The sequence below is a fragment of the Salvia hispanica genome, chromosome 4, assembly GCF_029641045.1.
Source record: "Salvia hispanica isolate PSC_SH4W2 chromosome 4, Shi_PSC_v1, whole genome shotgun sequence".
Classification (NCBI taxonomy): domain Eukaryota; kingdom Viridiplantae; phylum Streptophyta; class Magnoliopsida; order Lamiales; family Lamiaceae; genus Salvia; species Salvia hispanica.
Window position 1 is genome coordinate 47,436,717 of NC_142695.1, and position 60,948 is coordinate 47,497,664.

The 60,948-nt window shown below is 37.4% G+C and overlaps 4 protein-coding genes and 2 pseudogenes across 4 annotated transcripts; 1 reads left to right on the forward strand and 5 right to left on the reverse strand.

Moving 5' to 3' along the window:
* Nucleotides 1-23,079: 23,079 nt before the first annotated feature.
* On the reverse strand, nucleotides 23,080-24,459 carry LOC125197142 (vascular-related unknown protein 1-like). Its single transcript, XM_048095852.2, has 3 exons — nucleotides 24,124-24,459; nucleotides 23,614-23,676; nucleotides 23,080-23,487 (listed from the first exon to the last, which is right to left on the reverse strand). Exons 1-3 carry the CDS (start codon nucleotides 24,379-24,381, stop codon nucleotides 23,326-23,328), a joined length of 483 nt encoding a protein of 160 aa, XP_047951809.1. The 5' UTR covers nucleotides 24,382-24,459; the 3' UTR covers nucleotides 23,080-23,325.
* Nucleotides 24,460-26,314: 1,855 nt separating this feature from the next.
* Nucleotides 26,315-29,368, reverse strand: LOC125191953 (septum-promoting GTP-binding protein 1-like). Its single transcript, XM_048089392.2, has 6 exons — nucleotides 28,886-29,368; nucleotides 27,593-27,713; nucleotides 27,266-27,362; nucleotides 27,080-27,119; nucleotides 26,843-26,926; nucleotides 26,315-26,769 (listed from the first exon to the last, which is right to left on the reverse strand). The coding sequence occupies exons 1-6, from the start codon at nucleotides 29,216-29,218 to the stop codon at nucleotides 26,605-26,607; spliced, it is 840 nt and encodes a 279-aa protein (XP_047945349.1). The 5' UTR covers nucleotides 29,219-29,368; the 3' UTR covers nucleotides 26,315-26,604.
* An 8,897-nt stretch (nucleotides 29,369-38,265) lies between these two features.
* LOC125195260 (dirigent protein 1-like) lies at nucleotides 38,266-38,913 on the reverse strand (annotated as a pseudogene).
* A 2,483-nt stretch (nucleotides 38,914-41,396) lies between these two features.
* Nucleotides 41,397-42,115, reverse strand: LOC125196977 (dirigent protein 23-like). The gene has a single exon (XM_048095656.2). The coding sequence runs from the start codon at nucleotides 42,087-42,089 to the stop codon at nucleotides 41,553-41,555; it is 537 nt and encodes a 178-aa protein (XP_047951613.1). The 5' UTR covers nucleotides 42,090-42,115; the 3' UTR covers nucleotides 41,397-41,552.
* A 936-nt stretch (nucleotides 42,116-43,051) lies between these two features.
* On the reverse strand, nucleotides 43,052-46,445 carry LOC125195262 (WRKY transcription factor 6-like). Its single transcript, XM_048093437.2, has 5 exons — nucleotides 46,224-46,445; nucleotides 45,080-45,166; nucleotides 44,182-44,574; nucleotides 43,986-44,099; nucleotides 43,052-43,904 (listed from the first exon to the last, which is right to left on the reverse strand). The coding sequence occupies exons 1-5, from the start codon at nucleotides 46,443-46,445 to the stop codon at nucleotides 43,275-43,277; spliced, it is 1,446 nt and encodes a 481-aa protein (XP_047949394.1). The 3' UTR covers nucleotides 43,052-43,274.
* Nucleotides 46,446-47,110: 665 nt separating this feature from the next.
* Nucleotides 47,111-48,300, forward strand: LOC148929317 (uncharacterized; annotated as a pseudogene).
* The last annotated feature ends 12,648 nt before the right edge of the window (nucleotides 48,301-60,948 follow it).

Below are 60,948 nucleotides of genomic sequence, written 5' to 3' on the forward strand. Positions count from 1 at the left end.
GGCTAGGACGCATTTCAGCACGAGTCCGTTTCTCTCTAACTTCAGCCAGTGGAATCTCAGAGATCGAAACAGGGTTCGGATGCTGTTGTCAGTGAATTTAATGTTAGTTGCAATTACAAATCATGTCAACTATATTACACTAACTGTTTCAATAACTAATATGATTACGTCAACTACACTACATATCGTGTCAGCTGCACTACATATCGTGTCAATAACCGTGTCAATTACATTTTAACAACTATTACAAGCAATGTAAACAATAATTCATTCATTTTTTTACCTTGTAAACAATCATTCTTCTTTCCGTGTTTTCAGGAGTTTTTTCTTTTTCCTCATGCATCTTCTCTTTCCTTTTATGTTCTTGTATTTTGAAGCTTCTAAGGATGTGACAGTACAAGTGTAGTGTGTGTGCAGTGTTGCGATATTCAAATAAGGCAGGTTCCCCAGATCCAGCAAGTCCACTAGATCACTTGGTCTAGGAACTCGTAGGTTGTGCGGAATCCCGGTCGTCGGACACACAAGTACTTCCCCGCTTCAAAAACCCTCAACCACTTTACTAAACCTAGTATAGGGAAGTAGGGATCGATCCCACAGAGAAGGATGCGTAAGACTCGTAATCAAGGATTTGGGAGTATTTTTGGTGTTGGCTGCTGCCACGCATTTTCTTGGGTTGAGGAAAATTAAAATTAACTTGACTTGGGAATATTAGAAAGAAACTTAACCTAACAGCTAGACCTAGGAGATAATTCTACGGTGGGACCACATCTAAGAAAAAGCAGAGTACGACTGGAAAGTGGCAGAATAACTAACTCTCGTACTAACTGACAGTGACATCGTCTTCTACAACCAAATTCGCATAAAACTTCTTGAGAAAACACATAAGCAAATCAAAAACCAAGGCTACTAACTTGAAATCAAATCTATGCATAAATAACGAAGAACTTAACAGATCTGCATACCTAGACGAAGTGAAATAGAAAACAAAGGAAATAAAAGAAGTCTATCAACTACTGTTTCTTTCACACGCCAAAACCAACTTCAGACGCTAAATCCACTCCGGATCCAAGCGTCCGACACGGACTCCAAACAGAAGAAATTCTCCATCTCGTCAGATTTACAAATTTAAGCTCCGAACACTCAATCAACCACAGATCTGTCACCAAATTCCACATCAAACACCTCAATAACGAAATAAGCAGAGATCGACATAGTAATTTAAGAATTACGCTAACAGCAGAGAGATCTAAGAAAAATAACTTGAAATTAAACAGCTAAACTCAAATCCATGAGCGGTAAGCAGTTAAACATCATCAACATCAAAGTCGACTTCCAAAAGTGAAGTTCGACGGTGGAAACTAGCAAAAAAACAGCTGAAATTAAAACAATTGTATCTTCGCCCTCACTAGGACGGTGTTACCAAACTCGAGATCTTTAGAAAGTACCCCCCCTATCACGATTATCCCCAGAATTTTTCCCAAGTGTGTGTGTAAATGTATGAGCTAAGAAGAGTAAAAACTATCTCCATTGCGCTGCATGCTCCTCTCTATTTATAGGCGTTTTAGTGGGTCCAACGAGGTATTGATAATGACTTTGTTGCCCTCAGCTGTAGATTCCCTTTATCACGCCAATTTCCTCGTAATTCCTGCTCATTTTGTTCCATTCTCCTGCTAGACCATCTCCTCCATAACTTCCTCGATCTAGCCATTTTCTTCACACACCTGGCTTAGGAAACGTGTTAGACCCAACAAATTATAACATTACTTTGCACATACCGATGCATGAAATTAGCCTTATCAAACTGCTCACACTTAAACCATACTTGTCCTCAAGTATAAAGACAAGAAAAGAAATAGAATAAGGCAAATTTCAAGCGAGGTTATCTCTTGACCGACTCCTAGACCTAGACTCAAGAAAAACTAAGAAATATAAGAAAATCACACAAACACGCAAAACACATATATACATGAGCTAGTTTCTATTTTAGGCGTCTGTCCCCACAAGATTAAGGTCATTCCAATAGTTTGCACTCCTCCAAATAGGCCCTTTCCCTTCCTTTACCTAGCCAATCTGTCAGCTTGTCAAGCCAGCTCTCTACTTACCCAATTGTTAGGTTCACTCGATCACTCATTCCTCACCAGGGATGTTAGGATCGATTCTCTCTTAAGTTAATGCTACACCACTGAAGCGTTGGGTTATGAGAGTTTTCTCCTTCCTGGGTCAGGCTATCATTATTCCTGTTTTAGACCATTCCTCCCTCTGGACTTCGTCCAGCTTATTCCTCCTCTTTTTTTCTTTTCTTCTCTCTTTTTTTTTTTTTTTTTTTTATCTGGACTTTGTCCAGCTTGTTCCTCCATTTTTTTCTCCTGGACTTCGTCCAGCTTATACCGCCTTACCCTGGACTTCGTCCAGCTTATGCCTTCATAACCCAATTTCCCCTTTTTTTCTTTCTCCTTCATAGCTCTTCTTCCCTAAGCATTCAGTGGTGGCCCTTAAACATTTGTTAGCTCAAAGTTATCTGAGGTTTATAACTCACTATATAGTAGGGCTTCACAACTAAGTAAGTAGAGGCATTCTCCGTCAAATTAACTAGGCTCATTTAAGGAAAAAGCTTCTAAGTTGAAATGCCTCCTATCTTCAATTACTTTCACTAAGGGAATCATGCCGTATTAAATCCACTGGCTCATGTGACAATACTTAAAACTAACAGACTCTTAACATGTAATACGGGTAATGCATTGACTCCTCTCCCCCTCCCACTTCACTCAAGCTTGTCCCTAAGCCATCGTCGTGAAGGGGGGAACAGAGAGATCAATGCAAAAGTAAAATCATAAAACTTCTCACACTTAGACCAAGAAATGGGCTAAGTGGGAGAAAGACACAGAAAAACATAGAAAAACAAATAAAACAACAGAAAACACGAACTTCTCACACTTAGACCACGCAGTGGGCTAAGTGGGAGAAGATATAACAAGTGATAAACACATATATAACAGGTAGACAATAAAAAAAAGAAAAGAACGAAAAATAAAAGTTACTTGGTCAAGAGATGTTTGATCATTTCTGGGGCTGGCTCCCTCGGGAGCCAGACTAGGGTGGGACTCCGGGGCGGGTCACTTTCACCTTCTTCCTAGCTAGCTGCTCCAGCTCTTCTTCCTTCTGCTCTGGGATTTCCGGTACTGACTTTCTCACGATCAATTTTGATTTTGGTGGGGCTGGAACTTGCACGGGAATGGTCGGGGAGATCATCTGAAGCGACTGCTGTGGTCGCTTGACGGAGGGACAGCTATGGGTGGGCTGCCTGACTTCACTGCTGGACCCAGGAGTTGTCCTCAACTGGGTCAACTGGAGCGTCTGCTGCATCCACTTCAACATTTTCATTGAAAGCTCCACCGCTTCCGTCATCCTATCATTCTGTTTGGCACATTTTACTGCCAAATCAGCAATATTTCCCCTCAGGGTCTGCACTGCCTCCCGATTTCCCATCAATTCGTTCCTTATCCCACCGAGTTCCTTCATCATATCCTTGCGCATTATCTGCATCTCCTTTTTCATGTCCTGGACTTCCTTCCGCAGCTCCTCGATCTCTTCACTTGGCATGGCCTCTTCTGCTTCCTCCGGCTCCGCCTTCACCTTGTCTCCTAAAGAATAGAAGAGAGTTTTGGTGCCTTGAGTCTGCAGCAACCCCTTGTTGAAGAAATAATCAACACTGAACACCTCTGGGGGGTCGCACATGACTACAAGTGGAGCAGCCTTGGCAATTCTCATTTCTATATTCCTCTGGAGGTAAGCGCCGATGAGGTGGCAGGTGTACATATGACGTCCTGGGTTGCTCGTCATCTGGTGGCACGCCTGCGCCATCCAATATCCGAGGTGCACCTTAACACCCTCTGCCATGCACCAAGTGAAGTAGAGATCGGTAGTAGTGAGGGCTGAATTCGCACTGCCCATCAAATTGTAACTGATAAATGTTTGAGCAAAACGGAGGATCCGATCTTCGATGTGGGAGGCTTTGGAGTAGCTGGATTTAAACGCCCCAGATTTAGAGTGCGTGACCAGTTCCCATGCTGTCTGGACTTTGAACCCAGGTGTGTTCTTTGGCATCCCCACCATCCTGTCGTTCCAAGCTCCCTCTTCATCTTCTTCCTTAGTGAACAACCCCATCCGTAGGGACCACTCCCTAATGCTCAACTCGTGCTCCTGATTGAAGAGTTTGAATGTGATAGAATCCGCATCCAGGTCTGAGGTATTCTTTAAACGAAAAGTGGAGAAAAACTCCCTTGCCAGATCCACTGGTACCCTCTCTTGGTTGTGCTGCAACAGCCACTCAAACCCTATTGCCTGGATATAGGCGCGGAATTCTTTGTCACATGCAATCATCTTGAGCTCGCTCTTGCTATACTGCTTTCCCGACATGGCCATCTTTCCTACGCTGCATCGTTCCTTGTACACCGCGATTCTTTTCTGGTCGTCAAACTGTCTCATCTCCTCCAGCAAGCTCTTAGTCAGCCAAATCACGGGGCGTCCGGGAATTGGCTCTTCCTCAACCTCCTCAGAGTTATAGCTTGGCTCAGGGATGGGCTCCTCGTGCTCGTCGACAAGGGTTTCCTCGGTCTCAGGGGAAAGGGTCTCCTCGACCTCCTGGACGGAGGGAGCTTTCCTTGACCGGGTAGATGCAGTCGCCGGCGCCTTTCCTTTTCTTGCTTTCTCCTTGGCCAAGCGTGCCTCTGTCTCTGTCGCTTCAGGTATGAAGTCATCAACTTCGTCAAGGAGGCTTCTCCTGGTGCGCCTCCTTTCGGCCCTTTCATCAATCTTGGGCTCACTTGTTTCCTGGTCATCAACCAGGTCCACGATCAATTTTAGCCCTTCCTCGGGCTCCGGCTCCGCCGTCGAATGTAGATCTGACTCTACCAACAGCTTTTCTGGGGTTTCCCCCTCTTCAACCACCATCGGGATTGCCCCCTCGATATAGATGGGGTTCTCCCCCCTGACATCTCCTGGAATAGGGGTTTCCCCCTCAGTAGTTGTTTCAAACATAGGGGTTTCCCCCTCAACAGCCTTCTCAAACACAGGGGTCTCCCCCTCAACAATTTCAACAGAAACTGGGGTTTCCCCCTCACGAACTTCAAACACAACAGGGGTTTCCCCCTCACATATCTCAACAGCAATAGGGGTTTCCCCCTCAAGAATTTCATCAGCAGTAGGGGTTTCCCCCTCATACATTTCCCTACCCTCAAGATTAGGGTTCTCCGGTACATTACCTTCTGTCTCCTTCAAGGTCTCGTCACGCGTCTGTTCACCGTCCTCAGATTGCCTGTGTAAAGCCTCCTCTGTCTCCGCTACTTGCGAAACGCCCCTTGCATGAGGTAGTTCCGCGACTTGCGATCTTGTTTCAGAGAGATTTTCCGGTGTTGCGGCCGAATCCGCCGGAATTGGCAGTGATGGTACTGTCGGCGCAGACGGCATCAGACTGGCGGTGAATAGGGCGTACACCTCCTTCGCTTTCTCTATGCTTCCCACCTTCTGTGTTAATTCGGCCAACAAAGTGGGGTCATGCTCAGTTCCCTTGGTCGAATCCATCGGTATAGATCTGAAAGAAAACGAAAAGAACTGGGCGATTTTGTTGTTAGGGTTTCGTCTGTCTTTTAGAGAGAGAGTGAATGAAGAGAGAAGGAAGAGCAAACACAATTTTTTTGTCTAATGAGGAATGATGGAGAGAGAAGGACGACGGTTGCCTTTTCTGGTGAAAAGATGGTCCGGTTGCAGGCGTGATGTAAGCAACCGCACGTCTCCCATAATTATCGGCCAGAATTTGAAATTCAAAATATCCTTTCCCTCCTTGACTCCTTCCTTCAAGCTTTCTCCTGGCGAATCCCCTCGACCATGCCCTACAAAATAAAAATTGAAGATTCCAGACCCCTGGGTCGAGGTTAGGGCATAAAATACGGGTTCCCCTAGGAGTATGGTGCTTCGAAATTATATATACATAAGTACATTTTTTTTTATCATCGTTTTCCTTTTTTTATTTTTTTAGATAAAAATTAAACTATTTACATGTTGTATTTCCGAGATTCCCTGGTTTAGTTGTGAATTTTCAAAATTATCAGCTTACCCCTTGACCAAGGAATTCATCGGATATTACCCTCGTCCTTTTAGGCAATAATAGGGAGTGTGTGTAGTGGAATCTCGTCCACAACACACAACTCAGAATTATCCCTATAGACTTTCACTCTATGACCGTTTACAAGGAAAGGAACAGAGTTTGGAGCACTTCCCTGGATCTCTACTGCTCTATTTGCTCGGATGCCAACGATGATGTATGGGCCAATCCATTTAGACTTCAGTTTCCCTGGCATGAGCTTAAGCCGAGACTGAAAAAGGAGCACTTTCTGTCCCACATGAAGTTCCTTGACCCGGAGGTTTTTATCGTGCCATAACTTCGTTCTTTCTTTGTACCACATGGCAGATTCAAACGACTCTAGCCGAAGTTCCTCCAACTCTTGCAATTGCAACTTCCTCTCTTCTTCGCATGCTATCGGCTTCATGTTCATTTCCTTCACTGCCCAGTATGCCTTGTGTTCAATTCCTACAGGCAAGTGACACATCTTACCAAACACAAGTCTGTAGGGTGACATTCCAATAGGTGTTTTAAAAGCAGTTCTGTAGGCCCACAATGCGTCCCCGAGTCTTTTGCTCCAGTCTTTCCTTGACGGATTAACTGTTTTCTCCAATATCGCCTTGATCTCGCGATTAGAAATCTCTGCCTGGCCATTAGACTGAGGATGGTAAGGAGTTAACACTCGATGGTGTACATCATATTTCTTCATCAAAGCCTCGATGGTGCGATTACAGAAATGTGTTCCTTGGTCTGAGATGATGGCTCTAGGAACTCCGTATCTGTTGAAAATGTTATCCTTGAGAAATTTCGCCACCTCCTTTGATTCGCAAGTTGTGGTGGCCTTAGCTTCTATCCACTTAGATACATAATCCACTGCAACCAATATGTAGGTATTCCCACAGGATGACGGAAACGGTCCCATAAAGTCCATTCCCCACACATCAAAAATTTCGCACACGATCACTGGGATCAGAGGCATCTCATCTCTCCTTGAAATTCCCCCTGTCTGTTGGCATCTCTCACAGCATTGGCAGAATTCGAAAGCATCCTTATTCAATGTTGGCCAATAAAATCCGCTATCTAGAACCTTCCTCGCTGTTTTCCTTGGCCCAAAGTGGCCTCCACATGCTAACGCGTGGCAATGATTTAACACATCTCTTTGTTCCCATTCGGGAATGCAGCGCCTAATCACTTGATCTGAGCACACTTTCCACAGGTAAGGATCATCCCAAAAATAAAATTTGGATTCGCTTCTAATCTTCATCCTCTGGGCCCGGGAAACTTCTTCTAAAACCGGCATCTCTCCTGTGACCAAGTAGTTGGATAGATCAGCAAACCATGGTTCTGCATTCAGCGTGCGCTTCCCTTTATCTGATTCTCCTAGACCGGTCAGAGCCAAAACTGCTTCCCAGTCAGGTGGTCTAGGAAATCTCTCCAAAAGGTACAAATGTTCCTCGGGAAAGGCATCGAGTATAGCCTCTTCTGTTTCTCCTTGGAAGATTCTGCTCAAATGATCTGCTACCCTATTCTCCGTTCCTCTTTTATCTCGTACTTCCCAATCAAATTCTTGTAAAAGTAACACCCAACGGATTAACCTTGGCTTCGACTCCTTCTTAGCCAGTAAGTACTTTATTGCTGCATGATCCGTGAAGACTATAACCCTTGATCCAAGAAGGTAGGGTCGGAATTTTTCAAAGGCTTACACGATGGCTAACATTTCCTTCTCCGTGGTGTCATAATTCTTCTGAGCTTGATTTAGTGTTTTGGAAGCATAGAAGATCACATAGCTTTTTCCATCAATTTTTTGTCCTAAGACAGCTCCCACAGCGAAATCGCTCGCATCACACATTATCTCGAAAGGATGGTTCCAGTCTGGTGCCCTGATTATTGGTGCTGATACTAACCTGTCCTTAAGCAGCTGAAACGCCCTCTCACATCCTTCGTCAAAGACGAATTAAACATCATTTTGTAACAACCGAGTGAGTGGTTGAACGATTTTTGCAAAATCCTTTCTGAACCTCCTATAGAACCCTGCATGGCCTAGGAAACCTCTCACCTCTTTTTGATTCGTAGGGTATGGTAATTTTGATATCACATCCACCTTTGCCTTGTCTACCTGGATACCCCTCTCAGAAACCACGTGACCTAGGACAATGCCTTCAGTCACCATGAAGTGGCACTTCTCGAAGTTCAACACTAAATGCTTCTCCTGACATCTCTGCAACACTAGATCCAGGCTGGCTAAACAAGCATCAAATGAGTTCCCATAGACGGTGAAATCGTCCATGAATATCTCAATGCATACTTCCAACAGATCCGAAAAAATGCTCATCATACATCGTTGAAAAGTCCCCGGTGCATTACACAATCCAAACGGCATTCTTCGGTATGCATATGTACTAAAAGGGCACGTGAAAGTGGTCTTCTCTTGATCCTCCGGATTAACGTAGATTTGGAAATATCCGCTGTATCCGTCAAGGAAACAAAAATACTGTTTGCCTGCCAATCTTTCCTGCATCTGATCAATGAAAGGCAAAGGAAAATGATCCTTCTTTGTGGCTTCATTCAACTTCCTGTAGTCGATGCACATCCTCCACCCTGTCACTAATATGGTGGGTATCAATTCATTCTTCTCATTTTTGATGACTTGTATCCCAGACTTCTTTGGCACCATATGGACAGGACTGACCCACTCACTGTCAGGAATGGAGTAAATGATTCCTAGAGCAAGCAACTTCAATACCTCCTTCAAGACTTCCTCTCGCATGTTTGGGTTTAGCTTCCGTTGTGCATCTCGATGAGCCTTTGCACTTTCTTCCAGACGGATGTGGTGCATGCAAAGATCTGGACTTATTCCCACCAAATCTGAGAGAGTCCATCCTATTGCCTTCTTGTTCCTTTTGATGACCTCTAACAACTCCTTCTCCTGTTCCTTGGTCAAGTTGCTGTTGACTATTACTGGAAATGTCTCGTCCTTCTCCAAGTAAGCGTACTTAAGGCCTGGTGGGAGTGTTTTCAGCTCTTTTTTCGTTCCATTCGTCTCCTGGGGCAAGGGATTTTTTTCAGAATTTTCTGGTGAAGTCTCTTTCCCTAACCCAGGAGACCTTTCCAAACTGGCCACATAAGCCGATCCCTTGGACCTAGCTGATTCCGGGTTCCTGCAGAATTCCATAATGGCCTCCATGAGCTCTTCATCTGTCAATTCCTCTGTGTTCACTGCTGCACACCATCCCACAACTTCTTTGTCAATCGAATGGCTCAACTCCGAGTTATCAATCTGTTCCTGTATCAATTCTGTCTCAAGATATTCTTGGACTAAAGGGTTAATAACATCAATAGCATAGAGATTCTCAACATCTAAAGGTCTTTTCATCCCCTCATCTATGCTAAAGGTATATTTTTCCCCATTATAGTCCAAGCAAATTATTCCATCAAACACATCGATAATGGTCTTAGCCGTACGCAAAAATGGCCTCCCCAAAAGTACCCCACTAGACTCAGCAGACTCATTATCATTCATCTTGATCACGTAAAAATCAGCAGGATATAGAAACTCATGCACCTTGACTATAATATTTTCCAACACTCCTTCAGGGCAAATGCAAGTTCTATCTGCTAGCTGGATTACTACTTTGGTATCAACCATTCTTACCCCAATTAACCTTTTATAGATTGAAAGTGGCAAAACATTTATTGACGCCCCTAGATCACACATGGCATGCTCAACCTTGATATCCCCTAAAGAAATGGGTAATGTAAACATACCTAGGTCCGTGCATTTTGAGGGCATCCTTCTTTTTTGTATCACAGCAGACACAGTTTCTCCAATCACAATCTTCCCATCTAGTTTGGTTTTCCCTGCAATAAACTCCTTGATGAACTTACTGAAGGTGGGCATTTTCAAGGCTTGCAAGAATGGCAAGTTGATTTCCAACTTGCTGAAAATCTCATGACCATGAGATCCTCTGTGTCATCCTTTTTCTTCTTCGCCTCCCCTCAATATGGAAATGGTTTTGCTCGCTTTACTGCATTTGTGGAAGTACTAGCCTGGGTTTCATCAACTGCTTTGTTTTCTTCCCTGCTTACTTCCTCAGGTTCGGGGTCTAGGAAGAACGGGTCCCTTGGTCGAGGTAGAGATCCCCCTAAATCTTCCTTCTGGAGGTCTCTCTGAACAATGATCTCCCTTGGTTCAGCGCCTCCTTCTTGCTGTTTCTGACTCTGTTTCCCTTCTTTGGCTTGCATAGGCGCTTCCTCATCAGCTTCCAACGTTGGCCCTTCGTAACCCCGCCCATATCTCAAAGTGATTTGACTAATATTTGCCCGGTCTGGCGGTTTGACGGTAGCAGGAAGTTTACCTTCATTCCCTCGCATCTCGTTCAAAGATACTGCGATCTGGGAAAGTTGTTTTGCCATCATGTCCATGGCGGCTTTTTGCTCTGACTGAGCATCTTGTAACTTGTGCACCATGTCATTGTTGGAATGTAGGTTACCTTGCATGAACTGCTGTGAATTTACCAAATCATGGACCATGTCATCCAAACTCCGTTGTGGTCTGAAGTTGAATTGACCAAAATTTTGTCCTTGACCTTGGTTCTGTCGAAAATTTCCTTGATGATTGTTGTACTGGCCACCAGACCCTTGATTCCCTTGATGGTTCTGTTGGGAATTCTGAAAATTGCCTTGGTTATTCCTTTGGTGAGGTGGCACATAGGAGTTTCCTGGGTTGTTTTGATTTTTGTATCCCCAATTAGCTTGATCCTGATTCCTGTATCCCAGCTGCAATTGTCCTTCTTGTCCCTTCCCTGGCCAATTGGACTGCCTCTCCGGAGGGTGTGCAAAATTCGTGAGCTGCAAGGGAGGTGGTTGGCTTTGATCATGGTCAGTCCATCTGAAGTTTGGGTGAGTCCTCCATGGAGCGTCCCTCTGTCTCCCTTGATTCCAACTTCCATCGGGATTCCAACTTCCCATCGAACTTGCTTGAGCGTGGCACTCTCCTTCGTAGGGTTGACTATAGTATGGTTGCAGTTGCTTTTCCTCTTGACCAAGGGATTTCTCATTTTCCACTGGAGCATGCGGATTGCATTTCTCGATCGCACTTAGCAAGGCCTTTTCTAGTTTATCGATCCTATCTTCCACCTTCTTGTCTTCTTGATCCATCACTGCATTAGCTGATCCTCTCCTCAATATGCTTCGCGGGTTATCATAGGCCTTCTTTGCCTCAATCAATCTCCCCAGCGTTTCCCTGGCTTCACTTGCTTTGTTCTTAGTAAAATTTCACCCGCTCGAGTAGTTCATCAAGTCCTTTGATTCAGGGTTTGCACCTTCATAAAACAAATAGTAAGTCTCCGCTTCTATCATCATGTGGTTTAGACAAGCATCCAGCAGCCCCTTGAAGCGGGACCAATAAGAACTTAGGGACTCATCGTATTCTTGTTTGCACTCCTGAATCTCCTTCTTCAAGGCATTCGTCTTATTAGATGGAAAAAAGTAATCCAAAAATTCCAATTTAAAATCCTTCCACGTGTTGATCGAGTCCGGTGGAAGCCTCAACAGCCAAGTGTTCGCCTCCCCTTTGAGAGCAAACGGAATTGCTCGAAGACGGTAGTCCTCTTCTGTTGCCTCGTTGGGTCGCTTCTGAATGCTGCATAGTTTACTGAACTCGTTCAGAAATTCATAAGGGCATTCATTCCTACGCCCAGAGAAAGTAGGTAGAACTCCAAGTACATTTGTCTTAATGTCGATCGACCTCCGTCGTGGATTCGAGACTATAGCATGAGCGGATTCACCGTCAAGATGTGCGGTGAGCGACCCTATTTCCGGATTGGGGTCTAGTAGATGAGCCATATCTGGGTCCTTCTCCTCCTCGGTCTCAGAATGCTCTGGTTCGGTTGATGTCCCTGGATTCTCCTCTGTCGATGAATTCCACTCCTTTTCACTTTCTGACTCGAACGGGAATGGATCTTCCGTTCTCAATCCTAATCTAGTAGTGATGGTAGATGTAGATTCCTTGATTCGCCACTCGTACTGGCCACTCCCTGATCCAGATGAACTTGCCCAACTTCCAGATTGGAAGCCCGCTTTCATAAACTGTCAGGGAGAAAGAAAATAACAAAAATTAAAATATTTACACCAAATCCTTAATAACAGCAAACGCCATCCATCCCCGACAACGGCGCCACTTGAAGCTTCTAAGGATGTGACAGTACAAGTGTAGTGTGTGTGCAGTGTTGCGATATTCAAATAAGGCAGGTTCCCCAGATCCAGCAAGTCCACTAGATCACTTGGTCTAGGAACTCGTAGGTTGTGCGGAATCCCGGTCGTCGGACACACAAGTACTTCCCCGCTTCAAAAACCCTCAACCACTTTACTAAACCTAGTATAGGGAAGTAGGGATCGATCCCACAGAGAAGGATGCGTAAGACTCGTAATCAAGGATTTGGGAGTATTTTTGGTGTTGGCTGCTGCCACGCATTTTCTTGGTTTGAGGAAAATTAAAATTAACTTGACTTGGGAATATTAGAAAGAAACTTAACCTAACAGCTAGACCTAGGATATAATTCTACGGTGGGACCACATCTAAGAAAAAGCAGAGTACGACTGGAAAGTGGCAGAATAACTAACTCTCGTACTAACTGACAGTGACATCGTCTTCTACAACCAAATTCGCATAAAACTTCTTGAGAAAACACATAAGCAAATCAAAAACCAAGGCTACTAACTTGAAATCAAATCTATGCATAAATAACGAAGAACTTAACAGATCTGCATACCTAGACGAAGTGAAATAGAAAACAAAGGAAATAAAACAAGTCTATCAACTACTGTTTCTTTCACACGCCAAAACCAACTTCAGACGCTAAATCCACTCCGAATCCAAGCGTCCGACACGGACTCCAAACAGAAGAAATTCTCCATCACGTCAGATTTATAAATTTAAGCTCCGAACACTCAATCAACCACAGATCTGTCACCAAATTCCACATCAAACACCTCAATAACGAAATAAGCAGAGATCGACATAGTGATTTAAGAATTACGCTAACAGCAGAGAGATCTAAGCAAAATAACTTGAAATTAAACAGCTAAACTCAAATCCATGAGCGATAAGCAGTTAAACATCATCAACATCAAAGTCGACTCCCAAAAGTGAAGTTCGACGGTGGAAACTAGCAAAAAAAACAGCTGAAATTAAAACAATTGTATCTTCGCCCTCACTAGGACGGTGTTACCAAACTCGAGATCTTTAGAAAGTACCCCCCCTATCACGATTATCCCCAGAATTTTTCCCAAGTGTGTGTGTAAATGTATGAGCTAAGAAGAGTAAAAACTATCTCCATTGCGCTGCATGCTCCTCTCTATTTATAGGCGTTTTAGTGGGTCCAGCGAGGTATTGATAATGACTTTGTTGCCCTCAGCTGTAGATTCCCTTTATCACGCCAATTTCCTCGTAATTCCTGCTCATTTCGTTCCATTCTCCTGCTAGACCATCTCCTCCATAACTTCCTCGATCTAGCCATTTTCTTCACACACCTGGCTTAGGAAACGTGTTAGACCCAGCAAATTATAACATTACTTTGCACATACCGATGCATGAAATTAGCCTTATCATATTTGTATGTTCGATTCAGGAGGAGTGTCATCCAGTGTTTCAATACCCTCTCTCATCATATACTCAACAATTGAGCATGCAGCTGCATCCTCCCTGTCTTCCTGAAACTCCATGCTAAACCATGTCAATTATATTTTTATCTATGTCAACTATGATATCCACAATGTCAATAACTAATATAAAATTATATACAAAGATTCAAGAGTTTAATATAATCATTATAAACTGTACCTGTTCATTTATGATATCAACAATAGCATTTGTTGCCTTGATTGCTTCTTCATTGTTGCTGATTTCAAAGTCAGTACATGCTTTTGATAATATATGCAAGGCATTTTGTGTTCTTAAGTCTATATCAGCTTCATCTTCTGCTTGAATTTCAAACTCACTTCTCCTGTTCTCAAATCCTATAGTTGATGCTTGAATATTGACATGTGCAGAAGATTGATTTGTTGGTGATGTCCTATCAGCTTCATCTTCTGCTTGAATTTCCAACTCACTACTCCTGTTTTCAAATTCTATAAGTGATGATTGATTATTGACTTGTCCAGGAGATTCAGTTGTTGGTGATGCTCTATCAGCTTCAACTTCTTCTTGCATTTCCAACTCAGTTCCACTGTTCTCAGATTCCATAATTGATTCTTGAGTATTGACATGTCCAGGATATTCAGTAGTTGGTGATGCCCTATCAGCTTGAACTTCTGCTTGAATTTCCATCTCACTTCCTCTGTTCTCAGATCCTAAAACTGATGCTTGAGTGCTGACATGCTCTGAAGCATTGGCTTCTTGTTGTTGGAGAGATGGGGATGCTGTCTGTGGAGATCCTAGTACGGTTGTCAAGATAGGAGAGCTTGATTCATTATCACCATCACACATCATGTTCTCCTTGCTTTGTTCATCTTCTTCAACAGTCTGTCTGACCTCTTCAGGATTATCAACTGGTGATGTAGGTAAATTTTCTCTATTTCTTTCTTCTACAGCCTGTTCAAAAATTAGTTCAACAATGTTACTTTCTAAACTGTAGGAGTAATCCAGTGTCAACTAAGAGAAACATATATCAACAAAATGATGTATTAATCCAAATATAGGTTGATTATGTGCTTACTTTATCGAAGAAATCTCCCAATCTGAAAGTTGGAAATTCATTCAAATCTTCAAGTGTTTCGTTTTCTTTTTCAGCATTCCGTATTGAGTCAAACACCGCTTTCCAGTTATCAACAACAACATTGTCGTCTATATGAAATGACTGGGACAAATGCAGGAAAGTGTCACTCACAGATACAACCGCGCTTCTAGCAATGTCACAAACAAATCCGAATAAATCATTATTCTTGATCTGTGAAGAAGCTTATTTGAGGACTCTAACAAGATTGGTCCTGCCATCATTTATCTGATTGATGTATTTTAAAACATTTTTCACCATATCTGATGGGAGTATGTTCTGAGAAGAAGACCCCACTCCACTGTCATCTACATCAACACTTTGTTCTTCATTCTCTTGCTGCTGCCCTTCATTTCGAATGTATCTCTTCTTTACATTTCCTAAACCAAAAACTCCTGCACTGATCTCTCTATCTTCTCTAGCCTGAAGATGCTCACTTTTCCATCCTTTCATTAATAGAAATGTCCGAGGAACAGGACGCTTGTCTTGTATAACTCTGTCTAAGTAGCAGAGCTGCATATGTTAAAAAATGCATGTCAATTACTATTGTGTCGTGTCAACTCAATACACAAGCCACTTAAAATAACTAATACAGCTTATGTCAACTATAGTACGAGCTATATCAACTACACACACAACCTAATGTAATAATGTTAATAATCAACAATGCAAAATGTAAAACATACCATAAGGAAGGGAAGTGGTCCAGCAAATGCATTCTTCTCTGTGATTGACCAATTTTGTTTTGCAAATTTGAAAACAGATATTACATACGAACACCAATTTACATTTCTCACGTTATCAAGATCATCAATTATCTCTCCAATCTTATTCAACATAACCTTTAAAACATCGTTATGGTTCACACTTTCTTTTTTCGTACCACATTTCTTTGCTATCTTCCTCATGAAAGCTGCATTAGTTTTACACTTATCTCTAGAATAAGTAATGTCACCTCTTGGGAATCCATATACAAGCTCCACATCCTCTTCAGTGATATGAATTTTTTTACCATTGTTAAGCTTTATCTTGCACTTATTCTCTTCAAAAATTTTTAATAATACTAATGCTAATCTGCTAGGAATGTAATCAATCTTGAAATGTAGGACACTCTCGAAACCCAACTCCTTCACAGAATTAATCTGTTCCTCATTCAGTCTGCTTACAGCATCAACAAAATACATCGGCTTCCTTTTCACTAGAAGCCTTTGAGATAGATTTTCAGCAATAACAATCTGTTTTCCATCCTCTACACTTTTCTTTTGCTTTTTGTTAACAATAATTAACTCTTTCTGAGATATTGAGGTACTCCTTTTTCGCTTGGATGTTCTTCTGTTTTCTGGTTTAAAATCAAACATAATAAATCTATATCAATTATACAAAGTATCATGACAATAACAAGTGTACTCTGTTGACATCAAGTGTGTGTATATTACTAAAATTATTTCATTAGATATACCAATCACAATTAACAGAATTTCAGGCATTAAGTATGCTCTGTCATTAAAAGGTATTTTCCATATATAGTTAGAACAATTATATTATTACTATTATGTCGACAGTTAAAGTTGACATAACCTGTTGATTATCTTATAAAGTTTATGGCAAGTATACTCTGTTTATATAAATATGACTATGTCAACTATTATTTAAACAAGCTTAGAATATGTCAATAGCTATTGACATACTACTACAACCATACATATGTTTTCTACAGCCATCCTAACAGCCATTGAAACAAGCATACCCTATGTCTATAGTTGTTGACATACTACCACAACCATACATTTGTATGTTTTCTACGGTCACTCTAACAAGCATACAATATGTCAATATTATTATGTCAATACCTATTCAAACAAGCATACACTACTGTCATTACTGTCAACAGTATATTATTATAGTTATGTGAATAGCTAGTATATAGAATGTCAATAATCTTAAAAATTTAAACAAATCCTTAACTGGAAGGTGAAGCTTCTTCTCTTCCTTTTTTTACAGCAGCATTTTCCGTTGCCATCTTTTCCGATTCTACAATCGCATATCAACAAAAAAATTCAGCAAGTATCGAATTCATAAAAAACGAAATCGAGATGTTTATTAAAACACCAAAATCAAAGCAATATACTTAAAATTTGAATCAATTTCTTAACCTGAAGAAGTGGCTTCATGCATCGCCGATTTTGACTCTCGTTCCTCAGCTTCAATTGATTTTTCAACCGATTCTTTCCGATTTTCCTCTTCATTCGTCATTTAGAGCAGCGAGATTTTGAATATCAGCGAGATTTTGCAGATTTTGAAGGGATTCGAATTGTATGAATATCAGCGAGATTTGAGATTTTTGAAGAGAGATTTTAGAGAAACTTTTAGAAACTGATTTGAAATCAGTTGTGTGTTTTACGATTTTTCTTATTAATGAAATTACGATTTTACCCCCTTTTGACATAATGTTGTATTTGTTGACATTTTTTTTAGTTTGTGGATTAGTGGCCCATATTGCATCTCATTTTTTAATTTAGCTAAATAATCTCAACCTAACAAGATCCCTATTATACATATATTCTTTAATAGTATTAGTTTCCTCTTTTGGCTAATTGAGACAAAATGTACTTCTTCGGTCTCAGCCTAAGTGAGACATTTCCTCTAACTCTTTTGGCTATAATTAAATCACTTATCTCTCATATTTTATCTTCTTATCTCTTTCACGTTATCATCTCTCGTACTTTATTCTTTATTTTTATTTCTTAATTAATTTTCACTCTTATGTTGTTTCCTATTTCTTTTCTTACTTATTATGATCACTTACTTTAATATTAATAATTTTTATTAACTAAACATCACTAGATTCACTACCTAAATTCCTGCCAAAATAGAAACGGTTCAATTAGACCGAGACGGAGTGAGTAATTCACTTTCAACACATATGTATTTTATTTTCATCGCCGGCTGCCGAATAATCAAATAATTAGCCTATCTCTTAATTCTTCAATCTCTCTTTAAAATATGCATAAATCAGAGATACGAGACAAGGTCCAAAGATTTTATTCTCTTTGATATTAATTATTTTTTCTGAAAATCTAGTTTGATTGAGGGTTAGAATATGGAATATAATTTATAACTATCTTTGTGATTTTAATAGTACTTGTACTTTATTTGGGGACGAATAGGGATTGGTTTGTGATATTTCAACACAAGAATCAAGATTGTGAATATTCACTAATTAATTTCCGTGACATATATTCCTTTGCAATTTGTCACGGGCATTGATAATGGAAATTGGAAAGTATATGCTGCATATATATGTAATAAGTCTAAAACATTTGAAAGAATATTTCTATATTTAATCAGACATACATGGAACAAACAATTAATTTACAGTAACTATAAAGTGAGTTAGTTTACCATAAACATCTAACTTACACCTGTTCATATTATTCATAATTAAGATTTAATTGTTTGCATTTAACCTCAAAATGGATCATCTAGTACAACATCATTATGTAACGTTTCTGCCCGTGATCATGGACGATTCAGAATAATATAATTAAAACTCTATCATATTTTGCTTATGAAAATTCTTATAATTATTTTCCGATTACGATCACATATAAAGAGTAAAGACATACCATTTTCACCAAATTCATGGGGTGATGATTACAATTCTAAATCAAAGATTAATTTTCTTAATCATATATTCTTTTATTAGACTATTTATTCATAACCCATAAAATAATACGCGTGAAAGTAAATAGAAATGATATGGCCCTTATTGAGTCAAAATGGACATAGGAAAAGGTTCCACGTGAACGTAGGATAAAGAGGAAAGTCACACCAATTGTCTTTTGTATGAATTTATTTAGTGCTCTTTCAATATATATTTACTATTAAGCTTTAATTAGTGGATGGTGGGTAGCTAATGCCTAATAGCTAATTAATTAAGCAAACCACGTTCTATGTTAAATCATTGAAACGTGTCCAATAATATTCCGACTCATCATCTTAATTGCGGTCTTAATCAGGATTAAGCTGTCGGTTAAAGGAGTCGACATGTTTTGCTCAAGTGATTAATTTTGTCGGCTTACCTTTGTTACTATGGTTTTATTTGAAGAAGAAAACCTTGTCACAAAATTGTTTTTAGGAGGTACAGGTACATACTCATGCACCCATATAAGTAATTCGGACTCTCGAATTAAGAGTTGCAAGTTGATTTATTGTCTAGTAGTGAGTTACATTCATTTTGAGAGGATTGGTCATATATACTCCAGCACTCCACTATCTTTATTAGTGATGTATGGTAACTCTAACCCAAATCTATGAAATTGATGTGGAGCTTTTTACTAACTATGCCAAAGTTTTGATATTGATAAAAAATTAGAATTCATCCCTCCATTCATCCAAATTAAAAATATAGTGACATCTATAAGTAATTATTCAAAAATAAGAATTGTTTTTAGCTTTAAACTATGAGATCTATGGTGAAATCATCACTTTGATGAATGAATTGGTGATTTAGTGTTCTAATTTCATTCATAGTGAAAGTTATAAGCATATTTTTCTGAATTCCTCTTTTTTCATAACGAATTCATAATATTATTTTAAAGGGATATTGGCCTCTAATGCTATAGAACTTTCAAAATATTGGAATTTTCCCACAAACTTTCAACTTGACAAATAATATTACAAATTTTACTCTAGTTTGTTGTTTTCCATCGGCAAAATTCAACTGTATTGATGGATTGAAGAACAATTTTGGAGGGTGTGCTTCAAGAAAAACTAGCTTCAAATATTAAAGAATTTGAAGCTCTCGAAGTTGTTGTCGAGAAATTATGAAAACAATTATTTCATAAAAATTTCACCCTTCGTAAGATTTGAAGGTGATGCGTTAATTAATTGTGGACATTTTAAAATAAATAAATAAAAACTAATACTAATAGTTGCCATGCTATCAATTTCAATAAGGATTATTTATATACTAGTACATATTATAAATTTATTTGAGATTAATGAAGACGACACAATAGTTTTGTAATTAGTAAGAGGATGATCTGTAGGTAATTAAGCAAACAATGCATGTTCCACTAAAATCATGAAACTAGTCAGTAATCTGATCATAGTCGCCGTCAAAATCAACTTATTGATCAAGTTCGAAGGCGTGCATTTCATCAAAATAAACCCATCAATTAATTTCATCTTTTATTGGAATTTTATGTCGACATAATCCTATTCCTGTCACAACCCCCAACCCCAAATTATACAAAGAGAAAAAAAGAATTAGTTAGGCAAAGCTGACTTTTGTGTTTTAAGCTTAATTAATAGTATCATCAAAACATTGGCCCCTATAGTAATATGCTTTTTATTTATATAGAGTGAACTGGACCAATAGTTACTGATGTTGTTAAAAAATGCACCAATGGTCTCTACAAAAATTTTACTATATCATTTTTGGTACTTTAAGACTAAAATAACCCTAGGCACCACTAGTGTAAATATTTATAGTTTGGGGCATTTTGGATCTTTCTATTCTCCCCTTAATTTTTTTAATTATTTCTTCCATCACCATTTTCTTTTAAAAACTCAATTATACTTTTATTTAAATAATATTTAACTCTTTATAATTTCAAATTTTTAAATAAGAAAACAAAATATTTTAATTATGCTTTATTTATTTTTAAAAATAAATATTATTTATTATACATCTCAAAACTAAATATAATAGTAATATTTTTTAATAAAATATTAAAGTGAACTATAGAAAGTTCTTTGTGGGATTTATTTTTACTTAAAAATTTTACTTAAATTTATTAAATTTGAGAAGAAAAAATATTATAGTGAACTATAATAAATTTTTATATAAATAATGTTACTTATATTTAAATGTTACTATACTTAAGAGAAAATAAATATTTTAATTACATTAATTAAAACATAATATAGTGAAAAATAATTTTAAGTATAGTAACTAAAATTTATGTGAATTATATCTAACGTAAATTAAAGCGAACTATTGCAAGTAACATTTTTTTACTAAAAATATTAAAGTAAACTATAGTAATTTTTTCATTATAAAGCTTAATCTATACGTTATACAAGTAATTATTTAAAAAAAATAAGTGAATTATTTCAAAAGAAAATGTTTTTTCTTGTAAAAATATAAAATGGACTAGTATTAGAAATGTAAATATTTAGTATCCGAAAATGTATTTTTATGTATGTCAAAAAGAATTGCATGATTGAAGAGGTACTAAAATTGTAATTTCCAAATACCAAAAATGTCCTCCATGACATTTAGGAGATTTTTCAAATGTAGAGGGATATAAAAGACCGACAAGTACTAAAAATGTAATTTCTAAGGACCAAAAAGGATATAAAATTTTTTCATGGACCATTAATGCATTTTTCGACAAGATCAGAGACTATTAGTGCAGTTCACTGTTTTATATATATAAATTAAATTGTAGTAATGAATAAATATTTTTTGAAAAAATGATTACCTTTTTTAATGCACCATATGCAATGCATTCCGGATGCATTATTTTTCTTTTTTTTTTTTTCTTTTCTTTTCAGCAAGTGGTAAATTAAAATGTCATATTGAGAGATAATATTGTACTCATATGCTAAATTAGAGGTATCTGAATCAGGATATCTAACAAGCAAGGATAATGATGTGATATTAAAATTACATATCGCATCACACTACATAGTTCTCATCTATCAAGGTGACAATTAATCACAAGTCGAACCCAAAAATAATTAATTGGTTCATGCACTAGAACAGATAAACAAATAAATAAAACACCTGAACATTATTTTGAAATTAATTACTAATATGACTGCCGATAGTCATCGTTGTACGTCATCTCGTTAGTTACAACTGTTAATTTGTTACAATTATTATTTGTAATTAAATCTATTATATATGAGGGGGGGAAGAGAAAATTAATGAGTCAAAAGAAGAATCTAAGAAATGCTAAATCCAACGAATGTTCTTAATCCTAAATAATTACAAATTCATCTCCCTTGATCAAGTGTGCACATGCTAATAGCCGTCTGAAATTATATTTTAATTACTTTCCTGTTTTGTATTAGTTTATCCAAATAGTGGTTAACCAGTTAGTAATAGGGATTTAATTAATTTGTAGAGTGGAATTACTAATATTTTTATGAATGATAACATACTAAATAAGTCTGTGATTAATTTTTTCGAACCTGATATGCATGAAATAAAATTTTCTAATGGAGTACTATATTTTTGGGTTGATTTTTCAGTTTCTACAGTGAAAATTATTTTATGAGCAGGCGTGTATCAGGTTACAAAGCGTGCCAGCTTACGCTAATTTATTTTTGAAATCTTCTTTGATTTCTATCTTACATAGTGTAAACGCTAAAATAGGTAATTATGTGTTTATGTTTACCCCCGAATTAAAACTAGGTCTTTTAATAGTTTTATGAAGGAAAAGTGAGGAAAACAGTGGTGGGAACAAGCAGTTAAAAATTCTTCATGATATATATTGGCCTAAACAAGCTATGATTAATTGAGTTCGGAAATGAAGAACTTTTTACATTAGTAAAGCATAAAGTTACTTGTTTGTTGCGTAGTGAGGCACTTGTAAATAACACTGATAAACACCTACCTATTAATCCTAGTGACAAAGATAACTTATATACATTTTTAGAAAAAAGAAAGAAATATTCTTGTTAGTTTTGGTTTATCGTGACTTTTCTTGATAGCTCATTTCTTGTTAAGACGTCACATTATCATCAAATCAGATCGAAAATCCTCCACCACATATGATTATGCAATTTAATTAAGTTAACGCAAACGATAATATTCGGACATCAAGCAATTAAACAGCATTAATTAAGTTTACTCGAACTTTTTCATCACATACTAGTTATTACTAGAAAAATTGGCTGAAAAAATGCAAATTTTGTAATGGCAAAAGCTAAAAGACCGTATGAAAATTTCGAATAAATTTTACTATGTTATTTCAAGCAAAAAAGTTCCATAATTAGACACAAGTCTATCCTTTTACTCAAGAAGACTATAGTCTGTTTATGAATTCTAAGTCGAATATCAAACAATTGTGATTAAAAAATTGTTTAGCAAAATTGCAGCCACTTTTGTCAATTTCAATACTAAATCTGAACTAAAACAACTAATCACACTCCTAAAACTCAACTATATATAGATGACAATAACATACTCCAATTAACATTTACCCACCAATTAAGAAAAATATACTTTATACAAAACCCTATTTAAAATCTTGCCACATATATAACCCATGTGGAAGAAAGGGAATGGCAACGAAAATTATATACAATACTCAATCTACCAACTTTCTTTTATTATTATTACACACTATAATCTTTCTATTTTTCACAATTAAGTGTGTGAAAAGATGGAGATAATCTATACTTTTTTCTCATATTTAATTAACCAATATAGTTAATCAAAGCTGACATTGGCACCAAACATAACCCTCTCTTCCTCAGCTCCATATATTGATCACTGGTTTTGTTGTCGATAACACTATTATTTGTATTTCTCTCTTCTCTATCGTGCTTCAAGAAATTCTTCGAACTCGACTGTTGGCCCTAAAAGTGTCAAATTAAATAAAAATTAGTTAAGAAGGCACGATCAAATGGAATAATTGCAATCAATTAGTAATAGCTATATTGAAAAATAAGTGATTAATTAAATAAATAATTACGACTTGTTACCACATAATCGCAAGTAGCATCCATCTTTCTCTGGTTGACCTCCGCCTGCTTCATCCTGCTTACCTATTCAACAAAATATTGAAATTACTATTATTTTCTCTTTCTTCAAAAGAAAGAGCAACTATTCTGCAATTAGCACTAAAGTTTATAAACAAACCATAAATATTCTGTTTCTTCTCCATTTTTCATTTGAAAACAAAAACTGACAATTTTCTAAAATCAACAAACAAATTATTCATGAAAATAAAAATATAGCTATCTCGTTATTCAGCCAACAAACAACCTCTATTCCACTCACAATTCACAAAATGGGCTATACAATACATGTCTCAATTTCCTTTCCCTTTATTCTTGAAAAGGAAACTCTACCAATTTTCTAAAATCAATATATTAGTATTAATTATTTATATGTAAAAAAAAATCCATTCGAAATTCAGACAAAAATTCTCCCAAGACGACAAATTAAACATAAAAATAGAAAAAAAGGAAAGGAAAGATGATAAAAAAAACCTTAGGGCTATGAACAGGAGAGCTAGCCGTATCTTCCAAATCGTCATCGTATTCATACGTATATTTCCTTCGAGTCGTGCTTCGATTCAGCTTCTTCAAATTCAACCTTTTAATGGTGTCTGAGCCATTCCACGCTGCATCGGAGACCATAGAAGAGCTGCTTATGAAGCTGGCGTTGTTGCAAGAGAAGTCCTCCAAATACTTGGTCCACCCGCTCTCCTCGATGTTTTTGTCGTCGATCGACGAGTTCATCGACATGGCTGAAGATGAGAACTTGTGTTTTTGGGAAGAAATTTCAGGTGTTTAGAAAGAGAGAGAGGCGAGGATGATTGTTGAAGAAGGATTTTGATTTATATAGTAAAGGAAAGGAAAGGGGTGTGAATGTAATGGTGCCCACAAAGTGGAATCCTGGTGTGGGACCCTTTGGAGTTGAGGTAGTTAAGATCGGTTGGAAAAGTGGGGATTTTCTATTCTCAATTAATTATTTCAGAAAAGGGATAGTAAGTGTGTTGGTTAATGGTTGAGTAAAGTGTTTCATTTTACCTTTTTTTTTTTTTTTTTATTCTCACTTTTTAATCTGAATTTCAAATAATACAAATATAGTAATTTATTGATAGTCTTATGTTGAAAATCTTGGACACCTAAAGATGATATTACTTCTACAAACAATGAATGCAATTACATGCTATAATTATGATTTTGTAGGATTTAAACTAAAAAGTTATATTGGGGTCAAAGTTGTGATTGAAATTTAAAATCCAAACTCAAAAATGAATACATTTTTTTTAGATCAGGTTGTTTTGACCTCAACTTGAATTATTAGGTGATAATAATTTTTTTGTAGGATTTCCATTATTTGGCTATTATTTTTTGTTTGGAGAGCGCTGAAACTTCTCAAAGTCAGTATACTTTTATTATTAATTTTGTCCTTGCTAATGTTTTCTGGTGAATGTATATAAAATTATGTGTACATAGTAAATTGAACTGAAAAATATATCCTTTTTGAGTGGTTGCAGAATAATAATAATCGAAAAAGAAAGAAAGTGAAAGTTTTGTAGTGGAATGGTGTGACTGATTAATTAGTCAAGCAAGCAAATGAGCCACGCAAACAAAATCACTCCTTTTGACTGCGAGATGATTAATTAGAAAATCTAATTTAATTTTTGTTTTCTCTTTCTGCTATTTAACTTAGTAGGACCACGGAAAAAGGCGAGACGCACGCTTTTCTCAAAGATTATTTTGATATCTTCAAATTTATTTTCAATTAAAGATGTTACGGTCTATTAATTACAAGTTAGGATTTTGTACTACATTTTTGTAACATAACATCATGCAATCCCACGGTTTAGTTCATATCCATGGGGCTGCGTTTTTAACTCATTTTTAATGAATAAAAATACTTAAGTCATTTAACAATGATTCTATTCATACTATTCCATTTTTCTATTTGTGGCAATTGATCACAAATCATTATGGAAATCAATTTATATCTCCTAAAAAAGTTATAGTAAAGATTATTTGCAAATTAAGTCCAATACTTTTTGTTGCCCATTATAGGCCCACTTGGAAGGTTCACGATCGGAATGTGACTTTGCTGACATTGTACCAAATGATACAATTTCATTAACTTTATAATAATTTATTTTCTATTGCTTGACAATTTCATTAACTAGTTTGAATTTCAAAATAAAATTTAATCATAGATAAATTTTTATAAAAAATTAAATTATAACTACTCAAGTTCTTATACTCTATCTAAATATAACCTGATTTTGCTATACTTCTACAAACAAAGTGAATCTGAACTCTCCTCACAATTCACATTCACATCTTTATTTTCAGCAGTGTGTTTATTTAATAAAGTAGCGGTTTATAATGCTTAATAATATTTATTTTTTATCTGATTAGAAATTAAAAAATATTTTAAACGATTTTTGATAATAGGAAATTTATTATATAGATACGTAAATATAAGTAAATGAAAAGAAATGTTGGGTTAATAATAGGAATAAAATGGTTGTGTAATAAAAAAATTCAGTTAAATTGGATTAGATGAGTGTTAATATAGTAACGATCCATATAAATGTGTGCAGACAACACACTTAGTGAAGTCAACATCAGTACACCCAATAATTTGATTAATACTAGTAGTACCATTTTGTGAGTTTCTACTGTTTTGAACACAGAGAAAGAGAGCAAAGATTTTATTCAAAGAATCGGGACGTCGTGCTTCGTTGTTTTTCTTTCTGGAAGCACATATACATTCATCTCCTTTTCTTTTGGACACTATCTAAAGTCTAAACAACTCGAGATCACCGGATACACATTTATCTTCTCTACGATACACTAACACATGCAACATATCATATCCGCGTAGCACTATGCAAATCCGGCAACTGGTTGACTGCACTCACTTTTCACTCGACTAATATTTTCTACGGAACTTTTCTACAGAAAATTCCGGTAAAAGAAAGATGAGAACTAGAAATCAATAATGGGTTCTCCAATGGTGAGATTTCGCTCCAATTTCCAGTTCAAATTGAAGAGCTTGGCTGTGATGAACTTGAAAACTTTATTCACATTTATGTTGTATTTTGCACTGGAAAAAAATAGTGGTGCATTGAGAGCCTTTGCATACCCTCTTGCCTGTCATTTCATCAAGATCAAAATTGATAGTTTAAAAAGAAATTTATACTTAAATAAAAATTCATAATTTTACCTGGCTTGCAATTGTCCATTGCAAAGCTATAGGAAGTTGCATAAATTCATCAAATTTGGTCCCTATAAATACTGGAACTGCAGTCTGCATTACAAGACAATATATTCCAGGATGTTACATAAAACTATTGACAAATTAAGAACAGAATGGGAGAAGGTAGACAAAAATCAATGCAAGAAAACATGGAAATGTAAATCGAAAGGTTATAAGTAAAAAGCAAATGCATTTGAATTTTACCTGGTTATATTTACTGGCTTCTTGATACCATCTGATCACACTGCAATCAACCACCAGCATTACAAATAAATACTATTCGTCTAGGTTTGAAATTAACATAATAAAATACTATGCTAAATCTTTACACTTGAATTTTACTGCTTTTTAGCTTTGATTTTAACTGATATGATATGATCGCAATCGTACCTTTTTAATGTACGCCGACTGGTAAGATCGAACATAAATAGCATAGCCACTGAATCTTTAGAAGCTACGGGAATTTGATCACGCGAAGATTCATCACCTTCACATAACAAAAATGATGTGTCAAGAAAATAAGCAAAATTTGATACTGTTTCCACCAGTTTGAGAACCTCAAAACAACACCATATTCCCCAAAATTTCCCAATTCCATCAAAGTAAGTTTGTGATTTAAGCTGCCAATAATCCATCATCTTATCAAAACTAGTAGTAATATTTCTTTATCCAATATGAAATAAAAGAAAGTGATGCAGAATTAATTGATCAATTTACCTCCCACGTCCCATATGCTATAAGAGATCCTTGCCCCTTTCACATCCAATATTTTGTCGACTCGATTTATTCCCATCCCTGCATTTTCTTCGTCTCTTTTCTTTATACCTGCATATTTTGTCTTGATCCAAACACACAGTTAGCATATACTAGTAAAATAAGGAAAATTATTAAAATTTAAACCTTTTATCCTGTAATTACCAGCGAGGAGTACACATTACTCACTCTCATAATCTCATTTGATCTAATAAATTTATAAATGAATATATTACTACTTATTCCATCTCTTAAGTATAGTCCTTTTTATCAGATATATCCACACAATTTTTTTATTTCAAACTTAGCACTCCCTACGTTCCCTTATAGTTGAATCATTTTTCCATTTTAAAAAGTTTTCTCATAGTAGTAAATCGTAACCATTTTTGGTACTTTGTTCTTTCTTACTACTACTTTATTTACTTTCTACTATATTCTCTGCTCTTTTATCTATCTACTTAATGCACTAAACATCACTTTCTTACGGAAAAGTTCTGCATCAACTATGAGGGAACGGAAAGAGTACTACTACAATATATCCTCAAATTGAAAATAGATACTCCTATATAATGAGGTGTGTTATAATGCTAACTTTTTCTTATATTGCAAATTTACTAACTCGTCAACGTAGTGTATTGAAAATGTCAGCACAAATTTGTGTTGACATTTTAATACAATGCATTGAGGATTTAGCAACTTAAAAAAGTTAAGCAACAGATCAAACCTCCCTATATAATTATGCACGTAATAAATAAGTTAAAAAATATATTATCGGGTATTTCATTATTGTTACAAATGCCCGGATTTTGAAATTGGGTCCAATATTAAATTGTTACTACAAATCAATTAAATCACATACCATACGGATACTTCTTTTAAGATTTATACTGTACAACTTTTATGACTAGTGTAAATTTGAAGTTAGAAAACGATAGTAGTAGTATTTTTGTTCAATACTTAACAAAATAGTAGGTCACGAAAGATATGTTATATATGCCTAGACTAGACAACAGTTAAAATTTTAAATGAAGTCCAATAAGTAGATCATTTTTTTATATATAATTTACTACTCAAATTATAATTAAAATAACACATGAATTTTCTAACCTTAAACAGATGTACATATCCAATTAATCGAACACTAAATAAAAACTTCCCACGTTTCAAATCAAAACCAACAACACCTCAATTAATTTATAATAAATATTAAACACGTTTGAAAATAGACAAATTAGAAAAAAAAAAGATGAAACTAACCAGAAAACTCGTTTTCCCGATGTTTGAATCGCCAAAGAGGCTAATCTTCAATGAAACCAAATCCGAGGAATCCTTCCCATAGCTAAGCCGCAACGGGATCGGGGCGGCGGTAGAGGGCGGCGGCGAGGAGGAGGAGGAGACGGTGGTGGTGGTGTCGGAGGAATTGGGCGGCAGAGGCCTGTAGTTCCCGGAGATCTTTCCGCTCCAGCAAGCCAGGAATTGGCTCCAAACCGATAGAACGTATCGGCGCAGGATAGAGATTCTCCAAAGGAATTTCTTCTTAATGTTGAATTGAGTCTTCTTTCTGCACAGCTGCCATTGCTGCTGCTTCATTGTTAGCGATCTCAATTTCCGTCTCTCGCACCGTTCCTCTCTCTCCTCTCAATTTTTGTCTTTCTCTCTCTAGATTGGGGAATTTTCTCTCCCTTGGTTGCGGGAGATGTGCGTGTTTTTTTAAGAGAGAGGTTATCCGTTTGGTTTAGTTTTGATGCATAGTATTTTCAAGTGGTGGGCGTCTCATTTAGAAACACTAGTTGACCGATTTTAAGGGTGTTTGAGTATTTTATTTTATTTTATTTTTGGAATTAAATATTTTGTATACATGTATTTTGAAACTGAGAGTTTGGAATTTAAAATCCTAAATATGGGTGGTTTAATCATTAATGGTGAAGTGTTGTTATTAACCCACGTGATCTTAGCTGTTGAATCGGTATCTTTTGGAATATGGTTGTGCTTTTGCTATCAAAGCTAGTTGTATTAATCATGCTGATAAATGTAAATTTTAGTTTTTAGTTAAAGCAAATTGTGAAATAGGTAGATGGGTCGAGTCAACTTACATGCTCAAGTATACAGACATGGCTAAACAAGTAGTTGGAAATAAGATATCATATCATAATTTATTAGTGAAAAAAAAAAAAGAATAAACATACGTGGGAGGAGAACAATTTTGAGCATGTCGGTTTGTAGTTATATAATGAACATCCGGCGCAAAATGTGGATCAAACAATAGTCAAATTGATTTATTCCACTGTTGCGTTCACATTCATGATTATTAATTTATGAAGTACTGATTTATCTAAAATAAATTGTATAAATGTAATTGAAGTTTTCACGTATTTTACATTTGAAATTTGTTCATTAGTAGTATTAAATAAGTTAAAGTGAATTATTACTCTTCTGCAATAATTTTAAAAAATTAACTTTTCAAATTAAATATCTGCATATTTAGGAAAATATTAAATTTCTATTCAATGTTTGCATAATTATTTTTAAATGAAATCGAAAATCACGTGTGAATTTATCATAAATCTTCCCTGCCATCTCCTTTTTATTGTCATAAAATGATATACTAATATACTACTAGTACACTAATAACAAAACCAGTCCAAATAAACTGGCCCAATTCCATTTAAAATTATGGATTTACAACTTTGAAGACAAGAAAATTTGTTATCGACACCTTCTATTTGTATATGAAGCTTGCAAAAGTCATATTTTTGAGCAATGTGTATTTTGTCACACGAGAGTTGATTCTGTCGGTACTTAAAAAAACATTCTGTTAGTGACATTTGTGGATTTGGAATGTTTTAGAACAAGTGATGTATTTTAATCAAATTCTAATATATTAATTACTTATTTTACACTTTTCAATCAAATTTTAATTAATTTTTTGTTTTTCATATCTAGGCATCCGTACGTTAATAATGTACATAATAAGTATACAATAAACTAATAGAGAGAGTATAACAAAATGGTGCCTATTATTCTAGACCCTTTTAATTTAGGAAAAAGAAGTTAAGAAACTTCGTTATGTAGTTTTTTGCAGTAGATAGTTAAGTTAGCAATATTCTAACTATGGCATAAACAATAATATTTGGCAAACGGCTATCAAGAGCCCACCTAGACCTAACACACCGCCCAAATGCCTTAATTGATTGGTGGTCCATATATAAATTGTAATTGCAGCCAAAGTCAATGCTCTTCCATAACTGACTGCTTATTCATCAATTAATATACAAACTTTGAATTTGTTTATACTGTTACTACAATTTTGTAATGTTGAAATAATATTACCTTTTTTGTGATAATTTTATTGCAACTTCGCATTAAAATCTTCAAAATTAGATCTTAATTCTGGCATTATTTGGCAATTAACCCTGGACTAAAATATGTACTACTAGTATATAAGATTAATTTGTTATGAAAAAGTTATTAGTTTATGATGAATAGAGCATGCCTTTCAGAACTAATATTAGAGCATCCGCAGCGGTTGGAGGAATTGCGTTCGTCCGTCCATACCGCTGAGCAGGCGGCGTCCGTCCGCCGCTGCAGCTCGTCCGTCCGTGCCAGTGGCATGGCGCTGCTCTTAGCTAAGAGCACGTCCGTGCCGCTGAGCAGCCCTACGTGGCGGCATAGTCGTTGGCAAATTCGATTTTTTATTTTATTATTTTTTAAAATTCGAATTTTATTCAAAAAATTGTTTTTAAATAAAAAAAATATTTTCCACTTCCCAAAAAATTATATCCGTTTTCTACCCACTTTTAATTTATTTTTCAAATTTTTTTTCCCAAAATTCACATTTTCATCTATAAATATTCCCACTTCAACAAAAAAAAATTCCCATAACACTTTAATTATGTGAATTTTTAATTTGTAGGATTTTAATTATGTATTTTTTTTTATTTTCTAGGATTTTAATTATATATTTTTATTTTTTAGGATTTTAATTATGTAATTTTTATTTTTAGGATTTTAATTATGTAATTTTTATTTTTTAATGTATTTTTTATATTGTATAAATGTTTTTAGTAATTGAAGTATTTAAATTGAATAATAAAATGGTGGGACCCTTGAACTTGTCCTTAGCTAAGAGCACGGATGTGGGTGTTGTGCTCTTAGCTAAGGACAAGGAGTAAAAGTGGGTATGGGCCCACCTCCGTGCTCTTCAGTTAAGGTGGTGATTACATTTTTTTTATAATATTGGGGAAAACAAACTCGAAGTTCAATATGTTTAACCAAAATTTAACAATACTAGTAGTAATATTTATCTCTTTTAAATGACATTTCTTCTTCGTGTGGAGACTTAGGGATGTCAGTGCAGTCCGAAACTCGTGGACTGGCCTATAGCCCACTAAATTTATAGGGTTAGGGCTGTAAATTTTTAGTCCGATAAAATCAAAACCTGATTAGCCCGCAACCCGTTAGGGCCAGACTCGAAAACCCGATGGGCTGGCCGAAACCCGATAAAATTTCTATTATTCTATTTTTTTTACTCCTAATTCGACACTTCATTGATTAATTTTATCATATAGATAACTAAAAAATTAACTATCAGTTTCATATTAAATATACAAATTATATATTGAATTTCCATTAATATAATAATTGATAATTAAATTATAAACTTCAAAAAAAATATTTAAATTTCTAAAACATGCATTAGAATTTCACGAAATATCTCAAATATCAATATTTGATCATGTTTATGATTGAGTTTAAACATATATCTCAAATTTATCATAATTAAGTATTTTATATTTTATGAATATGACTAATTTCCATAATTATTTATTGGATTGATCGCATGTTAATTTTATCGGTAGCAACCCAATTAACTCACTGGGCTAGCCCGAAACCCGGCCTTTTATATCCTAGAAGAAATCACAACCCAATTAGCCCGCACCCGATTGACTCGCAATCCGAATAGGGTTGGCCTGAAACCCAACGGGCCAACCCAATTGACATTCATATTCCAAACTCGCAAATGTATGTACATGCCTAGAAGAATAAAATGCTGAGATTGAAACACCATATTTGTAAAGTAAGATGATACGTCGTTGGAGCATTGCAACAAATTGCACCACTTTCAACTGCCATGTCCATCACAAGCTTGCCTCAATGCCTTTTCAAATACTACCAATTTAACATTTATGAGCATTGAAGTAATAAAAATCAATTCGAACTCTCCAATTTAACATTCTTATGAATAATAAGGTGGTCCACACTCCACTATCCATTTTATTTCCATATTTGGTTCTAATTAATGATTGAAAATGTCGTTCACTTAAATACGTACTACATATAGTAAAATTTACATGCTTTCCGACTGATTTCTTCATTGAATAGAAGTTCACGTTATCCACTAGCTAGTCCAAAGATTTTATTGAATTTATGAATGAACCATTTAAGAGTAGCTTTTTATCTATTCCACCCAAGCAGAACCAAGAGAAACAAGTTTAAGAAATAGCCATCACTGTGTCTCTTCTTACAAACAATACAGTTGTTGTGATTGGCAGCATTGTGTTCGCTTATATGCTATCATCTTTGCACAACTACTGTTCGTCGGAATCATTCCCTGGTATGCTTGTGTCGGAGGTAAGGCGGCCCTCTTCAGCCGCCTCAAGAGACCCTGGTGATGTCATTTTAGGCGTAGATGCTCAAGAATTTGGTTTAAAAATGGGAAGTGGAAATGAGAATGTGGAGATGAATATCACTCCGGACTGGGAGGATTGGAGTTGAGTTGCGAAGATTAAACCGAGGGATCTGTTTTGAGTTTTGAGGTGTATGAATCATTTGCATAATCAGTATTCCAGTAATATGTGTTGGAAACGTCTCAACTGATAAATTTTCGTTACAAGAAACATAAGAATGTTTGAAGGCAACTAATGTAAATATTTTAGGATAATAATCGTCATCGTTCCCAACTCCAATGCTATTTCAAAATTCTCCAGCGCTACCAATTCTACACAATTGCACCACCTTGTCCTGAACCACCGGCACCAAATCCACTGCCATAGCCAAATCCTCCACCTCTTGCTCCAAACCCTCCAATCCCTCCAACTGATCCCGAATCACCCCAAACACCTCTTGCCCCAATCCCTCCTTCACCTGTACTGCCACCAGCACCACCTCCTACTCCAATCCCTCCACCTGAACCGAAACCACCCCCAACACCAGAGCCAAAGCCACCTCCACCACCTCCTCCATGACCACCACTTGTACTGCCACCAGCACCACCTCCTGCTCCAGTCCCTCCACCCGAGCCGGAACCACCCCCAATAGTACTGCCTCCACCACCTCCTCCTCCATGACCTTCGCCTGTACTGCCACCTCCTGCTCCAAACCCTCCACCTGACCCAAAACCACCTCCAATACTACCAGCTCCACCACCTTTTCCACCTCCCCCGCCTCCTCCTAAACCTCCACTTCCACTCCCACTGAACCCACCTCCACCTCCATATCCTCCACCTGACCCAAAACCACCTCCAATACTACCTCCACCACCTTTTCCACCTCCTCCGCCTCCTCCACTATCACTTGCACTCGCACCGAGCCCACCTCCACCTGAGCCAAAACCACTCCCAATCCCTCCTCCTCCACCACCACCTCCTCCGCCTCCACCTCCACCTCCACCTCCAAATCCAACACCACTCCCTGAACCAGCACCTATTCCTCCTCCAGCTCCACCACCCCCTCCAGCACCAGCACCAAAGCCTTCCCCTCCTCTTACACCGCCATTGTGTCCTTTTCCATGATGGCCACGACGACCCTTCACCTCAACTTTCTCATCAGAAACAATCTCAACACTCATATTCAACACCAAAATAACAACAAGGGGCACCACACACCCCCATTTTTGAGAAAACCCCATTTATGCTCAATTTCAATGTTTAATCTGCATCCTGCCTATATATATATATAGGAAGAAGTAATCTACATCAACCCCCATTCCATTAATGCACACTATAAGCATGACGCATTTCAGCATAAGAGCATTTAATATTTAAAAGTCAATTTAGATACTAGGCTTTGACTCTGCTAAATTCCATTACATTTCAGTTCTCTTGCTCTGTCTTATTTAACGTTATAAGAGCACTCCCAATGGGTCGGCGTTAAATCCGGCGAAAAATCGCCGATTATCGCCGGGCATTAGGGAGAATTCGGCGATAATTCGGCGTTAATTCTCCCGAATTAACGCCAACTCCCGAAAATTCGCCGGATTATCGCCGACCACTGTGGGCGATAATCCGGCGATAAAAATAGTTTTTTTTTTTTTTAATTTCCCTCCCTATAAATTTAAAATTTAATAATTAATTTAAAATAATTTCCCCTCTATTTTTTTTTAATTTTCGTCGTTGTAATTTTTTACTCGTGTTTAATACAACGAACTTTATTACTATTATTTGTCTTGTCTTATAAATTAGCTAGCTTTATTATATACAAAAATAAAACAATTAAATTAGTAATGATGTAAAAATGAAATGTTGAGTTAGGGAGAAATAAGGGAGAAACCATTGGAGCAGTTGGCTAAAAGTTGGCTAAAAAGTTGGCTAAAAACTGGGGATAAATTTTGGTGCTGATGTGGCAGAAGTTAGGGAGAAATAAGAGAGTTTTTAGCCGGACCATTGGGAGTGCTCTAAGTGATGAACCTAAAACTGGGGTCAACTAATATTAACAAAATTTGCTACCTTAAATATTTTCTATAGACTGGAAAGATCCTTTAAATCTTTAATTTCTTAAAAAGTTAAAAGCTGCGTGGTTGGAATAGTGAAGGAGAGAACTAAAACATTTAATGCTTAGGAATCAATATATATTACTTGTGCTGTCAATTTATTTTATGAGTAAAGGCAAAACTAGTTCTGAACATGTGACCATTTTATGATTTTGATCCTAAACTTTATTTTTTGAATTTTTTGGTCCTGCACATTTCAAATCGGATCACAATTAGTCCTCCGTCAATAGTTCTGTTAATTTTACAACGGTCAACGAGTTTAACTTAATTTTGACCAAATTAGACCTTTAATTCTCATTTTTAAGTCACTAATTAAAATCCTAATTATTTTTATCTTTAGAAATCATCGGCGCCATGGTGTCGATGGAGTGCCTCAACGTCTTCCCCGTCTACGCCTACGGCGTCGCCGCCCTCCTCCTCCTCCTCCCCCCCCTCTTCTTCTCCCGCCGCCGGTGCGTCGATCTCTCTCCCCTCGATTGTTCTTAATTTCAATTGATTGATTTTGTGTGTTGTTTGTGGTGCTAGAAGCTGTATTAAATGAAAATGCAGGAGCAGACATGGCTTGTGATGAGGGGATCGAAGGTCCTGGGGAATTTCAGAACCGTTCTCTTCGCCGCCGCTGCCGTCGATTTCAATCTCAAAATCCTCACCATCTCTTTGAAGAAATTCAGCTTCAATTTCTCATAAAAACTCGAATTCGATATTTCTACTGCGTTTTTTAACAGATTTAGCGCGTCTGTTTTTTGTGAATCTTCCAATTTGCTATTCAGAATCCATAGAATCGATTAGAAAAGGTTGGGTTTCTCCTCCACGATCTGCTTGTTTTCCGCCGTCGGAGACCACACCAGCCGCAGGATCCCCAACGCAAGATCGACGCCGGCGAGATTTCCGTCGTCGAATCGTCTCATCACTTAAGATATCATCGATTTCGCGGCGCCGACCTCCGCCAAGCACTGCTGATTCTCATCGTCGATGTCGCTGGCTTGGTATTAATTACCAAATAAAGGGTAGTTATTTTGCACATATTTTGCAAGCCTACGTGTGGAGTGAGTGGGAGTCTACATGGAGAGAGTGGGAGGTTCTATTCAACAACTCTACAATGTATGCTGCACGTTCTGGGTTAAATCAACATATAAATCTTACTCCTGAGATGGCAAATGAGATCAAGGTCAGATACAATTTGCCTTGCCCTAATATAAATCCATCTTCAACTACACCTTGCTAATTCTCTTGAAATGGCAGCAAGCGGAAACCCAGATCAAGAGACGGATGGGGATTGGATGCCATATTTCAGAGAGGCGGCTTAAGTTTGTGGGGTAAGAATTAGTAACACAAGTTCTTAATAAGATTTCAGTTAAAAATATTATAATTAGGAATATTAAAATATTTCGAATTGATTACAAATTAAATCGCGACAATTTCATTTCATTGAAGGCATAACAAACTAATCCATATATTGGCTTTTCACATCTATACATCTATTCCTATAATTTGCACAAACAAAATTTATTCGCCTCATATATATTGAAATAGTGTTATATAATATAGTATATTGATTTTTTTTATTATTATTATACTCATACATAATCCTTATTTATTTTTTAATTACTTTCATAAAAATCTATTCAAATTTTAAATATTTGCATGCCAATAATCTCTTCATTCTATTATGTTAGTATTGGTTTTAAAATTTAATTCTTATGATTTTTGTTTTCATTTGGATTTGATTGGTTCCAATGAGAAAAAGAAATGATTCTTGATTAAAAAAGTTCTTGTTTCAGAATTGAATGCCACTGAGATCACAAAAAGAAGTAAAATGATTTTTCCAGATCCCACACAACCACCAAATCAGTTCGTATCACCGCTGTACTCTGGCAGCGACTATGCCACATACTGGCCGTCGTTCTGGGCCGGCTCCGACCAGCACCAAATGCAGCAGCATCCCAACAGTGGTGGAGACAAATCAATTGTCGTCAGCGTGGCTGTGTTTTCTATTATATTATGTAATTTGTTTCAAATTGATTATGTTTCAATGTTTCAATGCATTATTGTATATATTTTTAATTCTCATATTAACTAAAGTTTCGTTACTTATTTTTTTCATTGTTAGTACACTTTATATTTTTTATTTACAATTTTAATATAATAATATCAATTTTAATTTTATTATACTCATTTATGATCAGAAATTAATATTTTAAAATATCATATGTGATACTAGTTTTTTATAAAAAAAAAAAAAAGAGAAACTTATAAGTAGAAGAACTTAACTGCTCAGTCTCTATCTCATGATAGTCTCCCATTATCTGTCCAACCTTTTCATTTTAGACAATCCTCATTAAATATTTTATTTAATTTATATTTTTTAGATCTTACTACATTTTAATAACTCATTTCTTTCTTACTTTATTAATAAATTAATATATAAATCCAAGACCCACATTCTACTAAATTTTTGAACTAACTTTTTATATTTAAAAAAAAATGAATGACAAGTCAAAGTGAGACACATAAGTAATTTTAATGATTAAAATATGGTTAGATGGAAGAATATATGAATTGCGAATCTGATCTGTTCAGGCACTAGACTCGGTCATCTCATATGCATTCATTTACAACATGTATTGTTTCCCGAACTATATAAAAATTCAGTAAAATAGTACTCCTATATATTAAATAAACAATACTAATTGGCTTAAGATATGTTACTGCAGTCACATGTATAACAAATGATAATTGATGAATAAAATTCAAGTACAACAAAATTAATTGAATTTGAGCTATTTTTAATTTTATTTTAATAGACAAGAAAATTTAATACGAACCATTAGAAAGAAAATTTTCCTTGGTGGTTAAATACTAGTAGTATCTAATAGTGTAGCACGGTAGCATTGAATTGGATGATGGCATAATCACTCGCGTAGTCGTAAGAAAATGCCTCAAAAGTTGAACAGAGAGCTAATCGGAAATTACCAGTGCCACGCACCATTGCCACTTCTCTTACCCGCTCAAACTGGAAACTGGTCCCTTGTATTTCTAACGTGCTACCGTTATATTCTTCATTGATAAAAATAATCGATATTAAAACGTGGGTGTTGGACCCATCTAGAGCTGAAGTCACGTATATACCTTGGGCCCTAGCAATATGGGTAGAGCTTTCCTCAAACCCCTCGGTTATTGGATCATCCGTGCAGAATATAGCTCCAAATTTTGTGAAACTAAGTAGCCCGTTTGATGGGCCCGTTATCTATCACAGTTGCGTTGGGCCCACCCGAATAATCTTGGAAGTAGACCGTCATTTGGGTTTCTTTCATAGGCCCTAATTTTGCCTTTGAAAACAGTCAAAAAAGGCAAGAAAAAGAAATATAGAGATTTTGATTGTCATAACTTTAGAAATTTTGAACTCTGTAGAAAAAGCGAAAGTATGTTTGATTTTTGTTCGTGTTTTTTCAATTTGATTGCATAATTGGAATGTATTTATAGTACCGATAGATAAAAATGAGCCAAAAACTTGCATAACAATTATACTAGTGCGGAAAGTCGCGAATCTAATAATTTGTTCATACCCTTTTTTGTACTTAATTTATCTACTGCATTGTCTCAATACGTATTAATCTATCTGTAATTGGGATTGCAAACAAAATACAGAACCTTTATAATTTCTCTTTTTTTTTGGGTGAATGAATTTAAATTTAAAAAATCACGGAGGAGTCGAACCTGATAGTTGAGGCTAAAAATTTGACATCAAACATTAATCTCTCTGCCGCTTGAGCAACTCACACATACAATAAATATAAATTTAAAGGCCCGCTTCCTTAAGAATCAAACCTGTATCGCTTCAAGTATAGATGCTTACATTTTTGGCTTGTGAAATATTTTAATTATGAGCCAAAAAATAATTTTGATGTTTATAATTAATATATAGTCTCTCTTAATGTAATAAAAGAATAATGTGATATGGCCTTAGAGAAAATCTCGGCCAAGATCACATTACAATAATCTCTAAGATATCTTCTTAATATCATTTGATTTAGCATAATAATTTATTTTACCCTTCAATGTTTATGCAATCTAGCTTTATTTCTATTGAATCTACCTAGCTAATATTCTATAAATTGGAAGTCTATATAGTTTTTTATTATGTAAGGACTCGTTTGATAGAGTAGTAATGCCAAGATAAGAATTTGTATCAGTGTATTTCCATTTGTTTGTAAACAAACGTACTTCTATTTCATGGCCCGCATTAGAGCAATAGGCCTGTCTAGACCCGACGAAAATTCACTATTTCACTCATTTATGTATCTCACCAAATTGGTGAGATATATCACTATTCTACCTAGTATATAGTAGTAGTGGTACAAAATTATTCTCATTTTATAACGTGAAAAGCTGCCCTAGAAATCCAACTAGGGTTAGTTCATCTTTTTTCATCCAAATAATAGGTGATCTCAAAGCCTAATTAATATTAGGTGCTTTCATTCAAAATTAATGCTGATTTAATTAATAGTTTAATACTATAAAATAATCTACTAGCAATAGGAAATAAGCTGGAACCACAAAGGTTAATCTAGAAAGGATTTTAATTCTCATAGAGAAGATTTGCATTATACTAGTAGCTAGGGTATTAAAAAATTTCATAAAGAAGCTCGTTAATATATTTGTGGGTTTGACTGAAAATGTGGGATTATCAATTTTATAGGAGTATCTAACTTACTTTATTTTTAACAACATGGCTCTATATCTATATGTAGTGAAATCAAAGGCTGGGTGATTGGTTGAGCTCTAGCCGCCGAAATAATTTTGGTACACTAATTAAAGTGTCATTTTAGTCTCTAGGGTTGGCCGAGAAATAGAAGAAAAGATAATGTGATTTTGATGGATGCAATAAATTTTAATTTTGAGAATACAAATTAGAGATTATGTTTTATATAATAATGAGTATCGTGTATTTATTCATGAAATAATTACTTGCGGAGGAGAGCACAACACATGGTTGAAATGGTGATGCATACTTCAATTGCAATTCTTTTGTATTGATGTAAATTGTTCAAATGACGAAGACACGCAGTGATGCTGTTTATTTGCTCTCCTCCCTAGCAAAGGATCGTGTTTATTCAGTTCTCCTCGGTCAACCGAAACGATTTTAACCAGTTTCGTAAAGAACCAAAGTAGTATACTACTTATCAGTATGATTCCGGTTACAAGATATTGTTCCCACCGGTTCTATACCCAAGAACTGTATTAAATTTTAATTTTATATTTTACTATAATTTTCTTTCGAATAAAAGTATAATATATTATATTGTTAATATTGGACAATGAAAAATGAATATTGTTGTGTGTTGATTTCAAATTTTAGGTATTGAATTACTAGATTTTAAGGTGTTTCAATTGGCATTAAATTATTTTAGGCATTAAATTGTTTAAAATTTTATTCGAATCAATCCAAATTAATTTTGGATTAGGAATATGTTGTTTCGGTTACAAGATTTTTTTCTCGCTGTTTTTGGGTTCTACTCAAGAACCGTATTAAATTTAAATTTTATATTTTATAATTTTCTTTCAAATAAAAATATACTTATATATTATAATTTTAATATTAGATAATGAATAATGAATTTTGTTGTGGGTTGATTTCAATATTTAGGCACCAAATTGCTATAATTTTTGGTGTTGGATTATTAATTTTTTTTGGGAATTGAACTATTAAAATTTTTATCTGAATCAATCCAAATTAATTTTGTATTAAGAATATGTTGTTTCAAGTTTCAACGGATTAATATAAATTCTTTTTACAAATTGAATGAGTAAGTCAATTTTTGAACTAAATCTTATTTAATTTAATTATTGAAATTTGAACTATAATAAAATTGAGGCAAAATTCGGTTTTTCGATTCCTACACTAACTATTTGTGCAAAAACCGAAAACTTATTCGGTCCAATTCAGATTTTTGGATTGCCAGAAATCCAAAACCAGTAATTATATTCTTTTGACACAAATTAAAAAAAAAGAAAGAATAGGAGCAGTATAGTATTTCATTTATTGAATGAGACAAGTTTTACAAATTATATAGAAGTACACAATTATTTATCAAAGTCAACAAGAAGTACAATGTAGAGTATTATTCATGAACCAACATTTTATAGAAAAGAGTTTTAATAATGCAGAATAGTCATATTAGATATGGTGAGAAAATACCGACGATCCATATCAATGTAAGGAGTCTCAAAAGTAGCATAGCCGCGGGCTAGACGGAATTTTCCGGTGCCGCCGACAATAGCAGTCTCCGTGACCGGCTCAAAATGTTGGTAAGAACCTTGTACTTCCAACGTGCTACCTTTATGGGTTCCATTGACAAACACAATTGACACTAGCATGTGCGCGTGGGACCCGTCTAGGGCCGATACGACATAGATACCTCGTGCCCTTGCAATCAGGGGTGAGTCTTCCTCAATTCCTTCGGTTATTCGATCGTCTGTGCAGAACATGGCTCCAAACTTGGTCCCGTCTTGGACCTCCCCGGTCGTGGCTTCTGGTATGTCGATCACAGTGGTATTTGGGCCGGCAGTATATGCGTGGTAGTAGACCGTCATTTCAGTCTTCTTAAGATCCCCATCTATTTCTGCCTCACAATACGTCAAAATTGCAAGAAATGTAATAAGTAGAGATAGTTTGATTTTGTTGGATGCCATGATAAGTTTGTAATTGAGTTTATTATTGTATATGGACTTCCAAGGCTTATATATAGCGTCGAAGGTTTGAAATCTAAAATTGATCTGCCAAACTTTAGAAATAACTTAATACTTCCAACCTATAAGCTATGTTATGCGATTTAAAAAGGATTTATGAAGTCTAAAATTGATCTGCCAAACTTTTTGACACTTTTTTTTTATGAATTTGATGTGAGACTAGACAATCGATCTTACACTAAAAAATTTTTGTTGCTTTTAATATAAATTTATTGGGTTTTGATATTTATGCATGTTTGGTAGATATGATGAGGGCATGATAAATAATTATCATGATCAAACTAATGTTTGACAGCTTAGTTAAACTACATTGTGGCCCATGTTTATTTATAGGCCCGGCCCGCATGAATTCCCCCATTCTTCCAGATAAATAATCTACCAAATTTACTCAGATACTGTATTTATATATATCATAGATAAGGCCAATAATCATCTGAATTTACTTTAATACCCTTTCTCATCATTTTTTTATTGTATTGTATTTTTCCCCTCTTTTCTAATAGCATGTTTATACTTTTGTTATATCGTATGAAATTCATTAGTAAAAATTTTAAAAAAGAAACATGAAATATCTTTTATTGGACAGAGAAAATAGTAGTACTATACAAGACTGAAGTGAACACATGTGAAATCAATTTAACAATAAACAATTTTTGTTCTCCTAATTGTGAATTAATGAACAATATAACAACAAATTAATTGAATGTTAATTACAAAATATTTTATATTAATTGTAATTATTTATTTTTATAAAAACAAGTAAATATAAGATATTAACTACATCAAAAATTTAAAAACGTTATATATGATCATGATCAAACTTAGTTAACAATCATTAACAAAATCAATATAAAACTAAAAGTATTCATAAATTGAAGGACTTAATCATAAAGAAATAGTACTCGTAGAAAAGTTCAGGAACATTTCTTCATCATTCCTTTATCCATGTAGTATATATGAATGCCATGTTCTCTTCGGGAACATCAATCACAATTGCATTATTGAGACGGGGAAAAATAATCAAAATAACATGAAAAAATAACGAATTGAATACCGCAAAATTGAAGTAGAACCCTCAAATAAAAAAAAAAAACTACTTCATCATCATCAGCAGCAGCATCACCTTCATCATTTGAAATAAAAGTTGGATCCATTATTGGCATCGTTGTTGTTGTTGTTGCTACTATTGTTGTTCGTAGACGTAGACGAACCGCCTATGATGGAGGTGATGGCTGCAGCCAATGCCGCAGCAAAATTAGGATCATTAGCCTGAATTGAATTTGAAGAAGTGTCATTATTAGTCTGCCCTAATTGATTAGTTGATGAATTTAAATTTTGCAGTTGCTGATTGTTTTGATCCATTTCTTGAGACATTTGTAGACCGGAAAATTGGGATTGGTTATACAATGCCTGGCCTAAGAGCTGTGGTAGCAGGGCCGCGGCCGGTGGTGTAGGAAAGGGGATCGGAGCTCGGGGAAATTGCAGGGGTTTCGGGGATTTCGTTAGGTCTAATGTAACCGTGGGAAAGGGCGCGGAGGTGGAGATAGTGGCCATGTTGGTGGAGCAAGGGAGGAGCGTCCGTGCTAGGAAACTCGAGTTTATTAAGCCGTCCGCACTCGGCATTGAGCCGGAGAGGAGCATTCTTGCAGCCGATGAGGTCGTGGACGCCATAGCCATAGCTGTTGGTGGCAACGGATGGTTGTGGTGCCCCTCGTATGTCGTTATGAGAACGCTTCTATCCTCCGCGCATCTTTGCACCTACATAATTAACAATAAATGATAAAAAATAAAAAATAAAATTTTGAAAATCAAACAAAAAATTTGTTTTGGGAAACGAACTTGTTTCCTAACTGGACAAGCCACTGCCATCGTGCAACGATAGTATGCACGAGGGCACGGGTTTCCCTTGGCTATCTTTTGACCATATTTCCTCCACTGACATCCATCATTCATCTGCCATTTCATGTTTCAAAAGTCAAATTATTTTTTTATCAAATGAAATAAAATACGAGATTAAAATAAAAGATTATAATACCATAGGGCCCTCAGAGTGGGCCCTAACAGAAACCCGGGCTTTCCGGATGGTGGCCTCAGTGGCCTGATCGACACTGTTGGAAGAAGCAGAATGAGTGAGAATTTTGTGTTGAGGGCTTAGATTCTCGTCATCAGCCGGGCCTTCAGACGAAGAAATGTCGCTGGCATTAGCCCCGGCTGGCACTCCGGTATCGACAAATTGTCGATGCATTGAGGATGAACCATTTCCATGGGAGCTCTTACCTTCTTCAGCAATGTTTTGCTGTTTTTCTTGAATGAATTTTTGCATATGCATTTGCAAGCCATTGTATTTGTTGGTGGCTTGAGCTAGCGTCTCCTTCAAATGCTCATTCTCTGAGTTCAATCTTTTTAGCTCGGATTTCAGAATCCCTACCTGCAAGATTCACACATGCTATTTACTAGTGTCGTGTTGGTGTTGGAATAAAATAAATAAATTTAATTTTTATAGTAAAAGTATTTTTATACTATTATCTAATTGAAGATGTTATGTAAGTACTCTCTTTATCCACAATTAAATGATCCATTTTGACTAAAAATGAGTAAGGAAAAAAAACAAATGGGTTATTTAGCTGTAGACACTCTAAAATAGCAAAACGAATCATTTATCGTGGACGAAGGAAGTAGTAGAATTCTCTAGAATTATGTAGTACAAAATGCAGATACTTTGTAGTAGTTGAATTATCAAGATTATATAGAATTCTCTAGATATTTTATATAGCAAAATTTAGATGTATTACTATTTTGCATAATAAGAAGTATAAAAGCATTCTAAATTTGTCCAAATCATCAAATCTCTTAAATCCCTTTATTACACATCGTTCTTAAATATTTCCTCTTAACTATATTTGTCCTCCCACACATTCCTTATGTTCTCTCACCTCAGTTTTGAGATCGGAATTAGAAAGAGTCCCGCCTTTATTGAGCTGATCCCCACCGTTGTTCTCCGTGCGAAGGAAGAGTTCAGTCTGTAAAAATATTTATACTTATAAAATAGGAATAGCATTCGATTAAATGAATTAACCATAATCACAATGCAATCTCATAGAAATCCTAATCTTTCTACCACATTCATTCTATACTAACTTAATGCAACAGCAATATATTGAAGCATTGATCCAAACCCAATTTATTCAATGAGTAATGTATAATGAGCTATAAAATGAAAAAACTATGATCCATTAGATCAAATTATTAACAACAATCAAATACTTGTAATCTTATTTTATATTTAGAAACATAAAATGTATAAAGAAAAACTCATTTAACTATTATCAACAATCATAACTTATTACTCTTTCACTCTTTCAGTCACAACTACTTTCACTCTTTCGGTCACAACTAACATGATACACTTTGTTAACTATATCTTTGCAATCAATTACTCAAAATATTTTACTCTTTTAGCGTTCTCATTTCTGTTTCTGGTAAAAAATAACACATTTTCCCAATAACACATTTTCCCACTTGCTTTTTCTCTCTCTTATTTTATTATCTTTACATTTTTCTCTCTCCTAATTTATTGCTCCCTCCGTCTCAAGGAAGATGACCCTTCCTTGGGAAAATACGGGATTTTATGCAGTTTTATTTGGTGTGATATATGTCATCTTGGATGAGATAAACTAAAAAAGAAAAATGGGTCATCTTCGTGTGACAGAGGAAGTATCTTTTCTATCTAATTAGACACCTTTTTATAATTTTTGTGCCGAAAAGAAATTCCTCCACTATCAGGGGCATAACCAGGTTATAGATGAAAGGGGGCAAAATTATATGCGAGGAAATTTTGAGCATTTGAGAAGGGGCAAATACAAGGAAATTCAAATATTTTTACAACAATAAACTAGTACATGCAAACATATTTGAGGAGGGGCATTTGCCCCACATTCTTATAAGGTTGCTCCGCCCCTGTCCACTATTATAGAACGGAGGCAGGACTTACATCCATATTTTCCTCTCCAATTGAACATATTAATCCTAAAATCTCATACAGACTAAGGAATGTATCAACATAAAATGCAAACTTACATTGACGCTGAAATCTGAGGGTTCGGTAGTGTATAAATCCGTAGGATCGGCGCCTGCGCCTGCGCCTCCACCACCACCGTCGTCGCAATCCTTCTTCTTTTCGGAGAAGAAGTCCATTTCATCCATGGTGACTTTCCCTTTATCACTCACATTCTCATCGCAGCCCAGGTTAAAAGGGAACTGGACATTGGTCGAAGGCAGCGGTGATCTAGTGGAGTCCATGGATGAAAATCGCCGCGGCGGCGGTGGTGGTGTAAGATTAATTATTCCTATCAAATCAGAGTCCACTTTTATAATTTTGGCAATATATAGCGTCTTTGCTACTGACTCGCCCGTAAAATGCGAGGGTTTTTAAAGAATATTCAGTCAGCACACATTCTATTTTAAGCACTTTCCGACTTCCTAGTACTTTTTTACTGTACGGTTTATATTAGGGTTTTACATCGTTTGATATCAAAATGCTAGAATATTCTATAAAAATATAGTTAAGAATATTAATTAGAATTTAGGCCGGATTCTTAATTTCGTTTGATTGGTGCCTATATATTTGGGTGTGTGATTTGATATGCAATGACGTGTATTGATAATATCGTAGTCCACACCAAGAAATCTTGGTTGAAGAGAACTAGTAAAGATTTGCGATTTTGACATTGTCACAATTCTAGGACAAACTATGTTCGAATATAAAAAATATAAACTTAATTTTGTAAATATCTAGATATAACGTAGAATTAGAATTATCTGAATATTTAGATATTTTAGTAAAAATATTTAGATATTTTAGGAGAATTCTCTAGATTTTTATCCATAAAAACCTAGATTTTTAGAATATTAAAGAATTAAGTAGAGGATTCTAGGGTAGGAAGTTGATGCCTATAAATATAAATATGGGCAAATTGTAACAAGTTGAATAACTTGAGAAAGTTTGAGAAATAAAAGTGTTCCTTTATTTTTCCACATCACCAACTTCTCCTAAATCATTTCCCACATATTCCACCAATTTTCCTCTCAAATATTTCCTCCAAACTAAGTTACTCCTCCAGCATATATCTTTTATATTCCAACAAAGTGGTACTAGAACCGTAAGTTCCTACCTCTTGTCGTCATTCCAAGTCCCCATGGTCAATAACAGCAGTTTTGATAATTGGAGTATCAAGATGAAAGCGTTATTGGGAGCTCACGACGTCTGGGATATCATGGAGAGTGGCTACGAGGAGCCGCAAGACGAGGCCGATTTATCCCAACAACAAAGGGATAGATTGCGAGATGCGAGAAAGAGAGACAAGAAGGCTCTCTATCTCATCTACCAAGCTCTAGGGGACGACGATTTCGAGAAGATCTCGAGTGCAAGCACCGCCAAAGAAGCGTGGAAGAAGCTCCAAATCTCGTGTGTTGGGCACGAATGAGTAAAGAAGGTATGTCTCCAAACTTTAAGAGGAGAATTTGAATCTTTACATATGAAAGAGTCTGAATCAATTTCAAATTATTTTTCAAGAGTCTTGTCGGTGTCAAACCAAATGAAAAGAAATGGTGAGAAATTGGAGGATGTTAGATTCATGGAGAAAATATTGCGTTCTCTAACCCCTAATTTTGAGCTCGTAGTAGTTACAATAGAAGAAACAAAAGATTTGGAGGAAATGACTATCGATCACTTATTGGGATCGCTACAAGCATATGAGGAGAAACAAAAGAACAAACAAGAAATTGTGGAGCAACTTTTAAAGTTGCAAGTAAGCCCCAAGGTGAAAGAAGAAAGTTCGAGCAATGGTGGTGGTCGACAAGGAAGAGGCCGCGGACAAAGACAAGATCGCGGTCGTGGTCGAGGATATGCTCGTTGACGTGGATGGGGATATTTTGCAAACAATGAAGAAAGAAAGGAGTCCCCAAGTACAGGACGAGGAAGGAGTAACCCACAGTCGAGGTACGATGAATCTTCAATAAAGTGTTATAATTTTCATAGATATGAGCACTATGCTTCGAGTGCAGAGAGACAAAATCAAAAGTTAAAGAGAAGGTCAATTACGTGGAGAATACGAATGAAGAAAATGGATGTGTTCTTCTAGCTTATAAAGGATAAGCTGGAAGAAAAGATGATATGTGGTACCTCGACACAGGAGCGAGCAACCATATGTGCGGAACATGAGCATGTTCGTGGAGCTTGATAAATCAGTAAGTGGTAATGTCTCCTTTGGTGATGAGTCTAAAATTTCAGTTAAAGGAAAATGCAAGATTCTAATTCGTTTGAAGAATGGAGCTCATGACTTTATTTCTAACGTATATTACGTGCCCAATATGAGAAATAATATATTGAATCTTGGACAACTCTTAGAGAAAGGGTTATAACATTCATATGAAAGATTATAGTCTTTCAATAAGAGATTGCAAAAATGATTTAATCGCCAAGGTGTCAATGTCCAAGAATAAGATGTTTTTATTAAATGTTCAAAATGATATGGTGAAGTGCCTTCAAACATATTATAAAGATAATTCTTGGCTATGACATCTTCAATTTGGGCACTTGAATTTTGGTAGCTTGATATTGCTATCAAATAAAGAAATGGTACGACGATTACCACCCGTCGAGCACCCCGATCAACTTTGTGAAGGATGCTTAGTTGGGAAGTACTTTAGAAAACCGTTCCCAAAGGAGTCAAGTTCGAGAGCTAAGAAGCAATTGGAGTTAATCCATGCAGACGTGTGTGGACCAATCAAGCAAACCTCCCTCGGTAAAAATAAGTATTTCCTAAACCCTAAATACTTCTTGAAGCAGAAATCAGAAGCATTTGATGTCTTCAAGAAGTTCAAGGTTGTCGTCGAGAAAGATAGCAGTCTACAAATCAAAGCAATGAGGACCGACCGAGGTGGAGAATTCACATCCAGAGAGAATTTTGTAAAGAAAGCGGAATTCGACGGCTACTAACAGTTCCGAGAAGCCCCCAGCAGAATGAAGTGGCTGAACAAAAGAACGGGACCATCATTGAGATAACTCGAAGCATGCTAAAGACAAAGAAGTTACCTAAAAAGCTTTGGGCAGAAGCAGTGGCGTGCGTCGTGTACCTGTCTAACAGGTCTCGTACAAAAAATGTGTGGGGAATGACTCCTCAAGAAGCTTGGAGCGGAAGAAAACCAGGGATCGCCCACTTGAGATGTTGGTGGAACTGGCAGCGGAAGCGGTGTGTTGCATGGATTATAATTTAACAATTATTAATCACACCAATAAATCACATAATAATCAGATCTATTTAGCAGATTATTTAGACAAAATCTATTCTCGTAATTCTTACATGTATCATGCTCATAACTTGAATTGATCATGCTTTAAGAATATTGAAACCTAAAACATGCTTTTCTACGGAGCAGAAAAATACCTTATTAATTCTCCAAAGAATTGAAGATGGCTAACTGCTTCTCCACGTGACGCTTTGAATACTAGACCACAAATCTTCTCTCTGGTTCCCGAACTGTACTCCGATATCAGTGTGGGCTGATCTCACCAGAATACTAGGAATTAAATAAAGAAGACAGAAGAAATCCTTTTGGGAATAGGAGTAGAATTCGAAATCCTCTTCAGCTAGAGGAGCTCGAAAATTTTGAAAATTTTAAGTATAAAAATTGTGATGATTCTGTCTCCTTTATTCTCCTATTTATATTAAGTTCCTTTTGGGCCCAGATAGGGATCTATGGAAGGTTTTGGATATGGGCTCATCCAACTTACTTTTTACTAATTAAATTGAACCTACAATTTAATATAAGTTATAATTGGAATATTACGAGCAGCCACTACAGAAGTAATATTGAACTCTCCCCATCCAAATCCGAAATTACAAGTAATCCGGGTTTCCGTTTAACTTTCATTGCCCGCGCTTAAGATAAAAATGTCCATTAATTAATTAATTTCTGCTATGGACTTAATTAATTAACTTCTTATTAATTCCAAGAGTGGACTTAGCATGAAACGCTTATTTATTATTCATAGAGTAATCAAACTCCAACTAGCTAGGTTCTGAATAATAAAACCTTGTTTCACGCTCCTCTTGAGGACATTATCAAACGAGACTCAGCTCGCGCACGATTCAATATAATAGCAATCCTAGCACCGCTAGATATTGATCACCACTACCCAATATATCAGGATCATTGGGTTACGAAAAACCCGCACCATTTGATAAGTCAAAGTAATGCATAATCAATACCGTATGCTCAATGCTAACCTACATTGATTAAGAAACAAATATTTATCAAGACCTCGTCTTTCAGTAGATAGCCTAAGGGCAAGTCTTGCTGTTAGATCCGTTCAGTGCTATACCTATACCACACCAATGTCATATTATTTCAGTAAGGCTTAGAAATATGCGGACTGACATTGCAACCTTTCTCGATGGATAGTCAAATTCCAACTAGGTTGTGAAATTCATCTTTTTCTTTGTTTAGAACTGACCGTGTTACCTTAAAGTGGGCGCCGCCCACAACCGGTCTACTAAAACAAAGACTTAGACTTTGTTAAGTTAACTTATACATTTAAACATGCATTAACATCCATTAAATGTAAAACATAACAACATTATGACAAAAATAATCTGTTTTATTCATTGGAAAATAAAATAAGAGTTTTACAGTATTCAATCACTCGAAACGTGATTTCTAGTATACAAACTCTAACAATCTCCCACTTATACTCAAAACACTTTCGAGTATACAAAATGTGCTAACGTCTAATTCTCCCACTTATACTGAAAGCGGATTGAGGTCTTGAATTAGTCGAACTCCCATTCCTTCAACATGGTTTTCATACGGCTTTACCGCTAATGCCTTCGTGAAAGGATCTGCCAGGTTGGTTTCTGACTCAATCTTGACCACTTTTATGTCTCCTCTCTGCACTATATCTCGAATGATATGATACATCCTCTCTATGTGCTTGCTTGCCTTATGAGCCCGTGGTTCCCTCGAATTTGCCACAGCACCAAAATTATCACAATAAATGGTGATGCTCTTGGGCATATTCGCAACCACACCTAAGTCCAAAAGGAAGTTCTTAAGCCATACAGCCTCTTTTGCAGCCTCCGAAGCGGCCACATACTCGGCTTCCATGGTAGAGTCTACAATGCATTTCTGCTTTACACTCTTCCAAATTACAGCTCCACCTCCTAAGGTAAACACATATCCGGAAGTTGATTTTCTCGAATCTATATCAACTTGAAAATATGAATCTGTATATCCTAAAGGACAGAGCTCGGCTGCATTGTAAACTAGAACATAGTCCTTAGTCCGATTAAGGTACTTGAGTATGTTCTTTACGGCAGTCCAATGTCCTTGGCCGGGATTTGATTAATATCTTGCTACCATGCCAACAACAAAGCAAATATTAGGTCTAGTACAAAGCATAGCATACATGACACTACCAACTGCCGAGGCATATGGTATTCTTCTCATCTCTGCTATCTCAGATGTTGTCTTAGGATACATCTCTTGAGATAAATGGATGCCATGTCTAAAAGGTAGGAAACCTTTCTTGGCATCTTGCATGCTAAAGCGTCTAAGTACTGTGTTGATGTAAGATTCTTGGGATAAGCACAACATTCTCTTTGCACGGTTCCTAAGAACCTTGATACAGAGAATGTGTCCCGCATCACCCGTATCTTTCATCTCGAACTGGCTGGACAACCAAGTTCGCACTAATGACAACATCTTTTTATTGTTTCCAATTAGAAGAATGTCATCTACATACAAAACTAAGAACACAACATTTCCCTTTTCAACCTTCTTATACACGCAGCTTTCATTAGGGCATTTTTCGAATCCAAACTTTTGAACGGTTTGATCGAAACACTGGTTCCATGATCTAGATGCTTGCTTGAGGCCATAAATGGCCTTCTTAAGCTTCCAAACCATGTGTTCCTTGCCCTTTACCACATAGCCTTCGGGTTGTTCCATGTAGATGGTCTCCTCAAGACTTCCGTTTAAAAACGCAGTCTTAACGTCCATCTGCCATACTTCTCAATCCATGTAAGCTGCTATAGACAAAAGTATACAGATCGATTTGAGCATGGCCACTGGGGAGAAGGTCTCATCGTAATCGATGCCTTCCTTTTGGGTATACCCACTTAGCCACCAGTCTTGCCTTGAAGACTTTAACTCGTCCATCGGGTCCACGTTTACGTTTGTATATCCACTTGCTCCCAATGGCAGTACAGCCTTCGGGTAGGACAGACAAATCATAGACGTCTTTGTCTACCATTGATTGTAGTTCCGAATCCATTGCTTTCACCCATTAGCAATGATCGACATATGCCTGCGCCTCTGCAAGGTTCCAGGGATCAAGTACATTGCTGTCCGAGGAGTGATCCATACACTCTCCCAAACCAATGTATCTATCGGGCTCATGCGAGACCCTCCCACTGCGACGCAGCACTACAACATCTGGAGTATTAGTTGAAGTTTCTGGAATTGTTGTTACACTAGGTAATTGTTCTTGGTTAATGGAAGTCGTGACTGGAGTTAGCTCTTCTAGAGCTATCTCACTGCTGGAATTATGATTCATTACAAAGTCTTCCTCCAAGAATGTGGCATGAGTGCTCACAATTACTTTCTGATCTAGGAGACTATAAAATTCATAAGCTTTCTAATAAAGCTCATTTCATGCATCGGTTTAGGGTTAAAATTATGTGCATTTGGGGCGTTGATGTGCGTTTATGAGTTCAGGTGCGTAGTAAATCTGTCGGACCCAGGAGTTGCTGTTACCTGACCTGGCAGATGCAAAAGAAATGAAATTGAAGCAAAATTCAGAAGTCGTCGTTCGGACCTGGGAGAATCAAAAGTTGGCGACAAGAGCAAAATGGAGCGAGAGCAGATTATTTTAAAGAGTCTTACTCAAGGGCAAGAGCGTCAAATCACCAGAGGGATACCCTAGGGGTCAGAGCTTCACATATATAAGGAGCTCAACCTTGAAGAACGAGAAGGAACAACCACTTCTACACTTTCCTAGCTCTAGCTCTAGTTCCACACTTCAAATTTTCATTTCTTCTGCTGCGCACTTGGATATGGAAGATTCTGGCCACCGTGGTTCTCATCATCATCGTTATTTTGCTGTGTAACACCACCTTGTGAAGGCGAAGAAACAATCTTATTTGCTTTCGTTTAGTACTTTGTGGTTTTTAAGTTTCGCAACTTTAGCTTCTGACTTTGATCTACTGGATTCAGACTTATTTCGAGTTATTATGGAAGTTTATGTTTGCTTTTGGTTGGAAATCGCTGAGTTTATGTTTATCTCTTGCTTTTAGCTTTCATTCGTGTTTGTTATTGGATGTTTGGAGTTGAAATACGTTGGTTTGTTGACGGAGGTTGGGGATTTTCGTACGGAGATGTTTGGATTTGTTGAATCTTGGTGTTTTTGAGTTGGAGTTTCGCGTATTTGGTGTTTGATGTTTACGTTGTGCATGATCAGGGCTGTTTACTTTCTGTTTCTGCTTCCTTTAGGTCCAATAGCGTAGATCTGTTCGTTTAGGCTTTAATTTCTCGTTTTAAGTCTAGATCTAAAGTTTGCTCTATTTTCATAGTGTTTAAAACTCTGTTTTATCTGCTATTCTCGTTTGATTCCCGAAGAAGATGAAGTTGTTGGTAGTTAGAACTAGATCTGTTTTATGTCAGTACTTTTCTGCATGTACTTTACTTTTTCTGCATATCCTCCAGACCCTGTCAGTACGATCTGCTTTGTCTCTTTTACTTTTTTGCATGCTTTCCCAGACCCTAGTAGTTTAAGGAAACTTGTCTTGCTTTTCGCTTTATGCTTGTCTGTCCAAATTAGGAAAGTCTTTCTAGTTAAGTTTACTCCAGCTGTCTTAGAACTTTAAAATATCGCAGTTTTTCTAAGTCAAGTATGTTCCGTACGTTCCCAGTTCTTAGACCCAGTAGGTAGAGTTAAATTTTTCTATCTCTTAGACCAAGTAGTTTTAAGTTCTCGACCCACAAAAATTGCGTGGCAGCAGCCAACCCCCTTTTCCAAAACATCCTCAAATGCAGTTTCGTAACACCTTCTTCTTCGTGGGATTGATCCTTTACTTCCCTGTGCTAAGTTGTAGTATAGTGGGTTGAGGTTTTTGACGGAATAGAGTGCATCCAACGACCCCTTTCTGATAGTTTCACGATCTTCTAGCCTCTGAAGTCTAGTCGAATCCTCTGGACCTGTTAGATCGAGTGATATCACATATAGCACAAACCTGCACTGCACTTCTAGAGCCTGTCAAGATGGCGTTGTTGCCGGGGATAGCATGGTGTTATTTGTGTGTTTGCGAATGTTTTGGTGTAAATAGTTTATTTACTATGTTTTCTTTTGTTTCTTTTTTCAGTTTATGAACAGGAGCTACCGGTTCGGACACTGGAACAACTCACCTGGTTGGAGAAGCGCCCAGACTAGTTGGCGGATCAAGGAAGCGATATTCCCAGTTACCACCAGATCGGGGCTTACAACAGGGGATCCAGTTCACCTGAGTTCGGAGAGCGACGAGGAGTCAACTTCGTCAGTAAAGAAGGAACCAAAGTCAACCTCAGAAACAGATGAGGAAAGCGTTGAAGGAATGGCCAACGCAGGCGACGACGAGCCGGAGATCGGCTGGCTCACTGCCCATCTAGATGGCGAGCCCGCCCAGGCTATCGTCTCTAACCAGCGCCAGAGGGCGATCGACATCAAATCTAATGTGCTGGGTATTCTACCCAATTTCTCGGGTCGGAGGAATGAATGTCCATATGAATTCCTCAATGAGTTCAGTAAGCTTTGCAGTATTCAGAAGAGGCCCAACAATGCAACAGAGGAGGATTACCGACTATGCGCGATCCCGTTTGCGCTAAAGGGGGAGGCTAACATGTGGTTACTAAGGTTGCCACCCGATTCGATCCATACGTGGAAGGATTTCAAGTTGGAATTCCTGGATTACTTCTTCCCTTCTAACAAAACTAATGCTCTTGAGAAGGAGATCCAGGAATGCAAGCAAGAATATGATGAATCGTTGAGCCAATATTGGTCCAGATTTAAGGAGCTGCTCGATTCTTGCCCAAACCACAGGATGATGGAAGCCGAAACCTACTATCTATTCTATGAAGGGGCAAAACCTGAGTCCAAAGATCTGATGAATACCGCTAGTGGAGGAAATTTCACCAAGAGGAAGGTGCGCGAGGCCCGAGAGATACTGGGGAGATTAATTGATGCAAAAAAGGCATACGGTTCACCTCGTACCATCCTAAGGAGAGGAAGTGCGAATGCGGCAACAGTGCAAAATGAAGAAAGGATGGATGCCCGGGCGGATGCAAGGATGGATGTTAGAATGGAGCAGCTAGAGAAGATTATTCTAACCGCCCTGGGGAAGAACGACTCCCCGGGCCCAACAGAAAAAGAAAAACAAGCACTAGGTCCAGAGGATGGTTACAATTATTGTGGATCTCAAGGGGGGATGGATTTTCCAATCCATATAAATGCTGTAGGAAATTGGAACCAAATTAATCAAGGCAGCAATTGGAACCAGTGGAGAATCAAAGACACTCCATGGAGAGACAATCCATGCTTCAGGTGGTCCGATGGGAATCAAAACCCTCCACTTCAGATTACTAACTCAGAAGGAAACCAAGGGAACCAATCCAACTGGCCCGGAAGGAATCAAGAGGGACAGGGCAACTGGAATCAAGGAGCACAAGGTAATTGGAGTCAGGGAGGTCAAGGAAATCAACCCAGCTGGAACAATAGGAATCAAAATAACCAGGGAAGCTCATATGTACCCTCACACCAGAGGAACAACAACTATCAGGGACCAGGGAATCAATACAACAATAACCAAGGAGGTCAAGGAAACTTTCGCCCACCTCAAGGGGGTGGACCAAATCATGGTCAAGGGCCAAGTGGCAGTCAACCGAACTCCCGGACCCAGAGGAATCTGGACGATATGGTCCATGACCTAGTGAGTTCTCAACAGCACATGCAAAACAACTTGCTGGCCAATAATGACGTGGTCCACAAGCTCTAGGATGCTCAGCAGGAACACAAGGCCGCGATGGATCTGATGTCGAAGCAATTATCTCAGATCGCAACGTCCCTGAGCGACATGCGAGGAAATGAAGGGAGGATTCCAGCCTCAGTAAAGCCACCAGAAAGGGCAAATATCAGCCAAGTTACCCTGAGATCCGGGAAAGCATATGAAGGACCCAAGCTGAAGGTAAATGATGAAATGCCAGTGCCGATGAGCGAAGATGTTATCCACCCGGTCCAGCAAAAAGAGGAAGTTAGGGCAGAGGACGATATCCAAGCCGGTGACTTGGGAGAATCGTTACCTCAGATGGCTAACCCATTTTTCTTAGACCCGGAGTCTGAGGTAGAAACTGAAAAAGAGAAAGGAGAGGCGGAAGAGCCTTCTAAGGAAGATCCGACCATCGCAACAAAGAGGATTAAACCTTTTCCCTACCGAGGGGATGCCAAGAAGAAAATGGACAACCCCGTGGATTTCATGGAGATCTTTAGAAAGCTGGAGATCAATCTCCCGTTCCTGGAGGCTATGAAGCTGCCCCCGTTCAGCAAATTCATTAAGGAGTTCATTGCGGGCAAGGCAAAATCCGATGGAAAGATCGTGATCGGGGAGAATGTATCTGCAGTAATTCAAAAGAGGATAATGCCGTCGAAGCAAACTGACCCAGGTATGTTTACCTTACCTATCACTATAGGAGGTGTCAGAGTCGAGCATGCTATGTGTGATCTAGGTGCGTTTATTAATGTGTTACCGCTTTCCATATATAAAAAACTGGTAGGGGCAAGAATGACTGATACGAAAGTGGTGATCCAGTTAGCTGATAGATCATGCATTAACCCCGAAGGAGTGTTAGAAAATGTGATAGTAAAAGTTCATGATTTCCTATACCCTACTGATTTCCATGTGATAAAGATGAGTGAAAACGAAACTGCTGAGTCTAGTGGCGTTCTTTTAGGAAGACCATTTTTGAGGACCGCTAAGACTATAATTGATGTTTTTGATGGCACCATCTGTTTAGATTACAATGGGGAGAAATTCACTTTTAGCATTGATGAAGCTATGAGGAAACCACTTGACGTGGAAAACCTCCATTTTGTTGATGTCATTAACCCCCTGGTCCAGGAGTTTCTTGAGACCGAACTATTGCAGGAACAGGCTGATACCTCGGAGATGACAGAATCTATGAGAAAATAAGTTGCAGGATGGTGTGAATCAGTTACTAAACAAGGGCTATCTGATGAAGAAATCACAAAGGCAATAATGGACTTCTGCGGCGATGTAGGATCCCTTGGGTCCAAGGGATCAGTCCAACTGGCCAGTGTGGAAAATTGCCAGAGTTGGACGAGCTGGTCAAGAAAGGAATGGAGAAGAATCCGTTGCCACCTGAAGTACCCCCCTCCAAAGAAAGAGTTGAAGAACCTTCCTCCGGGTCTGAAGTATGCCTACTTAGGCGAAGGCGAATCTCTGCCTGTCATAATCAACAGCCTTCTGACCCAGAAAGTGCTGGGGAGGAACCAGAAAGCAATACGGTGGACTCTATCTGACCTAGTAGGTATCAGCCCCGATCTATGTACGCACCACATCCGTTTGGAAGAAGGAGCCAAGGCACACCGGGATCTCCAGAGGAAACTCAACCCCAACATGAGAGAGGAAGTCTTAAAGGAAGTATTGAAGCTGCTGGCCCTGGGAATCATATACTCCATTCCCGATAGTGAGTGGTGAGTCCTGTCCACATGGTGCCGAAGAAATCAGGAATACAAGTAGTCAAGAATGACCGTAACGAGCTTGTGCCCACAAGGCTAGTCACGGGGTGGAGAATGTGCATAGACTACAGGAAACTCAATGCGGCCACACGCAAGGATCATTTCTCGCTACCATTCATCGACCAAATGCTGGAAAGGTTGGCGGGAAAGCAATACTTCTACTTTCTAGATGGCTACAGTGGATACTTCCAAATCTATGTCAATCCGGAGGATCAGAAGAAGACCACATTTACCTGCCCCTTTGGAACATACGCCTACCGGAGAATGCCTTTTGGTCTGTGCAACGCACCTGGGACATTTCAGCGATGCATGATGAGCATTTTCTCGGATCTACTGGAGGACTGCATAGAAACTTTTATGGATGATTTCACCGTATATGGAGATTCTTTCGAGACTTGCCTGGGGCACCTAGATATTGTTTTGGAGAGATGCAAGAAGAAGAACCTGGTGCTGAACTATGAGAAATGCCACTTCATGGTCAAGGAAGGGATAGTACTAGGACATGTTGTATCTGAGAGGGGCAAGCAAAGGTGGAGGTAATCTCTAAGCTTCCACACCCAACGAATCAGAAGGAAATTTGAGGATTCTTGGGGCATGTAGGGTTCTACCGAAGGTTCATTAAGGACTTCGCAAAAATCGCCCAGCCCCTGACAAGACTTCTGCAGAATGATGTGGAGTTTGAGTTCGATGATAAGTGTAAAAAAGCTTTCCAGCTAATCAAGGATCGTCTAGTCACAGCTCCGATAATCCGCTCGCCCAACTGGGATTACCCCTTCGAGGTAATGTGCGACGCAAGTGACTTTGCAATAGGAGCAGTGTTGGGCCAGAGGATTGAAGGAAAAAGTTATGTCATATTTTATGCCTCGAAGACGCTCAACCAGGCCCAGAAGAACTATGACACCACCGAGAAGGAGATGCTGGCTGTGGTGTACTCATTTGAAAAATTCCGACCATATCTACTGGGGTCGAGGGCAATAGTGTTCACTGACCATGCAGCCATTAAATATCTCCTAGCCAAGAAGGAATCCAAGCCAAGGCTAATCAGATGGGTGTTGCTATTGCAAGAGTTCGACTGGGAAGTCAGAGGGACCGAGAATAGAGTGGCTGACCATTTAAGCAGGATTACCCAAGGAGAAGATGAGGAATCCATACCCGATGCTTTTCCAGAAGAGCACTTGTATTACTTAGGGGGATCCGCTAGACCGATTAGATGGGTAGCAGTGTTAGCATTAATTGGGCCCGAGGAGTCAGAGAAACGGAAAGGCAAGCCGAATAACGAGCCTTGGTTCGCGGACCTGGCAAATTATTTAGTTACTGGAGAACTACCGTCCGCACAAGAAATCACTAGGGCCCAGAGGATGAAAATTAAAAGTGAATCCAAGTACTACTTTTGGGATGACCCATACCTCTGGAAGATGGGTTCAGATCAAGTGATAAGAAGGTGTATTCCAGAGTGGGAGCAAAGAGACGTGCTAAACCATTGCCATGCACTAGCGTGTGGTGGCCATTTCGGCCCAAGGAAAACTGCAAGGAAAGTTCTGGATAGCGGGTTCTACTGGCCTTCGCTGAATAGAGATGCTTATGAGTTTTGCCAAAATTGCAATAGGTGCCAACTGACCGGAGGGATTTCTATGAGAGATGAGATGCCACAGACTCTAATAATAGTCTGCGAGATCTTTGATGTTTGGGGCATGGACTTCATGGGCCCATTTCCGTCCTCATATGGAAATACGTATATATTGGTTGTTGTGGATTACGTGTCTAAATGGATAGAGGCCAAGGCTACAAGTTCAAGCGACGCGAAGGAAGTTTCAAAGTTCCTAAAGGCCAATATATTCAACTGATATGGCGTGCCCCGAGCGATCATCTCAGACCAAAGGACTCACATCTGTAATAGGAAAATTGAAGCACTAATGAGAAAATACGGAGTCCACCATTGGTTATCTACTCCGTATCATCCCCAGTCAAATGGGCAGGCTGAAATCTCAAACCGAGAGATCAAGGGCATCCTAGAGAAGACAGTGAATACATCAAGGAAGGACTGGAGCAAGCGTCTGGGTGATTCCCTCTGGGCCTATAGAACCGCTTACAAAACACCAATAGGAATGTCACTGTAACAGCCCGCCCTCCTAGGGTACAATAAATGCGGCGGCTGCTACCCGAAACCGACTCCAAAGAAGTAAACACAGACTAGGGTTTCATTTAAATAGTACTGGCCAAAAGAATTGGAAGAAATATCAGAGTATTTAATGCAACAACTTAACCTAAAAGTTCAAAGGAAGATAGATATCATAAATGAGGGGCAAAACCTTAAGAGTACGACATAGTATTTTAGACAAAATCACGAGAAAAGGCTAAGGTCTCAAACCGAAGGCAAGATGCCAAAACTCCAAAACAAATTCATATGTGTATCAAAAATTCAGCAGAAAACGACCAAGAGAAAAGCATAGCTATGTATGGTGACACAACAACACTTAGAGTTCAACACATCCATATTAATTAATTAAGCTGCTCAACAACCGCCACCGCTCGTCATCATTCAACCTGCACATAAGGAAAACACATGCAGGGCTGAGTATTTTGAAATACTCAGTGAGCTCGTTGCCAAAACATTTTATAAGTTATGCCACCCTTACCAAGTGAACTCGAGTTTTAAGCAGTTAAAAAGAATATCACGAGTATCACAAAATATATTTTCATAGACTGGCCAGTCAAAATAACCTCCCATTTTCTCATCAAATTAACAATCATTCCATGGTGCGACGAAAGTGTGGCCACACTTTTCGCCCACGAGACCGGCCGACTAGCAAGGACGGCTCTCGATCCCATTGTGTACACAGCCTGGTAGGGCTTGCGGCTAGGGGTGGCAAATCGTGCGTGTCGGGTCGTTATCGTGTCGACACGATAACGACACGAACACGATAACAACAAACACGAACACGACCCGTTAAGAAAACC

What these genes read in the sequence shown, in the direction of transcription:
- LOC125191953 (XM_048089392.2), bottom strand. Translation starts at nt 29,218, where the DNA reads ATGAAGCAGCAGCAATGGCAGCTGTGCAGAAAGAAGACTCAATTCAAC. An exon ending in TCGGGAAAACGAGTTTTCTG is followed by an intron (nt 27,714 to 28,885) that starts GTTAGTTTCATC and finishes GTTTGGATCAAG; the next exon opens with ACAAAATATGCAGGTATAAA. An exon ending in TAGCATATGGGACGTGGGAG is followed by an intron (nt 27,363 to 27,592) that starts GTAAATTGATCA and finishes TGTTATGTGAAG; the next exon opens with GTGATGAATCTTCGCGTGAT.
- LOC125197142 (XM_048095852.2), bottom strand. Translation starts at nt 24,381, where the DNA reads ATGTCGATGAACTCGTCGATCGACGACAAAAACATCGAGGAGAGCGGG. An exon ending in CTCCTGTTCATAGCCCTAAG is followed by an intron (nt 23,677 to 24,123) that starts GTTTTTTTTATC and finishes TTTGTTGAATAG; the next exon opens with GTAAGCAGGATGAAGCAGGC. An exon ending in ATGCTACTTGCGATTATGTG is followed by an intron (nt 23,488 to 23,613) that starts GTAACAAGTCGT and finishes TGACACTTTTAG; the next exon opens with GGCCAACAGTCGAGTTCGAA.
- LOC125195262 (XM_048093437.2), bottom strand. Translation starts at nt 46,445, where the DNA reads ATGGACTCCACTAGATCACCGCTGCCTTCGACCAATGTCCAGTTCCCT. An exon ending in CCTCAGATTTCAGCGTCAAT is followed by an intron (nt 45,167 to 46,223) that starts GTAAGTTTGCAT and finishes ATATTTTTACAG; the next exon opens with ACTGAACTCTTCCTTCGCAC. An exon ending in CCCACTCTGAGGGCCCTATG is followed by an intron (nt 44,100 to 44,181) that starts GTATTATAATCT and finishes ATGAAATGGCAG; the next exon opens with ATGAATGATGGATGTCAGTG.
- LOC125196977 (XM_048095656.2), bottom strand. Translation starts at nt 42,089, where the DNA reads ATGGCATCCAACAAAATCAAACTATCTCTACTTATTACATTTCTTGCA.